At 43.0% G+C, this 72089-nt stretch overlaps 1 long non-coding RNA gene across 2 annotated transcripts; it reads right to left on the reverse strand.

Annotated features, from left to right (window-relative positions):
- Positions 1-3332: 3332 nt before the first annotated feature.
- LOC143828664 (uncharacterized) lies at positions 3333-21195 on the reverse strand. 2 transcript variants are annotated; one of them, XR_013227813.1, is made up of 4 exons: positions 21090-21195; positions 11993-12110; positions 3876-3971; positions 3333-3526 (listed from the first exon to the last, which is right to left on the reverse strand). It is a non-coding gene; the product is annotated as an uncharacterized LOC143828664 (long non-coding RNA). The 2 variants fall into 2 exon arrangements; XR_013227814.1 differs by lacking the exon at positions 21090-21195 and adding an exon at positions 18720-18733.
- Positions 21196-72089: the final 50894 nt, after the last annotated feature.

A 72089-nucleotide genomic window follows, 5' to 3' on the forward strand; every position in this document is an offset into this window, starting at 1 on the left:
CTTGCAATCAGTAATCAAATATAAAAAATCAAGTGATGTGTATATTTGTAGGAAGTCTGTTTCACCGTTATAATCCTGAACAGAATTACACCTTTCTAAGTCCATTGACTTCAGTCAAGCTGAACTCTGCTTAGGTTTGCACTGTATTGTTATATCTGAAGCTGTTATTCTGGAATTTAATATTTACAGAGTTCAGTTTTCACATTGAGTTGGATCCAGTGAAAGCCAACACTGAATGAGTGAATCTTTTCTCCTTCTACCAAGCAGCCTGTCATTTGACCTGAAAATCCTCTCAGGCAGTTGAGAGAGCCTCATGTAGAAAATGGTTCATGGCATTAGGTGCCATAGCAATGAAGGACAATAAGGTCCAATTGCCTCCTCCCTCCTCTTCTATTGCAAGTCACTAGTGGGAGAAGGAAAGATTACCAGATTTGTCCTCATCACTGCAGCACTTTATACCAGGATACATTTTCTCTGTGAAACTCTTCCAACTCTTCAAGATAATCCTTTAGAGCAGTGGTCCCCAACCTTTTTATCACTGGGGACCACTCAACGCCGGGGACCACTCACCGGGGACCACTCGCCTTTTACTGAGGCCCGATGGGGGGGGGTAGTTTACTCCTCTACTCTCAACCACTGCCCTAGCGCTCTCTGATCGCTATGGTAATGTTTAAACATCCCTTCAAAATAAGATACAGACACGCCACAACAATGAAGTGTGTTGTAAAGGGCTGGGGGGGATGAAGTAAAGGGCCGGGGGGGGGAAGAAGGCGTCCTTCGGGGCCCACCTCCAATTAGTCGAAGGACCACATGTGGTCCGCAGCCCACAGGTTGGGGATCACTACTTTAGAGCAAATAACTAGAAAGGGAAGGCAAGGAAAGATTTCATGTGTCAATTCCTTCTCTGAACTTTTTCACTGGATCCAAACAAATTAAAATTTTAAAAACATTAAAAAAATTAAATTAAAATAACTGTTTTAAGAATGTTGAATTTTTACAGGGGGAGGAGCAGTCAAAGTAAGGGAAAGGGAATATTTCCTGTTCTTCAGGCCATGTAGCTTCTCCACTCAGGCTTATAATGAGGGTTAAGGAGTAGAGTGAGACCACAATCCCCTCCAAGGCAATTATTGTTATACTGCCAATAGAGATGTAAGGATTACCAAACATTAATAAGGTAATGAGTTAATATTAGAAACCACTTATTATTATTTGTTATAAGAAAGACATGAGAAAGTATTGTTAATTTTGTTTTCAACAGAAGACTTTCTATGAATGGAAGGGCTTCCTTAGAGTCACACATTTATGGCAAAAAAAACAAACTGGCTGGTTTCAATCAGGTAAACTTGTTTCTCAAAAACAAAATATTAAAATGGTGATTTCAAAATAAGAAGCAAGGAGAGGCTCATGCTCAGTTGAACTTTTGCTGCTGTGCTTGCTTCACTGCTGTTTCTGCATCTGCATGAAATTACTCCTGTCAGGTCCCGTTTGGCAATGTTCTTCAGAATTATTAGTGAATAAATGATCTGGGATTAAACGATTTGTAGATCGTTCCCTTGTTATCCTTCTCCAAGCAGCCCTGGGCCCATTCTGCACACATTGCAATGTGCTTTTGCAGCTGGATTTTCCTGTGCAGAAGAGGAAAATCTGCTTCTAAAGTGCACTGAAAGCACATTATCAAAAGTATGTGGAATGGGCCCTATTCTGCCCAGGAAAAGTTGATTCTTGAAGGTGCAGAACCCACATGGTATTTAAGGTGGTACTTGAGTCTTCCAAATGGGTTGAGAAGGATTACACTGTAGAAGGAGAAGGGACAAAATTGCCCCCCCCCCCCCGACCCTCATGGCTATTTGTATACATGAGTCTCAAAATACCCTTTCTGTATTTGGAATGGACTCGTCAAAAAAAGGGAACATGAGAAAAATCCATCTATGCCATTGAGTTTTACAGATGGATTGCTGGATCCAACTCAATGTGTGTGTGTGCATATGTGTGTGAAATTGTATTTTTCTAGCACTTCTTTTATAATATGGTGACATTTCCCTCAAATCCCTATGTTGAAAGTGTATACTCATGCTGGAGTTGAAGTAAGATAAAATCAATTCCCTTAATGTAGAGATGGCGAAGAAATTGTCAGAGCATTCCACCATTGGCTGGGATCCAGACTTACTTCCACAGCCCTGGGAATATAATCTGTTAGGAACAATAGCTATCCAGATGATCCATCAACATGTCCATGTTGGATTATCCCCTCCCCCCCCCAATTATTGATGGAAAACTATCCCCCCGAGTGGTTACAAGAAACAAGATCAGCATGATGTAGGATTCCAATAACTAGATGCAAAAAAGCAGTATACATAGCTGTTAGAAATTGTGTAATATATAATTGCTCCATATGGTAAAATGAGAACGTTGAGAAGTTTTTCTGTTTTATTTGCCACAGGAGAGTTGAAATGCAATAATTTGCCTTATAACACTTACCATTTATAGAACACTAGTTCGGTTCAAAGCATTTCATATTCATTATATTGCAATTCTGCGAGGTGGAGAATGCGCCGTGCCTTACAGAAAAGGATGGGGGCTGCTTGGTGGCATACCTTGGGTGAGCTTATGGCAGAGGTAAGAGTCAAACGGGGAAGCATTCAAATTTTAGCTCAGCATTTTTTGCCTGTAGAATGTTGCAAAACCCACCTGAACAGCTGGTCAAATGGCTATAGCTACATATTAAGTATTCACTTGTCTCCCTATGTACAAGTATGGATCAGGCCTTAGAAAGTAATTCATCAGAGCTGCTTCCTGAGCTGCTGGCCCTTTCCAAAACAATTATTTTGCCAACTGGGAGAGCAGGCAGAATCTGCTCCAAGCATCCTGGCATTGCAAATCGCTCCATATTAGCCATGACCACTGAAAAGAGTGTGCTATATGCAAGTGGGTCCCTGACAGCTATCGTGTTCCACTTGACCAGGCTGAAGGGTGTATCTCTATACAAAAGCATTCAAAGCTGAGTATCTGATTTTATCCCAGTACTTGAGAAAAGAATTCTTGATGCATAAAAAAAGCCCAATGAAATGTATCACAATGGCACTAGAATACTGGGAAAAAATACAGAACAAACATATGAACACAAGATTGTTTTCTTTGTTTTAATGTTATTTCCTCTCTCTCTTTTTTTACAATCAGAATTTACCTTCTTTGTATTAACAAAAGATAACTAAGTTTTTATTATTTGGTTTTTAAATAAAAAAAATCACAAAAAGAGACAATATGCTAAAAATATGCAGTGAACAAATATCATCTGTACAGACTGGAAGAGAACCTTCATAAATTAACCTTATTAGTGCATTACTGTAAGCGAATGCCAAAAAAGCTCCTAATTTGCATTAAGATAGATTTTTCAGGTTGGCTGCATGATTTAATTAAAGAAAAGATTAAGAATCATTAAACAAGCTGCTCTACCTTGCAATAACAGAATTCATATCTGATTCAGGTTAACGAAAACACAGATGGTGATTCTGTAACTGTTGAGTTGCTGTAACAGAATGAAAATGATCCCATTAGTTCTCTGGAAATGTGAGGGAATTTGAAAATTAGTATGCAGATACATTGTATGGCGCTAGACAGCTTGGTCTGCTTGGATCATCACTGATTACTCTTTGTTTGGGTTGGCAACACTGAACCTAATAAATGAAAAAATGTTCCAGTATACCACAGTTGGAAACTGTTCAAGGTTGTAATAGGTGTGCAGACTTTCAAGAAGAGCGAGTTAAGTAAACAAATGTCAATCATTTCAGGGCTGGCAACATCCCCCCCCCCCCTTGGAGGCTGTCTGTTCTTGAGAAGCAAAGTGTCATCCAAATAAAAACGCACTTTCTTATTACCTGCATCGGGGTGAGGGGCATTTATTCTTACAAATGGATTTTAGATGCACACCGCTGGCCATTGGTTAGGAATGTCCTCTCTCAGGAGGTAAGAACCTATGGAATGGGACGAAGGGTTGATTACTAATATGGCACACTTGACAATATTTTTTTTAACTTACTTCCACATATACACAGTTGAATTACGGCATTTACTACCACAAAGAGTAGTGATGACCATTTGCTTAATTAGATTTTTTAAATTCTCATGCAAATTCATTGGACTATGAATGGTTATTTGCTACTGTAGCTAAATGGGACTCTCATAGCCTTAGAATGCAGAATTTAGAGTAGGGCAAGTCAAACTGCATCCTTCCAGATGTCCATGGACTACAATTCCCATGAGCAACTGCCAGCATCTGGAGGGCCACAGTTTGACTACCCTTGATTTAGAGTGAAAGACAATGACCCATTATGCACGGGGGGAATAACGCACATTCGGGGTGGAATGGCGGCGACTAAAATCACCGATAACGCACGGTGCCGGCTGCAACTGGCTGCAGCTTCGGTGCATGCCGCCGAAAAAGCTGCGTTAGCGAAACGTGGAAGAAAGCGCAACCAGAAGCGGCGCCCGGATCGCCGCGTGCATAATCGGTTACTCTGGGGTTTGCCACCGTTGCGCCCCGTCTCATGCATAACCGATGTGCCCCTCCGCGTTTTCCATGTGACCCGAAATCGCCGGTTCGGCGGCCATGCATAATGGGCCAATGAGAGAATTAGCATTGCCTCAGCAGGAGGAAGATTGCAGCCTTAAAGCTGTGGGACAGGCCTTGAAAGTGTTCAGAAACTTCAGCTGGTACAGAATGCTGCAGCCAGGATGTTGACTGCAATGGGTCATTGGGATCATCAATGCGGACTCCCACTTTGTTTTTGGCCTCAGTTCAATAGACTGAAGACAGGTTCATTAGCATGCATGTAATATGCAAACCTCTTTCACACTTCCTCAAATCATCCAGGCCAGCCAAAATGCTTGTTAGGGTTTCCAGATTCTTTGTAAGAACCTCTCTGGTTTTTAAGATTTTCTAGTAGAATGGTACTCTAAAGTCTGCCTCTGCCCAGATGTTAGAAAGAATCAAAGAGTTGGAAGGAGCCATACAAGCCATCTAAGCAAGATCAGCCAAAAGCATCCCTGAAAAGTGTTTGTCCGGCCAGTGCTTGTAGACTCCCAATGAAAAGAAGCATATACCGTATTTGCCGGCATATAAGACGACCGGCGTATAAGATGACCCATCAACATTTCCACTCAAAATATAGAGTTTGTTATATACTCGGCGTATAAGACTACCCCCTCTTCCACACACCAAATAAAAAAGAAAAGAAAGCAAGAAACTATGCTCGGATTAGTGATTACCTCCCTTCCCCCAAAAAAGGCGAGAGTCATCTCTCTCTCTCTCAGAGCCGGCGCCTCTGTGCATTGAACTGAAACAGCTTCCTCTGCAAACTGCAAACAGAGGGAGAGAGCAAGCGAGGTCCCTAACTTCCTCTTGGAGCTCATTTCACCAGGAGGGTTGAGGCTAGGTATAGATTTTTGTGGCTCGGGACCACCAGATGGTTGGTATTCACTGAGGGGTGGCATATTCAGAGAGGGGTCCCTTAGATACGCTGGGCCTGGGGCATGTAAGGACTTAAATGTCAAAAACATCACCTAAAATCCGATTGTAGTTTTGCGAATTAACTACAAGGGAAGTCCCACATAGGGTGAATTACAGTAGTCTAGCATCCAGGTGATGCATGGATCACTGTGGCTAGGTGTTCTGGAGTCAGAAAGGGTGTTATTAGCTTAGCTTGGAAATGATGGAAGAACTCCACCTGCACTACCTTCATGACTTGAGCCTCCATGGAATGGAAAACATCAAAGATCATCCCCAGATCTTTGGCTGTCGGTGTAGTTGTCAATCATCCAGTCTGGAGAGGTGTGCTTCTTCATACAAGCCCTACCTACCCAACTACAGGACCTCCATCTTTGAGGGGTTGATCGTCAGGTGATGATGCAGGATCCACTCTGTCATGGCCTCCAAGCTCTCGGCCAGGGAATTCGGCAGGATATATGGTTGAGCTCTCATCAGGAGATAGAGCTTGGTGTCATCAGCATATTGATGGCACCCAAGCCCAAAACTCTGGACCAGCTGGGTAAGACAGAACCAAAATATCTATATAATGATCAGAAATTCACAAACTGAGAACTTGTGAGGAATTGCAGGACCGATCCTGCACGGAGGCATTAAACTTGCACCACCTTCTACTTGCAAATGTGTGGTTGGAAGCTACACATCTGCAAGCTTCCTGACGGGATACCTCTCCCATGTTTTCCTGCTGCCTCATCGCAGCTTTTTGCCTTCCAACGAGGCAGTACGGGAAAACAAAGCAAACTTCTCCCCCCACTCCTCAGTTTGTCAATCACCACAACCAACCAATCCCAGCACAGCGGTTGTTTCAGGGACTCAAACTTCCATCCCCTGGAAGCCCTGAAATTATTATTTTTTTAAGGGAACTTCTCAGTTGCCATGCGGTAACACTGCAACCCACTGTTTTTTTTTTTTTAATTAACACTTCAATGTTGCTATGGAGAAACACCGCAACAATAAAGCATTCTTGGTGTTAGGGTCTCTATTTATGTATGTGTAGATTTGTGAGAGGCTGGACATGGTAACTGGACCCAAATGAGTGATTGTGTGTGAACAGTAAGGCTTAAAAACAAAGAGCACGAATGCTCAGCTAATCGGGAGAGGGCTCCTTCATCACACCCTTTTCCCCCTATTAAAACCGATATGCCAGGAAACACAAACGAGAATGTGTCTTGGCTGCCCGGTCGCAAAACCCCCGAGGATAATTAACAGAATTTTTTTTTAACGTAGGGGTCTAAATCTAAATCTAAATCTAAATATATTTTAACTTATGGAATGTACCTTTGTGGTCCCGCAGCAATGTAGACTGCATCATTTTTTTAAAAAAAATTCCAAAGCAGGAAATTGAGATGGGAAGGCGGGTACAAGGGTGGGAAAAATGTTGCAAAGACTGTCATGCTTTTCTCCCTCCACACAGGCTTGCCCCTGGTTGGTCCGTGATGTGAAGCATGACAAGGTGTGGCAAATACAGTTTTGGTGATTTCCCTCATCATGAGGTAAATCTTGCTGCCGATGTCATGCGTAAAGGTAAAGGTAAAGGTATCCCCTGTGCAAGCACCGGGTCATGTCTGACCCTTGGGGTGACGCCCTCCAGCGTTTTCATGGCAGACTCAATACGGGGTGGTTTGCCAGTGCCTTCCCCAGTCATTACCGTTTACCCCCCAGCATGCTGGGTACTCATTTTACCGACCTCCGAAGGATGGAAGGCTGAGTCAACCTTGAGCCGGCTGCTGGGATTGAACTCCCAGCCTCACAGGCAGAGCTTTCATACTGTATGTCTACTGCCTTACCACTCTGCGCCACAAGAGGCTCTTGTCATGCATAAGCAGCACTAAAATCTTCCGGCAACGAGCGCCTGTCCAGGAGCAAATTCCTCGTGTGGAATTGCTGCAGGTGTAGACAATCATGGGGAAGTTCCAGATCCCAATAATATTCCCCTCCACAATTCTATAAGCCCCTGGGGCTTGTAAAGGTCAATTTCTCAATCCGTTTTTTTCTTGAACTGAATGTTTTCCAAATTCCTTCTCTCCTAGAGCACATTCATTAAACCTCAAACTATTTGGATGTATTCTTGTTCTTTCAGTTAGTTAACAAAATCTTGTTTTTCTACATACATTGGGATACCCTGACTATGTAGAAATTCCTTGTTAATCTGTGGGTGGCCTGATTTTTAGGCTTCTGTGATGGATGGCCCCAAGCCATTTCACTATTAGATATTGACATGGCTCTGGACTAGACATTTCTGCGGTTGCAAAGATTTCCACCTATGGAGTATAATTTCCCTGCCTCTTCCACTCCTGCAGCAGCCTCAATTTAGGATGGGGAAATGGCACTTCATGAGTGAAAATCTTTGTGCCTGTGAAAAAGTTAGTTTGGATCCTTCTATGGTCCTAGTTGGAAGGGGTGAAATGAACCCTTCTCTTTTCCTCTCCTCTCCTCCCTCTCATTTTGCAGAAAAAAACATGCCATTGATGGACTTTCAGAAGGAGGATCCAGGAGACAGATAAAACGATAGAAGGACAAATGTTTTCTTTCTTTCATTGTTTGCAAATAATTTACACTGCTTTGCAGAAAATGCACATTGCCTTGTGTTTAAATTATCTGTTTCATCATGTCCTGCAACATGCAGCAAGGAAGAAGCAAGGCAGAGATTATCTTCTACGACCATCTGATTTACATTGCATATTGTGATTGAGATAAGTACATGAATATATGATGAATGTAAATATTCCACCCTATAAACAAAGTACTTGATGGTACTATGTCTGATTGTAATAGTAAAATTTCACAAACAAAAAAGTGGAATCTTACTTCATGATAACTCCACATTCAAAACTTAGCGCTGTGTCATGTTTGGAGGTGAGAACCTTCTTAGGAATGTGTGAACCTCAACATCTCTGAAATGTGTAAACCACCCACACTGTTTTTTTGCTGCGATAATTAAGTACAGGATTGGTCAATTGAATCAGGATGAAAACATTCATTCACATTAAAAAATATGTGACTTTTAACTTGTTTTTGCTTCTTTGAATTTTCTATTTCTAGTTGCACCAAGGTGGTGAATTAGGAGCCAAAGAGAAGCTCCAAGGACAACTGTTTGCCCCCGTCTGTAAACCATATAAAACCCAAACTGACTGCTCAACCACTACCTGATTGGCCCTCATCCAGGAATGGCACACCCAGGTAGTTTAGACCCAATCAGGAGGTAGTCCTCAGCCTGGAAGGGCTTAATAAGGAATCAGCTCTTCACCTCCAACTCCCTGCTGGTTTCAGAAGTTTGCTGGGTGGAAGAGGAGCCAGCTGCCAGTAAGTCGCTGTGGCCTCTTTCAACTCAGAGAACATGGGGGGAGCTTGACTTCTGTGGGTGGGGGCTGCAGGAGGCCCAGAAACACCCCCCTGCTGGCCATCTCGGACCTAGGGTGCCTAGGAAAAGCCTCTGACATGTGAATAAGTCATATGAGTTTTACAATTTTCAGTCTGAAAAGGAAGGAATGCTTTGGGGGTAGCCATCACAGGCAATCGCAGCAGGGGAAATAATACTAATGTGGGTGGGACTGGGAAGATGCATACTTTGCCTTTTCATATGGATACCACCTTGGTCTTGAACTTTTCCAAGACCATCGTATCAAAGCAAATTTGGGACCAATGGCATGGAAGATTGGGGAAGTGTAAACAGGGCACAGAAGCACCATGAGAAAATGGGGACATGTGGACATGGGAGGGACACTGTTTCCCAGTAGCACCTTCCCAGTAGCACCTTCCCAGCAGAAGAGTTGTTTTTATACCCTGCTTTTCACTGTCCAAAGGAGTCTCATAGTGGCTTATAATAGTCTTCCTTTCCTCATCCTTCCAGGTGAAGCTGAGAGAGCTTTGAGAGAAACCACTCTGTGACAGGACTATGACTAGCCCCTGGTCGCCCAGCATGTGGAGGAGCAGGGAATGAAATCCAGCTCACACATTAGAAGCTGCTGCTTTTAACCACTAAAACAAGATGTGCAAATTATCATTGCCTGGAAGAGATGTAGCTAAAGCACAAGCAAAAGAAGCTGTACCAAGAGTCTTTTTTGACTTGCTCATTGACTGTTAGGGAATTATTTTTCTTTAAATTTGGACCTTCTGGCCAATGGCTTCTCAGAGCAATCCAAGGAAGGAGATACTCAGGTATTTTGTACATGAAAAGATCTCAAAACTAGTAAGCAAGGTGAGTACTTGCATTGGAGACCGCATTGGAAGATTTTGCAGGCTTAATCATTTGCCTTGAAAACTCTCTGAGGCCAGAAGAAGAAGAGTTGGCTCTTATATGCCACTTTTCTCTACCCGAAGGAGTCCCAAAGCGGCTTATAATCTCCTTCCCTTCCTCTCCCCACAACAGGCATCCTGTGAGGCAGTTTAGGCTGAGAGAGCCCTGATATTATTGCTCGGTCAGAACAGCCTTATCAGTGCTGTGGTGAGCCCAGGGTCACCCAGCTGGTTGCATGCAGAGGAAGGGAATCAAACCCTGCTTGCCAGATTAGAAGCCACTATTCTTAACCACTACACCAAGCTGGCTCTCTGCAACTTGATGGCACTTTGCACATACAGACCACCCAAACTCCAGCATATCTAAGGACAGGAATGATGCAAACTTTGCAATCACAACAAAAGGCAATCAACCAATGATTTTCTTGCCATTCCAAAGGAGCAGCATATTTAGTAGTTTTTCATCTGCTCACTAGTGGTTGGCTGGGCTGCTGTCACATGCTCACCATTTACTGATTTGCCTGGATTATGTCATCATAAGTAGGTCATGGAGCCTTTCAAAATCAACTCTATAAGAGGACTGCTTTTGTACCTGTGCAGTCAGAAGCAACTATCAGTCGGTTGCATTAATGATGCTTACGCACACTCGGAGAAAATCAGATCAAACTACAGAAACCTGGTTGTCGTGAGGCCCATTATGCACGGCCGCCGAATCGGCGATTTCGGGTCACATAGAAAACATGGAGGGGGAAGACGCGAAGCACACTGGTTATGCACGGGATGGGGCACGACAGCGGCAAAACCCAGAGTAACCGATTATGCACACGGCGATCCGGGCCCCGCTTCTGGTTGTGCCCTGGTCACCCGGAAGCTGCACTTTCTTCCGTGTTTCGCTAACGCGGCTTTTTCGGCGGCATGCACCGAAGCTGCGGCCAGTTGCAGCCGGCTCCGTGCGTTATCCGTGATTTTAGTCACCGCCATTCCACCCCAAATGTGCGTTATTCCCCCCGTGCATAATGGGTCTATGAGAGGGCAAAAAGTCAAGCAGGAAGGCAAAAGGGGCAAAGATGGAACATTGGCATGGAGAGTCATACATCTTCTCCTACCCCTTTGATCCCAGGAGGAGCAAAACAGCCAAGGTAGTTGAGATTTTTCCTGATAGGTGCTTTGGAAGGGGAATTAAGTTAGCCAACATGCATAAAGTATCTGTAATCTGCATCTGAAGATCAAGGAACCAGCCAGGCAAAATCAACAAAGCCAGAGTTAAATGCCTTTTTAAAAAACAATGAAAATACATAACATGATGATGGCTGGGTACCACAATGTGAAAGGTATGTGCACAGAAATTTTTGATCCCATTTCAGTGTTGAAACAAACCCAAAACCAAATTAAAAAATTTAAGCATCTAGGGTCCTGCTTGCAGTCCACAAACAAATTCAGTCCAGACCAAGAGTTTATTTAGAATCCATGGAGTAACAGATCTTGAATGCCATTCATTATTGCAGTGGTGGCATTTGCAGTGGCCAATCCCCCTCTTCAAAATCTGGACAGCCTTTTCACCTCCCCTCCTGGGGCAACAAATCTTGACTGAGAGCATTTTGATTCTATTGCAATGATTCAGTTTCTGTTTTTTGTCTGTTTAGTCATAATACCTTCATTAAAAAGCACACACACTTCGCAATCTGTATTTGAGAATGCAAGCATCCTACAGGATAGACTAGTCCTTCCCCCACTCTTTTAAAAGAAGAGTTCATTAATTAAAGAATCTCATTGGTTCAACTTTCTTCTGCCTTCCCCTCTGTAATTGTACTGTCCCTCCTGTCACACCATGGTTTATTTTATTTCAGTTTTTCAGGGTGCCTGAGCAGTCAGGAAGACCAGTGCAAAATGAGGACCTGTCAAAAGATGCAGTGTGGCGTCATTGCGCAGCTGATGGCAAAGAGCCAGGTCTGTCAACACATGGCTTTGTACTATCCAGGGGAGAGAATTTGATTCTTCAGCAGTGTCTAATCAGTTTAAAGCAAATCTGGAAGATGTTACTCAAAGGCTAGATGAGTTCCAGGCCACGGCAGCTTCGACATACAAAAGGAGTGAGGGATTTAGTTTGAGAAGTAAATGGAAGATGTGGAGACAACACTTGACAGCTTCAACATGATTACAGCTGTGAATAACAAGGCGTGTACTACTGTTCTAGGAAAATCAGATTATGGTTACCTGGCAGAAGATGCTCACAGATACCTGGCTGTGTGCAAACTGGGCTTGGTTTCCAGGCTCCTAATATGGACTATGTTGCTTTCTGGTGTATCAGACAGCAAATTTTAGCGGCAGAGGACTGCAAAGAAAACAATGGTAGAAGTGACTTCAAAGACAATATTGAAGGATAAAGTACTGGTATATAAACAAGTTCCAGTCCTCCTCAAGCATATCATAATCTCCAGTTGCCTCGTTTTCCTTTTGTAGTGGTTTAATATTCAGGAATGCTAGTGCATAGATTGCTCTTAGGGAAATCCACACTGATTGCACTTTAAGGGAAACACATGCGGTGTCATACTCCTGCATTTCCATGGCTGGCAGGATCAGGCGGTATGTCGAAAATAAACAGTACTAAAACTGTTTTCCTGCTACGTGGCCAAAGATGCCATGCATCACTCGTATCTTGGGCAGTTGCTGGTGAACTGAAGGGAATGGGAAAGACCCTGAGAAAGGTTGTGCTTGGAGGATTTATTTCGTGACGCCTTCTAGTTCTGTTCCGTGTAAACTGGCCCCTCTGGAAACTCCTCTTGGTAGCATGTCTGCAGAAGGCCAGCTACCTTGAGCTGAGTTTGGGCTCCGCTAAGTCAGGAGTTTTTTGCATTTTTCACATTAAAAGCTGGGCTTCAACGAGGCAGAACTTAAAATATGCAAGCAATATAAGAAATCATGTTTTTGGAACACAGATGATAGGAAGCAGCTCACCAGCTTGGTGCCTCAGATTCCTTTGGGAACCCTTAAAAGGATATGTCTGGAGAAGCTCAAAGGCCTTCACTGAAAGAGCTGCAACTGTGAGGAGTTTCCCCAGTCAGAGGTTTCGTGGACTCCTTCAAGGCCTGCACAGCTCCAGCTTTACAGACCAAAGAGTTTCTTCCAGCAGGTTATGTCTATCACTTTTTATGTATTCCTACCTCTGAGCAACTCAGCATTGCTCTCCATTCCCCAGTTTGTCCTCACAACAACTAATCTGTAAGTTAGATTCGACTGATAGCTTGTGGCAGGCTGTGGAGGGGGTAGAAGAACGTAGGCAGCAGATACTCACTAGATGCAATGCTGTCCTTTCACCGCTTCTTTTTTTGGATTTATCAAAGTCCACACAGGCTTGCTCACAAGTGTAGTTCCTAATATCTGCCTGCTTCTTTCAGAGGCCCAGGGGGCTGAATTGTGCCTCTACGTTGGCAATTCTATAATGCCTGTCTTGGTTTAGCAGCCTTATTTAGCCCCAGTTTCCAGGTCCTACTTCAGGTTTTTCTTCTTTACTCCTTTGTGTATTTATTTATTCATTTAATATATATATATATATATCACCCCACACTATAACATCTCAGGGTGGTGTACATGGAACAAGAGTGTACACCGAAACTATTTTTAAGAGTGAGAACAAATCATAACCATCCTAAAAGCAGTCAACAACAATCATAACTTAGAAGCATTGTTTATTTAGGTAATGGCAGCAATTAAGAGAGAAGACCATGAGCTTGGGGACATATGAAACTGTAGAATTGCCTGGCACGGATGGGTCCAGGCCCCATGTTGCTGGCCTTCAACCAAAGGCCTGGCTCCCTAAAGAACTGTTTAAGCTCTGATAGGGCCTTGATTTAGTTGGGGAGCTCATTGGAAACTCACTCTCAGCCTGCCTCAGTCAGCTTGCCTTCCTCACTTGTCTAGTCTCTCTGACATCCCATATTTTATCCTTTGCCAAGCCTAGCACCACCCCTCCTTTCTCTGACCCTTGGTCATCTTTTAACCCCTTCCTTGCCTTATCCCTTCCCAGCTGGGTTTGAATAACATGAGCTAGAGGCCACTGCTGTCCACCATGTCCCAGCTAATGCCTCGAGCTGGCAGACTTCCTACCTCAACTTCAATGCTCAACTGCTGTCTACTGGTAAGGACAGTGTACTGCAGGTAGCACGCCCCTCATCCCTACTATCAGGCTATCACTGCCTTCTCATGAGCTACCCCACCCTGCTCTGGAGCAGCTGCTGCCTTGAGGTCAGTAAGTGAGGCCTTCTTTGACCCAACTCCACTGCTGCTTTTGTGCCACATGGCCCAGGCTTACCCAGTATGTTTCATAGCAGAGTGTGGAGTCAGGTTTTCCACATTCTGGTCTAATTATACCACCACCCCCCCCCCCCCCCCGTCCTTTTCAGCCAAGGAAGGAGACCTTCTTCAAGCATACTCCATTTCGGGCTTGCTTATTAGGATCTCCAGGGGCTCACATGACATTTAATACCTGTTGTTGATGATTATCGGTTCTGCACACACATTGCATAGTGCGCGTTCAATGTCTTTTTTGCAGTGAGGGTATTCCTGAGTGAAACAGGGTAATCTACTTCTAAAGTGCATTAAAAGGGCATTATCATGTGCAGAATGGTCTAAGGATGTCTCGAAACTAGAGGGGTGGATGGGTAAAATAATAATGAAGTAAAAGGTTTTAAGCCTGTTATTTGCTTCACATGTGCCCTGCTGCCCACCAATGCCAAAGTGGCTCTCTGCAGCAGAGTGCATTCTTGTAGCTCAAAATACAAGGAAGACCAGAGTCATTCAGTGAGCAGAAAGTGCATAGTGTGAATCTTGAAAATGTTCAAAACTATTGGCTCCTGAACAACTGGCATTCCCTGTTAATCATGACAGTAATAAAATCTGTATTCTTAGTAAGCATTGTCTCAGCCAATGCCTGTCAATATTACCAAAACAACTTCTTTGAGAGTACTGTTTGAAAGTTGCATAATGCTTTTGTTTTCCAAAATCATACTTTTTTGACCTGTGGCACTGAAGACATCTCTTACTTTCCTGCCCATCTGTTTTCAGGTTTATTGCCACGTCTTCCAGAGTTGGCACTAAATATCTACGTTGTTAGATCCACAGGGGAAACATGGGGCACAAGGCCATTTAACAGGGTTTGTGGAACTTTCTTCTGGCTATTCCACTCATTGCAGGAAAATCTAGACTCAAATACCTGTAAACATTTTTGTATTTAGTTGATTTCTGTATTTAATTTGTTTCTGGAAGCAATTAAAAGTGCATTTTTCCTTTAAATGACAAACCCCTAAGTGGCAGGGAACCAAGTTATCTGAAAAATAATTTCCCCTATATGAAGCTTTTTTTTTTTTTTTTGCTAATTTATCACCTGTGGCTTGGCTCGAAGTATACTACCTTCCGAGAATAGGTGGGTGGCAGTGAATGACAAGAACAAAGCATTTTTTGTGATGGTATGGAAAATATTTCGTCTATACTGTGCCATCTTTTAGGTAGTAGGTTAAATCTGTTCTGTGTACTCAAGTTCTTGGCAGGATATAAAATATGTACAAATGTGTAATATTTTTATCTGCAACTTATTATGTTTTGTCCTACCTAGGGTTCATCTAATTAAGTTTGTTTTCCACAATACAGTCATAGTTTGTTTGTTTTTAAATTGTGTTCAGCTGCACTGGAAACTAATGGGTAGAAAGAAAGGAGAGAAACTTTAAAAATAAATAAAATGCTTTAGAAGAGATTATATGGCACAGTTAAGGGTTCTTCTGTTTTCCATATTTGTATTTCTCAAAAGATTAATATAAATAACATTTCATTTTTAAATGCAAGATCATAACTATCAATTTAAAAAAGAGTCTGCAATGTTATTGTAGGAATTACTTGATTCCTTTATTCCCAAAATGGTAATACCATCTATTGGGACCAACCAAAATATCATAAAATATTAAATGGTCCAAAATGCTTTGTCAGGCTGGATGTCAGGGCGGGGAGAGGAGGGGAAGGGTAAAAGCCCTAAACAGTCTGGGACTAACGTTCCTGTGGGATCACCTTTTTCCTTATAATCCCCCAATAGTGGTACAATTTTCAGATCAGGATCTGCTCAGGGTCCTTGGCCCAAGAGAAGTAAAACTGGCCTCGACCAGGGCCAGGGCTTGTCTGGTAAAACAAGTTCCTGAGGGAAACCAAGGCCCTGGGGACCTCAAACAGTTCCACCAGGTGGCCCACAATAACACATATTGAACAGCTGTCCTCACTGCTAGGAGAAAATCATAGAAGCATAGAATCATAGAGTTGGAAGGGGCCATACAGGCCATCTAGTCCAACACAGGTTCAGCCCAAAGCATCCTAAAGCATCCAAGAAAAGTGTGTATCCAACCTTTGCTTGAAGACTGCCAGTGAGGGGGAAGCTCACCACCTCCTTAGGCAGCTTATTCCACTGCTGAACTACTCTGACTGTGAATTTTTTTCCCCTGATAGCTAGCCTATATCATTGTACTTGTAGTTAAAACCCATTACTGTGTGTCCTTTCCTCTGCAGCCAACAGAAACAGCATCCTTCCCTCCTCCAAGTGACAACCTTTCAAATACTTAAAGAGGGCTATCATGTTCCCTCTCAACCTCCTTTTCTCCAGGCGGATGTTTCCCAAGTGCCTCAACCTATCTTCATAGGGCTTGGTCCCTTGGCCCCAGATCATCCTCGTCGCTCTCCTCTGTACCCTTTCAATTTTATCTACGTCCTTCTTGAAGTGAGGCCTCCAGAACTGCACACAGTACTCAGGTGTGGTCTGACCAGTGCCGTATACAATGGGACTATGACATCTTGTTCTATCTTGTGATTTTGATGTGATGCCCCTGTTGATACAGCCCAAAATGGCATTTGCCTTTTTTACCGCTGCATCACACTGCCTGCTCATGTTTAGTTTATGATCCACAAGTACCACAAGGTCTCATTCACACACAGTGTTACCTAGAATGGAGAAATTAGAAGTCTGGCTTCCTTCTAGAGTACTCGCCTATCTGAGTATTTTAGAAGGGTTGACTATGTATGTCAATTGTTTTAAATTTTTACATTGTATGTTGATTTTACTGATGTCACCCACCCTGAACATTCGGCAGGGCAGGCTACAAATAAAAATGTATCATTATTATAATAATTGTCCTGACAGTCTGACTCTCAGAGGGTGTGTGGGACACAAACCTACTTTGGAGAGACTTTGTCAGGGCCCCCTCCCTCCCACCCATCCAAACACACATACACATACATACATAGACTCTCCCCCCCAGTTTCCCCGTTATATGTTGATTTCCCAACCTCCTCCCTGCTTGCTCTCCCCTCCCTCACTCTCAAGCACACAGAGACTCACTCCCCTTCCCCCCTCCTGTTTCCCCCTTTACCTAGTGGTTTCCCAATCTCCTTCCCTCCATCTAGATCATCTATGATCTAGATGAGGGGGTGGAGGGACTACTCATCAAGTTTGCAGATGACACCAAATTGGGAGGACTGGCAAATACTCCAGAAGTTAGAGACAGAGTTCAACGAGATCTGAACACAATGGAAAAATGGGCAAATGAGAACAAGATGCAATTTAATAAAGATAAGTCTAATGTTCTGCATCTGGGTCAGAAAAATGAAAAGCATGCCTACTGGATGGGGGATACGCTTCTAGGTAACACTGTGTGTGAACGAGACCTTGGGGTACTTGTGGATTGTAAACTAAACATGAGCAAGCAGTGTGATGCAGCAGTAAAAAAGGCGAATACCATTTTGGGCTGTATCAACAGGGGCATCACATCAAAATCACAAGATGTCATAGTCCCATTGTATACGGCAGTGGTCCCCAACCTTTCCGAGGCTGGGGACTGGCAGGGCATTGGGCCGCGCCCGCACGGACCGGCCGCCCCTGCGGGCCATGGCCGCACATCGGGCCGCGCCCGCGCATCGGGCCGCGCCCGCGCATCGGGCCACGCCCGCGCATCGGGCCGCGCATCGGGCCGCGCATGCGCGATGAGCGGCCCGGCCCTGATTCCCTCTCCCCGCCCTCCTGCAGTAAGAAGCTTTCCAGGCTGCAAGCTTGCGGCCTGGGAAGTTTTTTACTGTGGCGGGGAGAGGGAGCCGCGGCCTGGCGCCATGGCCTTCGTGGCCCCCCACCGGGCCGCGACCCGCAGGTTGGGGACCACTGGTATACGGCACTGGTCAGACCACACCTGGAGTACTGGGTGCAGTTCTGGAGGCTTCACTTCAAGAAGGACGTCGATAAAATTGAAAGGGTACAGAGGAGAGTGACGAAGATGATCTGGGGCCAAGGGACCAAGCCCTATGAAGATAGGTTGAGGGACTTGGGAATGTTCAGCCTGGAGAAAAGGAGGTTGAGAGGGGACATGATAGCCCTCTTTAAGTATTTGAAAGGTTGTCACTTGGAGGAGGGCAGGATGCTGTTTCCGTTGGCTGCAGAGGGAAGGACACGCAGTAACGGGTTTAAATTACAAGTACAACAATATACGCTAGATATCAGGGAAAAAAATTTCACAGTCAGAGTAGTTCAGCAGTGGCTGCCTAAGAAGGTGGTGAGCTCCCCCTCACTGGAAGTCTTCAAGCAAAGGTTGGATACACACTTTTCTTGGATGCTTTAGGATGCTTAGGGCTGATCCTGCGTAGAGCAGGGGATTGGACTAGATGGCCTGCATGGCCCCTTCCAACTCTACGTCTCTATGATTCAAGCAAGCAAACACGTGCACACACATACTCACTCCTTTCTCCCCTGCTTCTCTGCTGCTGCCTTAACCCCCACTGGTCACGCACGCATGAATATGCATATGCATGAATATGCGCATGTGTGAATGCGCATGTGTAAGTGCACACATGCATGCATGAGTAAACACATGCAAGAGAGTATGCACACACTTGCTTCCCTTCCCCCCTACCCCCTCCTGTTTACCTGTTCCTCCACCACTGCCTCAGCCCCAGAGGCTATCATGGCTGCTGTTAAGGCCTCAGGGCCAGGGCAGCTGCTGCAAACATCTTGGGGGTGAGGCCGCCACTGCCTCAGCCCCTACAGGTCTTGCAGAGGCTGCCTAGGTTCCAGGGCTGGTGCAGCCAATGGCTGGGCCCTCCATCTTCTGGTGTGCTTTGTTAGGCGGGACAACAGATGTCGCATTTGTCTACATTTCCGTTTGACAAGGTGCGCCAGAAGATGTGTCCCACATCAAAAATGTATATTTATTACCAGGCAAAAACCACACATATGGAAAGTGCATTGACATTTTCACTAAAGGTGTACATGACAAAATTCTTGAAACAAAGTTATACCTGGAAATTTCTGGTTCAGGTCAGTAAGTACAAAAATGATGGAGAAGAAGAGTTGGTTTTTATACTTTACTTTTTACTGCATTAAGGAGTCTCAAAGTAGCTTACAATTGCCTTCCCTTCCTATCTCCACAACAGACAACTTGTGAGGTAGGTGAGGCTGAGAGAGCTCTGACAGGACTGCTCAGTCAAAACAGCAGTATCAGAGCTGTGATGAACTCAAGGTCACCCAGCTGTTCACATGTGGAGGAATGGAGAATCAAACCCAGCTCACCAGGTTAGAAGCCACCACTCTTAACCACTACCCCACCAGATCAGAGACTGCTGGTATAACAAATAACCCTTCCTCAAAACAATTCATTGCTTTTCCAAGTACTGGTTCATACAAGCAATGCAGCATGCACCTTATTACTTTTATTTATTTATTTGTTTGTTTGTTTATTCAATTTATATACCATCCTCCTGGCAAGCCGACTCAGGGTGGCATACTTGATTCTACTCATTTCCTGAATGGCATTCTTCCCTTTCAATCAGATCCTTCACTCCCTCATTTGTGGGGGTAGAGCCAATTTGCCCTCTACAATTAGGGTAGATGAGCGGCACCTTGTTCAAGGGCCCATACATTCAAGGGCCCACAGATTCCTTAGTCCAATTCACTTGAAACTTGGATGGCCTTAAGAGGATAAGCAGTCATCACTCCACTGAAATTTTGGTAACATTTTGTTAAAAAACAAACACTCTAGCTCTCCTGAAATTCCTCCATAGGCAATAATAGTAAATGGCCACTCAGTCTCCAGCCTCCTTTCTAGAGGTGGAGATCCCGCCCCCCTGACAATACAATGCTTGAGAGCACCATGCTCATGGTCCCATGAGTTGGAATCCTTGGACCAATTGCTTTGAAACTGGGGGATGGTCTTGAGTGGACATGTAGCCCTCCCTCCCCTGAAATGTTGGTGTCATTTTATTGAAAACAGACATTCCAGCCCTGTAATCTACAATAAGAAATAATGGGAAAGCTGCCAATCTCCTTTCTCACTTTGTGAAACAAGCAGACCAAAACAATAACATATGTCAAGGGCAGTGTTTTCAGCAGAAAGGTTAAACTATATTATCAGTCTCTCACTCATTCCACACACATTGGATAATGCACATTCAACGAGCTTTTGCGGCTTCTAAAGTACATCAAAAGTTTATTATCTTACGCAGAGGTAGTCAAACTGCGGCCCTCCAGATGTCCATGGACTACAATTCCCATGAGCCCCTGCTTCGAACACTGACTGCAGGGCTGCAGTTTGACTACTCCTGTCTTACTTCAAGAGTAGGAAAATGAAACTAATGCAGAACACCACTGATTTTCACCACAGCATCTTTCATGGCTAAAGAAGCAAGCAACTTCCACCCTTCAGAAAAAGACTTGTCTCTTAAGTTGTTAGAACCACTGCAATAAAAATATCAAGGACTGCTATGAACAAGATTATTGTCCCTTCTCGCATGTAGTAACTTTAGACAATGGCTGATCTGTGATACCTTCTGTGGATTAGTGTATTAAAGCGTAAGGACTAATAAAAAGCATACAATCATAATTAGACATTATTAATAACTTGCCATGAGTGAAGCATTCGATTCACATTTTTGTCAGGCTGTCTTCTACCAGTTCTGCAAAAATATGTTGGAAATAGTGCTCTTCCCCCCCCCCCCTTCCTCCTCCCTAGAACACGGAGAGAACTCTTTTGTCCTTATTAGCAGGCCTTTTGGTTACTGTGGTAATACATTTTCCCAGAATAGTTCTCACACTAAAAAGACATGATTATGGGTGCTCTGAATATGAGAGGGAGAAATAACCTATACATCTTAAAAAAAAAACACCTACACATTTATTAATAAATACAGTTGCATACTTCTAAAATATCTTGCTGGAAACAAGCTGAATTATTCATGCATTGAATTGTGCAGCATTACAACACCTGTTTTCAATCATGCATAATGTAAAATCACTCATTACCTCACAAGAGCCTCTACATCTCCAGCAATCAAATGGCATTGAATCAGCAAAACAGGTGCCTGGCAGGTGGATCCAAACAGATGTTTGGAGCGTGCATGTCTTTTCGTGTACAGGTGTGATGATCTTGTTTTCAGAAGCATAATTGCTATTTAAGTAGGTAATGTTTAATTCTTACACGCTTTAATATTTATTTTTGCTTCTTCGGTTCCTTTTCTTTCCACTTTTCAAACTGTGTCGGCTTGAAGCGAGCTCTGGCAACATGTAAAAGCCTCGGATGATCTGTTGGCTTGAGGACATGTGGCTTCTTCCTTGGGTTTGCATCGCAGAGATTCTGTCTCAGAGCACGTCTCCTCTTCTTGAAATGCACCTTCTTGCAGGAACGTATGTTTGTCACACACAGATTATGGACAGAAAGATGTATTTTCCATCTAAGCCTGGATATATATTATTTCTTATGCAACTGTGCCTCTGTGGGAAAGCTTTTTGACTAATTCCCACAAGAGAACTTACATGACAAATATCATGTATATTTTATATGGAAAAAAGATCTGTGAACAAGATTTTGCATTCAGAGCTCGTTCTAACATTTTAAATTGATCTCCAATTCTATGGGAATCATCTTCAGGCAACTGCACAGAGGCTGGCTCAGAAAAAAGCAGGGTCCGTGTGGTCAAGTTAAAAAGTGATCCGCATGAACAGCTGAGCAAACGTCATGTATAACAGGGGATAAATACAGTTTTATTGGGGGAGGTAGCAAAGCTCCTAAAAAAGGAGGTAAACCTATGCACTAGGAAATAAAGTGCTTGGAGGGATTGGTCATTTTTACTCCATGCAGTTTTGTTCATTTCAAGAGGTATGTGCATGTCCTAAACTTCAGTTCCTAAGAGTTATGCAGCCTCTCAATTCATCCCAGAGAGCCAAGTACAGGGAAGCAACCTAACTGAGCTTGAACAGAGCCGAGCTGGCTGCCCTTGACCCGAGGCAAACCTACATGGCCATTAGCTTATCCATGATTGTACCCCATGGTGGACACCCCACACTTCGGAGATTAGAGATGCAGCCCATTCCACACAAGTTGGATAATGCACTTTCAAGGTCCTTTTGCAGCTGGATTTTCCTGTGCAATATAGGAAAACCTACTTCTAAAGTGCATTGAAAGTCAATTGAAAGTGTTCTATCCAATGTGTGTGAAATGGGCCACAGTTTTCAAGTACATTACAGTCACCTTTGAGGAAATCAGTATGAGAATGCTGCATATCCATGTTTGCACATACAGATTTTTGAATGCGGATTGATCCACACGTTTCTCCCAGTTGTTTCTGAACGCAAGGAAAGCTGTCTTCTTGAACTTTTGAGTTTTAGCCATTGCATTGGCTAGGCTGCTGAACAGGAACATTCAAATAGTACAAGTAAGACAAGAAGAAGAGGAGGAGGAGGAAGAGGTGGTGGTGGTTCTTATATCCAACTTTTCTTTACCAGAAGGAGTCTCAAAGCAGCTTACAATTGCTTTTCCTTCCTCTCCCTACAACAGACATCCTGTGAGGTAGGTAAGGTTGAGAGAGCCCTGATCTTATTGCTCTGTGAGAACAGCTCTATCGGGGCTGTGATGAGCCCAAGGTCACCCAGCTCGCTGTATGTGGAGGAACAGGGAATCAAACACAGCTATTCAGAGTAGAGGTTGCCACTCTTAGCCCACCACTCTTAACCAGTACACCAAGCTCGTTCCAAGCAATAGCAAAAGTATGCATCCTGTTTAAAAGATATAGTTGAAACACATGAACTTGTACAGTTTTACTAGGCCTAGTAAGAGTGTAAAAATAGACCTGTTAGGCTGGGAGAATGGTTCATTTAATCCAGCCACTGATCGACCTATGATACACAAATCTTTCTAATCATCATTTAAAGCCATCTAGGAGCTAAAATGAATGGAAACATGTTGCTGTTCCATGAGATGCATCACACTCCTTCATCCCCAGTAATAACTTGTAACCCACTTACCAAAGGGTATGAAAAAGCTTACTCAGAGAGGGAAAAGGGAATTGCTAGGAGAAGAGGAACAACCTGAAGTAGAGTGAGAAGTTAAAATGGCCTTGGAACAAACCAAACCAAGTGGCCCCTGCAGCACTGAAAGGCGGCATTGCCTTCAACACCATCAGTCATGGGAATTATCTTACTCATTGCTTTTCCCCACAAACTACTAAAAGAATCATAGAGGCAATTGTCAAGGTCTCATTGATTATCATTGTCATAGAATCTGATCCAAGTGGCCACTGGCAGAGTTCCAGGCATTAGCTCTGGTGGCTTCTGCTCAAGGTGCACACCTTTTGGTAGTTGGGACAAAATGCAGATGTTGCTTACAGTTGGCCTATCAGACAAATATGCCAATATTCCCATTCATATTCTATCTCAGTCAAAGGCTCAACAAACAGTGCTGGCAGTCAATGAATACAATCCTTCTCCCCACCTGCTCTGTATGAGGACAACAGAAAGGCTATGTTTGCTCTCAGTGATATTGAGGCTACATGGAATAAATATGTCATCACGTTATTTCCTTTATTTTCTTGAAGGGGGGGGGGGGAGGCTATGTCTCAGTCCCATTGGAGACAGATTTTTTTGAAGAGATCAGATAGAGGGAAATACATGTTTCTGACCCTACATGTGTAGAAGACACTTTGTACATTATGGGCCTGAAGTTTAGTGATCATAGCACTGAGGCACATTACTGGCAGTTACTAGGGATACTTCGATAGGGTTTTTTTAAAAAAAGATTTTAATACAAATAAAAGAAGAAACATGAAAAGGCAATAAAAGAATGAGGAAAAAAAGAAAAAGAACAAAACAGACATAACTTCAATATAATAAATTTTAAGTTTCCAGTCAACCAGATCATAAACTATTTTATGATTCAAAGTTATCATTTTATACCAAAATTGCTTCTTTGAATTACAATTAAAATTATGTCCACATGTTTTAATCTCTTAAACTACAAATAATCCAATATTTTTTCTCTTTCCTGCAAGCAGTCAATAAAGGGTTTCCAACTCGCTCTATGGAGACCTACTCTTGTCCTTGACTTGGAAAATGCAGCTGGTGCAAAATGCAGTTACTAACATCCTCACAGGTACATCTTGAAAGGTCCATATGCAGCCTGTGCCGAGGCAGCTGCATTGGTTGCCAGTTGTGGCCCGGATCAGGTTCAAGTTTCTGGTAATGACCTTCAAGGCCATCTCCGGTCAGGGCCCCACTTAAATGAGGGACTGCTTGCCTGCTTATGCCCCTTACAGGGTTTTTTTTTTTGGTCCTGGCCCTGACATGATGAAATGAGTTCCCAGGGGATCTGTAGGCCTGATGGAGCTCTTGAAGTTCCACAGGACCTGCAAGATGGAGCTCTTCTACCAGGTCTTTGATTGAGGCCAGGGCTGTCAAGATCAGGGCTCCCCTGTGATCTAATAAGATCGGTGAAGCTCCCTCTTAAACTCCCCCAAGGTGTTATATGTCTGTGTGAGCTGGATAGGGGGTTAGCTGCTGCTGGCTTGGACAGTTGCTGTTTTATGTGTAAGGGCTTTTATGGTGGATTTTAATGTGGGTTTTACCTTTTAATTTTGTTAGCCACCACAAACCAATCAATGGGAGTGGCGGGATAGAAATTAAATTATGGTTGGTTTGGTTGGTTGGTTGGTTGGTTGGTTGGTTGGTTGGTTGGATGGATGGATGGATCTTTCTAATAGTTGCACATATGAAAAAAATAAACAATGGCAAAAAGATTTATCAAAATTAATTTGGCAAGGGGAAAAGTTTCATATTAAATACAAGATATTACAAAATGCTGAACAAAGTGGAAGTTTAGGCTTACTGGATTTGAAAACATACCTTGCAGCATGTTATTTGGTATAGTGGTTTGGGGGACCATGCCTCCTTAAGACCATGAAAGAATGTGCATCTGCAAATAACATCAATAGCACAGACTTAAAAAAAACACCAAATTGTGATACTTTTTGTTAAATGGACATCTATTCATAATTGCTGACTGACTGAATTGCTCATTGTTTATTTATACTATTGGGTGTCAAGCAGCATGTGGTGATAATAATCCTGTGGGTAAGGCAGGATACAGGATTTCCATTGGACTCTGAGAAAACATCACAGGAGGGGCCAGGAGAGACATGGCCACATACAGCCCATGGGCGAGCGGGCATGGCAACAGGTGTACTAATTTGGCGGTGTAAGGGGCGGGCTCTAGGGCACCTATTTAAGGTGCCATGCACTGGAGCCCAGCCTCTCTGGCATCATGAGCTTCTGAGACAGCATGCCACCCAACCCACCCAGTGTACAGTTTGGTTATGTTTGTTTGTCACAGCTGCAGAATAAAGGGGCATGAGGTTGAGGTTTTTGGTCAGGGACTGGTTTGGATCTGGGGGTAGTGGTTAATATATGCAAATATAAATAAATAAACAGGCTCAAAGTGTAAAAGCTCCCTGTTTGCAACTGATGAACAGTTGGTGAGAAAAACTGGTGGATGTTCAAGCATTCCTAAGTAATACAGCAATGCTAACAAACTGCTAATGGCAAACACGTCTGGAACCCACAGCTGAAATTATCAAGTTCTGAACAATATATATTAGAGGTCATAAACAAAGTTATCATTCTGATATAGTATTTGTCCAATTAAAATTTTCACTAAATATTTCAGGAATTATGACAGAGAGACATGCATACTGGTGTTCTGTTTAAAATACATGTGACACTTCAGTTCAGAAACAATTAAGTATTGTTAATACACCCCACAAAGTATCCATTTTAAACAGGGGAACTGATCTCTGTAGTCTGGAGAAGATGTAATTCCAGGGGATCTCCATGTCCCACCTGAAGACTGGAAATCCCAACTCTCTTCTCAATAGGACCTAACCACACAAGCTTGCACATTTATCTTCTTTTTAAAAAAGAGCTCATCCTTACATCCTCAAAGGGAAGGGAGAGAAGGAGAGGAACCAGCCTTTTTGAAACAAAGCTAATCAACAACATGGACATATATGGTCACACAGACGGCAGACCAGAATCGTGAAAGAAACAAATCTAAAATATATAGTACAGGGAGCATAAATTGGAGTGTTAATCTGTGTTGCATTTTGTTATGCATGTTGAATTTCTTTGATGGATTTGAGTTTTTAGATGGCCATTCTTATGACCATGTTTGCAACACTACATTCTTCACCAGTCACACCAGTGAAATGCTAGCTGAAGGCAGAAGCAAGCAATTTCTTACCTGTGATATCCTGTTGCATGTGAAAGGCTGTTTTCTTTTTTTTTTCTAGATGGGATAATGGTGTTCCTCAATAAATTGATTGGAACGTACAGTTTTAAACTGGACTATGAAAAAAATCAATCCATAGGGCCTTGCCGCTGAATTACGTATGTTATAAGGTATGATAATTATGTTGGTGAAAGCCCTTCTAAGTCCACTGAAGTAAGTGGGTTTACATGGATGCAAATCTGTTTCGAATCATATCAATCATCCATGATAGTAAGGTCCGTGACACGTATGTGTTGCATTATCTACCCATTGCATTCTCAACATGCCACCCACCAGCTCATGTGATTTCATTAAAAGCCTCTGAGTCATGTTTTTTGAATTCACAAGACAAGCAAAACAGTATTTTATGGATGTGAAAGTGCAATTACATGGCCATAGATGCTTGTGGTAAGAACTGACCAATGTATACTCAATGTGCATCATAAAAATTGAGATTCCCTGATGCGCCTGGCCGGTCATGAGAAGTCAGTTGTACACAGTCAGCCTTATTCTTACTTAATTCATAAAATCAATTTTAAAAACAGAAAATTCTCTCACAAATTCACTGTAATTAAAATTTACATCTATTCCTGATGTTTCTTTTTAACTGCTGTACAGAGAAGTTTGCCTCCATGATGGGTTTGTCTACAGCTTAATACAGACCTATCCACAGCTTTCTTGCCTAGCTCTGTGACAGTGGCAAGAGCCTTGCCAATTTATTTAGGTGTCAACAGGAGAAGAATCCACTGCCTCATGCTGAAATAAACATCAGAATAAAACATCGGCTGACAAATGTCAGAGGCTTGGTAATACTGATGTGCATGAAAGCACTAAATCTCCTATTAGATGCCACTGTGTTTACCCGCAAAACATAGTATCACTCATACATGTACGTATAAATAAATTTTGCATCTGAACTCCGAAGTCCTGCACTTTTCCCTGCCCTTGATACTCCTGTCACCCCCACGCACCTCGCCTTTCCTACTTGTCACTGACAGTATCTGCTTGACGAGCAGGCTAGGGCTAGTCCCAGCCATCTCCCCTTTCAGCCTGACAGCTGCATGTCCCAGGTGGTCTGACATTTGAGATCCAGCCTGTGGATAAGATTGAAGGTGTTTTAGGGGAGAAGAAGGCTGTGAATAACACCAAGCCCTCATCCAGATGGAATCATTCACAAGACAACCTGAGATACTCTATTACCATCCATATGTCTTCTGGGTCTCTAAAGGCCATGCTCTATTGATTTATTAGAAATTCTGCTTCTTCTTTTTTTTTGTCCAATTTTTTTGTCCACTTTCCCAAACAGACACATAAGGGTAGGTTACTGTGTTAATGTTCTTTTTGAAGAATATTAGGCTGTACTATTTCATTCAGAACTACTTATAAATCATCTTATTTTTAAGAAATCAACAAGGGACTTTCCCCTGACAAAGTAAATATTTAGAGACCAAGAATCAATAGCTTTTTTGTCATGCTTGAATGTTACTTTTATTGAACCCAAATCTATGTAATAAAAGACTGAGCTTTTGATACGGAAACTTCATGATAAATGACTAAATAGCTTGTGATCATGGGATCCAAGACTGCAAAACTAGGGCTTTTTCCTCTTTCAAAAATAATTTATCTGCTTATATACATCTTTCTTTTCCCCATTAAGTAGATAGAAGAATTAAATGATTATTTTTGGCTCTTAAAACAGTTGTTATTAGTGGGCCTTATTTATAGACAGTTCTTTGAGGCACAATAGTAATGTAGCAAAGTATCCCTGCTTTCATCGAGCTGGTGAATTTAATGAACCTGAAGGTGTGTGTTATTTTAGCACTTGCTGCAGCTCCTGTGAAAACCCAGTGGTGCTAAAATCTGTAAACCTGTCATTGCTTAAGTAATAACCTTGTTAAAAGCATCTTCATTTAACTTATTTTGGCATTTGCAGGAGGCAGGTTTTATTTTATCAGTAAAGGGAATAGGTGTTTCCAACCAAGTTACTTACTGTAAATATAGTTAATTGAAGTTCATGAATTTATTCCTGGGGTTATTGCTTCACTTATTTTGAATTGTTATCTGGAACCAACTTCTTATATTCTATGCAGCTTTTTTAAAGCCCCTAATTACTTTATAATATTTGTGTTGACTCTATTTTGTTTTCTGCTGTAGAAAATGCACCTTTTATCATGAATACCTAATCAGTAAGAACAAATGGTTGGTTCTTACATATTAGCAGGCAGGCAGGCAGGCAGGCAGGCAGGCAGGCAGGCAGGCAAGAAAGAAAGAAAGAAAGAAAGAAAGAAAGAAAGAAAGAAAGAAAGAAAGAAAGAAAGAAAGAAAGAAAGAAAGAAAGAAAGAAAGAAAGAAAAGAATTTCCCCAATTCTTCGGCTGTCTCACCCAGTCACTATTATATACATTTTGGTGAAGCCTAGTCCAGGAAACTGAGGGAAGAGATAAAATCAGCTTCTCATATGTTACATCTGAATTGGCACAGGAGAGGCTTTTGTAAATTTGAAATAAACAATTTTTTTTTAAATTTAACTTAGTGGAGAAAAAGTCAGGTGGAATCAGGGGTAGGATGCATGAGAAGGGATGATAAAACCTGAGGTGACTTTGTAACCACACTATCTCCAGATAATTTGTTGTCAGTAACTGTTTCTGCCATTCAATAATGTCTTTTAAAACTATGAGGAGAAAGTCTTTCTTTTCAGTTTCTGCTTAACACTCAATCATAGGTGTCTGAGTTTCACTGACACTTCAAGTTTAGAAGGTAGGAACATACAAACCAGTCCCCAAATTCTTCTTCATACAGAGACCAGGGATCACTCCTCTCTTAAGAGCTATCTCCCTTTTCACTGGGTAGGGATTACATCTCTTAACAAGAAGCAATTTCCCTTTTGGGCTTGAATGGGGGTCCTCTCTGATCCTCACTCCTTTTGCCTCTTTTCCAATCCACAATCAGTGCTTAACTCTTCTTCAACTGTCAGTTCCCAACTGTCATTTCTTAACTGACTCTCTCCACAGAATTCCCTTTGAACAGCCTATCACTCAAAGATGCTTAGATTCTATGAGGCATTAACTCTTCATAGTCCATCAAACTGGCATTTTCCAAAGATCTAACAATAAGAAATGGGAGTGTCTACTCATTTGTCTAGTTAGGAAAACAAAAACTGGTGTTACTTGTATCAGCACAAACCAACAATTCTGAAACAAAGGTATTATTCTATATTATATTATCACAAAGGGCAGGTCACACTGCATTAATGAATACATTTCACCAGTTAGTGGTTCACACTCTGGAGGTGAGTGTCTATCATTATCCATTATACAGATGATATATGTCAGTGAAAGGATTTTTAATAGATATTGTATTGATTGTATTCAAATTTTCTAATCTAATTAGCTGGGGCAATTTTAAGTTGGGTAACAGATCTGTGGAGTAAGATGCTTTGGCAGCCACCTCCAGCATGTGAATTATACCAATTTCAACTTTTCGGCCCTCTCAGGCTACAGTCTTTAGCATATCAACTTTGAAGTTTCAGTGAAATCAATGTTCCATTAAAACATTATTGAAATTGAGATGTCAAAGGTCTAACATTTCCAAATATTATCACTCCGCATATTTATTTAACAAGTGACTTCCAAACATGGCTGGGTATGTGTGTATGTCCCACTGACCAATCTATAGTGGCACATTTGATCCATCATAGGTTGTTCCCATGTTATTTCAGGGAGCAACTGTATCTTCCACTCATGCCATTAGGACAGATCACATGATTTGGAGAGAGGGTGGCTGTTCCTTGGGAATTTAATAATTTTAATAACTTAATAATTTTAATGTTTTAATGATATAATATGTTTTAATCCATTGTATTCAAAATTCAAAAGCTACCTCGAGCCTTTGTAGAAGGATGGAATAGAAATTGAATGAATGAATGTGTGAGTGTGTGTGTGTGTGTGCATTAATTAATTAATTTCCAAATTTCCTTTCCAAATCACTACGGATTTAATATTAATTAATTAATTAATATACCATGCCAGCAACATACGACTTAGATCTATAATAGCCATTAGGAATCTCATGAAGGACCAACACTGTTAACTGAAAACCACTTCAGACATGATGTTTATCAGCATTCATTCCTCGGCTCAGAGTTAAACACATAGATATTTTCCAAAAATATATTTTGCCAGGTCAGAATTTCCAGCTTAAATTCCTGTTTGTACTTCCTCTCTCTTAAAAACAAAAACAAAACATTTATGCCTAACTGTGCTTGTTACCATGAAAAAAATGTAAAGTTGTGCTAAATAATCATCAGTCTTGAGCAAAACAATCTAATTTTAGGCAGCCATCCAGTACAATACATTAATTAAAGCCTGTTCCAGATGTGGGGCTTCAATGAACATATGGAGCTCCCTGAACACCTTTACTATCCCTTGTGATGGAAAGTATCAATCCGTATGGAAAGCATCAAGCATTGCCCTACTAAAATGATATAGTTTCATATTAAACAGAGATGGAGGAACTTCATTTGTGCCTCCAAGGTTGCTTCCACATGGAGCTCTATGTTCCTTTCCAAATCACTATGGTTTTAATACTTGATTCTGCATGACATTGTCATGCTTCTGCTGCTGTGTGGTCTTTCCTGGGAAATCATACCCAAGGCTGGTTTAGGAAAATGTGGAACAGGAGATGCAAATTGCCCTACTGTTCCACCACATCTGAGGACCCTGACCTGCCACTTTCCCTCCTACTTCGGATGGATGGGACCAGTTTTAAAACACTACAGCAATAGTCTGATGGCCAATATCTCTATATTTCAATCCAGCAAAATTCTTGTCCATGTTAATGGGGAAAATGGTAGGTGGGAAAGGCAAGCATGGGCCAAATCTCTGTGCTGTGTGGAATCACCATTGCTATTTTGAATGTCTTTGCATCCACAGTGGCAATCAGAGCAGAAGGGGGAATCATATCCATAAGCAAAGAATGAGAGGTCTTAGGGAAATATGGACATCTTCCATTTCTACAAAGATCGCTTTGTCCTTTTGTATCATTCGAAATAGGAAGAAAAATTGACTTCTATACATGAATCCTTTCTGTAGGGTTAGTGGAGGGTTAATTACATATAATGAAGATTGCTCTGATGTATATGTATCAATGATTTTACAGACAAATCCTTAGCATTTATCCAGAAGTAAGTATCTCTGATATATCTCTGAGGATTGTGGCTTTATTTTGTTGTTGTTGCTGTTAATAGCAGCATTCATTTAATTCCAAAAACATTGAAGTAAAACCTTTCCTCTTCCTGATTGAGGTAATAATTTTACAAGCCAATCAAATGTTCTTAAAAGAAGACTCGTTAATTATTTGGAAGATTAGGACACTGGAGTCATATTGTTTGGTCAGTGCAGCTTTTAAGGAAAAGAGAGCCTAATAATATATTTCAGAAGCATTGACTACAAAGATATCCTAATGTTAGAACAATTTAATGAAATTCCCATTTATTGTTAGGGATTTTTAATTAAATCTATTGGTTGTTGGTATCCATGAAGCCTTAAGAATAAACACCTGCAGTGTTTTATTATGTAAAAAGGTGGTTTAATTGCTTCATATTTATCACTGACAAATCAAGCTCTATTCAGAAGATAATAATGACACGGTAATTGGATCAGTAATTGGTTCAGGATGATTCAATATTGTACTAATAATCATAAATACGTGTGTCTCCTGCTTTGGTACAGGGCTGACTCCACATTATAGACCGCAATAAATATTAGTGAACTGGGTCCAATATCAATGAAACTTTGTTAGCTTGACCAGATTAATAGCAAATTGGTACCATCAAGGGATGAATGCTTGAAAAACATCAGTATGTAGTTTGCTGCATAGTCTTCCATCTTCCCACACACATTTCCTATTACAAACCAGCAAGATGATCACCCAGTTGTGTGATTGAGAGTAGCAGGATACGTCAGCTTGCCAGCTGAAGCTCAGCATTTGTTAGCAGGTCGGTAGCAAAGAATGCTGTAGTAAAACCATCTCCTGATTACAGAGACCCTTAACTCTGTACTGGAGAGTAGTGATGGATTGTGGAATGGGGAGAGTTCCCAGGACATGGATCCAAACTATTGCCAAAGTTCAGACTCAACTTATAATGGACTTGATACCTGCACTAGCACCAGTTCTCTATACTTTTTTTGCACTCAAGTTTATCAGGTAGCAACAACACTGAAACATGAATAAACAGGTATGGCAAACAAAAAAATAACAAAATAAAAAAAACAGTAAAGGCTTCTTGAAGCTGATTCCACTGAAGCTGATTTCAATACATAGTTGGGAACTTTTAAAAATAAACAGCTTTATACCACACAGTGTTTGCATAATCCATTCTCGTGGCAAGTATTTATTAATTAAATTTATATACCACTTGTGTCTGTGGCCAGGCTTGAGGTGGTTTACAACATGTTTTGTCTTAAAATACAATAAAAACAATAAAATAATAGCACATCAAATGCTCCAATATGCCCCAAACCCCCGGGAATCTGATTGCAGACTGGACTCCCTGCCAATGGGCTCTATCCCATGCGAACCCGCAACTGTGATGAAATATTAACCATGAAACATCCATCTCACATGGCTGTTTACATATCACATAGGGTGTTGGGGAGGGAAGCTTCTCTGCGGTGTGCTGAGTGAAGAGGATGGGACCCGCATGCGTGGTGCCTTTATAGGTGCCGTCGGCCTTGCCTGTCTCTGCATACAGCACGCATACTGCATGGGCTGCTGGGGCAGTCGCATCCACCTCCAGCCCACCCTCCACTGCATCATCTAGCAGCTCTGCGTATTCTTTGCCAAGCATTTTTGGCAGATTTATATTGGGCGCCCCAACTTAGAACAGTAGGATGATCTGGGGCCCTATGAAGATAGGTTGAGGGCCTTGGGAATGTTCAGCCTGGAGAAAACAAGGTTGAGAGGGGACATGATAGCCCTCTTTAAGTATTTGAAAGGTTGTCACTTGGAGGAGGGCAGGATGCTGTTTCCGTTGGCTGCAGAGGAGAGGACACGCAGTAATGGGTTTAAACTACAAGTACAACGATATAGACTAGATATCAGGACAAGAATTTTCACAGTCAGAGTAGTTCAGCAGTGGAATAGGCTGCCTAAGGAGGTGGTGAGATCCCCCTCACTGGCAGTCTTCAAGCAAAGGTTGGATACACACTTTTCTTGGATGCTTTAGGATGCTTAGGGCTGATCCTGCGTTGAGCAGGGGGTTGGACTAGATGGCCTGTGTGGCCCCTTCCAACTCTATGATTCTATGATTGTATGATTCTATGAACATCATTAAAATTATTTTAAAACATGAATGCATATTCAAAGAGCATAAAACAGTAACAGATAGATCAGGAAGGTAGAATAATGGATGGAATGCAAGATGAAACAAAGGCTAGAAGGCAGCTGTGTTGGGGGCAAAAAAATGGTATTTTTTTGTTTCAGATATATTTAACCTGAAAAATATCAGCTTTCCCCAATATTTCAATACCAGTACAGTATTCAGATTCAATAAATATTCAGGATTTCCATTTTTCCCCACCTCCATTATATTCTATGGGGGACATTATAGTCAAACATCCCTATGGGTTATAATGGGTGGGGGGCTGCTTTTAAAGGTAGAGGTGCCTCTCCTCAGCCCAAACCATGATTTTCGAAAAGACTGAACCAGGGGATTCAATTGTATGGATCCCAAAATAAGGTGCCCCCATCCTTCTTAGCTTTCAATAGAAGGGGAAAATAGTCCCTTTAGATGACTATTGCAAGCCACAAGGAAACTCTGAAGGTCTTTAAAGGACTTGTTGTCCTTTAAACAATGTTTACAAGCAGCAAATTCACCTGGAAGGCATTTAAAAGGACTGCAATCCCTATAAATGCTCTTTAAATTTAACTTTCCAATTGTTCTGAAATATCCAAATATTTTAAAGATTTTTTGGGCGGTGGCTATTTTGGATAGCAGAAATTCAGTCTCAGTCTACATCTGACTGAAATAATAGCCAGAAAATACCAGTACAGTATCTTTGGCTATGTTTATGGCTCAGATAAACCAAATGCACACACCTACTACAAAAGTCACAAGCAGTCCACTTCATTTAGAAATCTCTCTAGCTGTCTGAACACCACCTGGTCAATCACTTAGCCCATGACTGGAACAGTTGAGACTGCTTACTAATCTCTTGGATTTAGTGGTAGAATAACCACAACCTCTTTCAGTTATTAGGTTTTATATATATAATTCTCTGCATTCAACAGTGTGGGGTTATAATGTAGAAAAATTGACTGAATTGTACAGCATTTTGGTACTGAGGGTTTTTTTGTATGTATTTTAGGGTTTTCAGACTAAAGTTTCTCCTTCCAAAAGTTGACAATAAATTCTGAGTTTCAGCTATCAAACATAAAATCTATTTCCTGATGATTTTTTTGTGAAATGTTGACTTTTGGCTTTTCCTATTCAAGACTGAATTCCTTTTTTTGCATTTGGTTATTTTCCTAAAAAAATAGTGCCACAACCCAACTAAAACGAATATGTAGAGGGAAAGAGCTTTAAGTTAGCTCTCTCCCTTTTAATGATGCTATCAGCTGGCAGTATTGAATTTAACATGGTATTGTCGCATACTTCTCTGTTTATCAAATGAGTGAAAGAGATTTTTTTTTTTTTACTTTTATAGCCAGGCAGCCAGGCAGCATAAGCAGAGGAACAGAGTGTGTTGAAAACATTACAGTCTAGAGCTAGGAAATAACCATTAGCACATCCCTGAATGACATTTATTGCAAACCTATGTTTCCTTTTCGAGGCCATAATCTTCAACGTATCAGTGTGTTCAGTCAGCCCTACCCCATGTGCAGTACGGATGCCACAATTTTCACAGCATATGCTCAGCTGAATCCTTTACGATTGCATCTATGTTGGCCTCTTTCCACACAATAGGCATGGAGGGATGTCTTCATTGGCAGAAGTCTGGGGCTACAGCCAAAGGCAGCAATCCAAGCTCTACAGGCAAGGCAATGAGTTAATTTTGATTCCTGAATAAGAATTAGGTGTTTGTAACACCTGAGCATTGAACAACCCGCAGAGGCATCTTGGCTTACCCCAGGAACCTCTACTATACAATACCACACAGAATTGTACTTGAATTATTATGTGAGTTGGGCTCTGTGGGAACTGACAGGGAAACTGTATCGGCTAGGTAGGTTTGAGTAATGTCCCCACCAGTGATTTGATGGCTATGTTTCTGGCCTTTGGTTTCAACAACGTCCTTATCTCAGTTTAGTGTCAAGCATGAAAAGTGGAATCAGCAGAAGCCTTGTGTATAATTAATTTAACAGAACATATGTCCTCATCAGTGAACCCAATTTCAAATCCAAGATTTATTTTCTTTTTCTTTCCCTTTTTTAAAAAAAAAAATAAAAGATGCAACAGGACCTGTTTCTGTGCATCCAGAAGTGCCTATTAGAGGATTTCTACTGGGTGGTGAAGGTCACTAAACATATGGGGAGTCACTTCACCAGAATGACTTTTCATGCGGAGCAACCACAATGCACACACATTTTAAAGCCCCACCCATGCCGTTGCTTGCCTATAACTGGATCTATTATAGCAAGAAACCCTGGCTGTCTAAAATGTATGAATACAATAACATGCAATATAAGGAACTCTCTTGCCTGCCCCACAATGCAATCCTAAACAAAGTTATTTTATATTCTAATAGCAAAATCAAAATATTTTTTGGATACTTATATCTGGTCACTGGGGCTGTGAACAGGTAAGATTGGTCTTTCTACCAACCTGAAAGGGTCCCTATTAAAAATAATATACTGGGCATCTTAAATAATCCAAAAATTCAACCCACCGTTTGTGGGTTTCTTGGTTTTGATAATCCTATTGTACGGAATTGTATATTAATGTTTTATGGGTTTTTACGGGGTATGTTTTTTATTGTTGTAAGCCGCCTCGAGATGACTCAGTCAGGAGAGGTGGGGTATAAATTAAATTAAAAATAAATAAATAAATAAAAGATTAAAGGGGCACCTGTAGCTTTAAGCTACCAGTTACCTCAGTTACTGTTGTTAGGTAACCACAGTATATCAGGCTTCAGTTTATGTGAGTTAAAACGATAGGAGCAGGGAGTAGGGCCCTTTCCAGCTGTATTTTGGCCTTTGTGTGAGAACACATTGGAGCCATGTCTGGCAAGGATTGCTGGCTCCTGATTGGGAAATTCCTGGAGAACTGGGAGGAAAGTCTGAAGAGGGCAGGGTTTGGGGAGGAGCCAAATATAATGCCATAGTGTCCAACCTCCAAAGCAGACATTTTATTTCCAGGGGGAGAGATCTCTGTTGTATGGAATTCAGTTGTAATTCTGGGATATTTCTAGGTCCCACAGAGGCTGGTGGCCTTAGGCCTGGAAGCAACCTTTAGTTAACTTGATACTACTCGGCTTGCATAACTGAACTGCATAACAGCCACACGATGAAAGTTCATGGAGTTCAGTGATTAGAGCAGGGGTAGTCAAACTGCGGCCCTCTAGCTGTCCATGGACTACAGTTCCCATGAGCCCTTGCCAGCATTTGGTGGCAGGGGCTTATGGGAATTGTAGTCCATGGACATCTGGAGGGCCACAGTTTGACTACCCCTGGATTAGAGCTTCAGAGCAGGATTTGTGAGAGCTATATCTGAGTTCCCATTTTGCTGTGGAAGCATACTGGATACTTTTGGTACATTCATCCTAACCTCACAGGAATATTTTGAAGATGAGAAGGGGGAAATGAGAATAATGTAAGTTGTTTTGGTCCCCACTGAGGAGAACAGTGGGACATAAATGAAGTAAATGAAGAATAAATATAGCTGAAGATGGGAAACAGAGAAAACGTAGTTTGGTGAATTGCTGAGAAGGAGAGAATGAGAGGCTAAGGGAGAGGCTAAGGGAATTGCTAAGAAGAAGGAAAGAGATTTGGAAATTTTTGGGGTATGTGGCTGGGGAAAGTGAAGTTAAAGGAGGGGAGGAACTTCAGAGGGATATAATGCCATAAACTCCATCCTCCAAAGCAGCCAATTCCTCCAGAGGAGCTAGGGTTGCCAGCTCCCATCTCCAGATGATAGAAATCAGATCTGGAGAAAAATGACTGCTTTGGAGGGTAAATTTAGTGACATTATACCCTGCCGAGATTGCTTCCCTCCCCAAACCTCCCCAAGGCTCCACTCACAAATCTCCAGGGATTTCCTATCCTCAGTGTGGCAGCCGTAAGGGAAACTCATCTCTGTAGCCCTGACAAGCAGATCCTATTTATGAATCACATCATCACATAATATTACCCTGAACTTTCTGCTCAGATCCAGTTTTCCAAACTAGCATTATATCTGTGAATGAGATTCTTCTTAGTCAGGGGAAGCAACTTGAACAGGGGCCAGCGGGCGCTCACCTCTTTTGGGCAGTCCCAGTCACCTGTCCACAAGCCTCTGGCCTCCCAGCTGGGCCAACTGTGCTCATTATTAGCTAATCTCGTTTGGAGAACCTCTCATCACATCCCTAAACCACCGCTGTGACCAATTCAAACATAGCCGATAACCATTAAAATTGCAACATTTTATGACTTTAGGGTGGGTGTGGGAGGGATGCTGCTCCAGTGGCTACAGCAGGCAGAGAGAGTGAGCTGGGAACACGTGGCAACTTAAAATATAAATTTCATTTAAAAAAATGTTCCTGTTATTTTTATAACATCGTCACTATTCTCTGCTTTTCTGCTATTCTGCTATTGGGCGGAATAATAATTGGTGGCATATGCTGCAGCTGAACAATAAATGTGTGTGGGGATGCTCCAGTGTGTAGCCATAATTACTGATGAAGAGGTGAAGAATATTAAGGGGGGGAGGGAGGGATACTCTGGCTGTTGACCATATATGGTATAAACCTTTTTATAATGTGGACTCCATTAAGCATCTTCAAAAAGAAAAGGGTTTATACCTGTATCTGATGCTGCACAAATTGTCATATTTCTGACACCAAAAACGTAAACAAAGATGTAGAATGGAATTTGTGGCATGAAAGTTCCTAGAGCCATTGTGTTCAAACCAAATTGTTTATAAAGCATAGTATTTAAATAGAGCACACATTTCAACTGTCCTTATGGAACTTGCGTAGGTTGGATTTGGCCAAAGCAGATGTTACAATATGGAGTCAGAAATGTGTGGAAAGGACTGGCCAGAAATTTACGTTCCACGGTGCTCCTCATTTCTCACCAAGAACAGCACTAGCATCAAGGCAGGTTTGCTACCCAAGTGACTGCAGCAGATGCTTGGGGTTCCAAACCCTTAGGAGCAGCATGAGAAGTGGAGGTGATAGATGTTGCTTGCACCCACCATCACTTTCTGTACTGATGTTATGACCACTTGGAATCCAAGGAAATGATGTCTCCGCTACCTTTGTACTTCGCCTTGCATCCTGCCTTAAACCAAACCTAGCTGCAATTAGGCCAAAATAGTTCAACTGTTAACTCTGTGGCCATTGTGTAGTAATAGCTTGCGTTGCACCTGTGAGTTTTTAAGACAAAAGCACAGGATGTGAGGCATTTCACAGGGGACAGTACACAAGACGAAGAAATTTCAGCCCACCGTGGTTTTAGAATTGCTCATCTCTTGGTGTTAGGACATAGAGGTACTCTATATCAGGGGTAGTCAACCTGTGGTCCTCCAGATGTCTGTGGACTACAATTCCCATGAGCCCCTGCTAGTGTTGGGAATTGTAACCCATGAACATCTGGAGGGACTCAGATTGACTACCCCTGCATATGAAGAGCATTTTCTCAGATGCCAAACCCATTCAAAATCTTTGATCGCCATGGAAATCTACTTCAGGAAGGCTCATTAATATGGCAAGATTGCAATAACAGGGTAAGAACTGCACAACAAAACCAATAGAAGGAGCCACAAGATGGGGAGGGGGGACTATCCTCTATCAGCCACTAGCTATTGTTGCTTTCTTCACACATCTAGGCAAGGCCATTGTCATCAGGAAAGTCTTACTTTGGGGGCACTTCAGATTGATGTCATGACTTCTCTAACTATTCTACCTTTCTTTCTTTGTGTTACAATTTATAGCTGGAAGAAGAATGTGAGCAGGAAGTAGTGTTACAGTGTGATTCAATTGTCTTAAAGACTGGTGGAATCAAGGATTCCCTTGAAAGTCATCAGTAGAGTAAGGCTTGTTTTGTTTTTTTAAAAAGAGACAAAAACCTTTCACTAGATTCTGTACATTTCATCTTGGGCAAATATTTAATATTTAATAATCAACATAGTTAATAATCAACAATGCCACTGGAATCGCTGTAAATCTATTGAAATATACCCATTTTGCATCAGGTTCTAAGTCATACTATGGGCTCAGGTGGCAAAAATCAACATGGAGAATACATGCTGGATACCCCCCATTAAAAGCAATAATGTAATCAGATTTCAACTCTTCTTGCCTACCACAGTTACAGCTTTATGGAGATTAATTAGGTTTTTAGCCCCCTGTCACATGATCTTTTCTGACTGCTTCGGAGCAGCATTTGCTGTCTGAATAGAACCTGCACGATGCCCTCTGCCTCAGAAGATAGATTAAATTTTAGTATTGGTTGCCTTCTTCCTTTGATTTAAAGGTAGATTGTTATAGCCAGCATTCAATTATTTTTGTTGTTAATTAGCCATGTTCTGTTATCATTCCTCTGGGGAAGAAAAGTTAATGTAAGAGGGGGAAATATTACAGGAATGAAAAAAAAGTAAAAGAAATAATATTTATACAGCATTTCAAATGGGAACCTGCAAGGACATGTGGGAGGCATCCTACTCCCCCCTCCCACATGATTTCTGCTTTCCTTTTCCTGAAATCCACCAAGGGATCTTGCCCTTTCATGCTTCCTTCTGTCTTTCTATGGTTACCAACCTCCAGCTGGGGCCTGGAGATCTCCTGAAATCACAATAGACCTCCCTGCTACAGAGATTGCTTCCCCTTGGGGTTTCAGGTTGGGAAATTCCTGGTGATTTGCATGAGGAGCATTGGGATGACAAGGTTTGGAGAAGGAAGGAACCTCAGAAAGGCATAATGTCTAAGAGTCCACTCTTCAAAGTACCCATTTTCTCCAGGGAAACTGATCTCTGTCATGCAGAGAACAGATATAATTCTGGGTAACCTCTAGTCCCCACTTGCAGGTTGGTAAACCTAGTTCCCACAGTGGAAACAACTGTTTGGAAGGTGGAGTCTATGGCATTATACCTGTCTGAGGCCCCTCCCCTCCTCAGACTCCACCCTGTTCAGGATGTATCCTGACCTCCAAAACAATTTCTAGAAATTTCCTAATTTTGACATGGTAACCCCGATAGACAACATACCTTTATCTGCCTCTTTGTATTCAGTTTTCCTCTTCAACCTCTCACCCCCAGCAGCCTCCCTGTTGGAAAACTGTGGCTCAATTGTATGATGTCGGGAGCGCAAGCGTGCATGTGCGGCAGCTCCGCGCATGTGCAAAACTGCCGCACATGCACCTTGGCGGCCACAGTGGGCGCAAACGGGTATGCGCAGCAGCTCCGCACATGCACATTTGTGCAGGGCTGCCATGCAGGTGTGGCACCCCGGGTCACTCCCACACATCCCTCCTAGCGGTCCGCAAACTGGAAAAGGTTGCAGACTGCTGCTTTACAGGTTTGTAGAATCATCTGACTTGCTCGTTCACAGCTTCATTCACTGATTTTAAATACCCAAAGATCTCCCAACTGCCATCCCACGGGTCTAATGCTTACTGGGAATCTGGGAAGTGACAAATGAGGTGGGGTCCTTGAGTTTCCACCTCTATTTGGACCCCTCTGCCAGCCAGAGATGTGAGTCAGATAGCCATACTGGGGGTGGCACTGTAGCTCAGCATCTATACTGCCTCTTACGGAGACCTCCAACATGGGAAGGGGGACAGCATGCAAGCTCAGCACCCCAAAATGGATCCACCCTGTGCATAACAATCACCACAGAGAAGGGGAAGGGGGACCCGAATGTGACTGATGCACACCGTCATCATGTCTGGGTGATGGATAACCAAACCGCCTTTGTCTGGCAATGCCCTGGCCACTGCTTTTCAAATCCTCTACCTTGCCAGATCCACGCTCTTGGGCAAAACCACACCCCTCCAAGCTCACCTTTCCAAAAGGTCTGACCAAAATAAAAGAGTTCCAGGAAGTTGCCTAATGATCCATAAAGTTGTGATAATGGATGATGAGAGACACAAACCAGACATGGCTGGATCATTCTCACCAGATTGGATGATGACTGCCACCAGGATTCCATACCACCGACCCACCCCTTCCAGCAATTCAAAAGTGAAGACCGCTTCATACCTCACTGCCTCAACCAATGAATGCTGAAATGCTCCTGAAAGCCTAAATAGAGACCCCAACCCAATGTAGCTGCATATTTTACCACCTAGTGCATGAAGCTATGGCCCAGAATAAAAACCAACACTGATAGCTGAGTGACTCCTAGATTTAACAAAACAGAGGTCAGGAAAGAAATTAAAGAAAGAAATGAGGTTATAGCAAGAGACCCGGCCGTAGAATGCTGATGCCTCAGAGCCATGACTTGCACTGTGTCCTAGCCATTGTACATGTGTTGCAGCCCTAATTTGAAAGGAATGGATACCAAATCATCCTGAAAGCAGTCCTATCCTATGAATGTATTGCCTCATTACTGCCCTACATTGGGATTTGGACAAGCAGGATGAATAAAGATGGGGCTGGGAACCTGAGGTCTTAACTAAGAAGAAGCAGTGGACGTGGCTGTGACCCTGCTGTAGTGGGCAGGATAATAAGGATAACAAGACTCCTTTAATCCATCTTGGATTAATGGAGCCTTACGCAAAGTTCCATGCCACTAGTAGAGGAAGCTCTAGACGCAACCAGGAATTTGCAACCATGGAAGGCACCAAGAAAAAGGCAAATGCTGCCTGGAAAAGCGCAGTTTCATAAGCTGATGTGCAAACTATGGTTTGCAGCATAGCCAGAGAAATTGGCCTCCTGGAATTGACCCTGTGGAGTACTGCCTGCCTACATCCCCCTATGGCCTTCTAAAATAGGAAGGAAAAGCCAAATGTACTCCTATGGTCCCAAAGGAAGGGAAATGCCAGCCAAACTTCAAGAATGCACCTGCACAAGGTAATGCAAAACAACATCCTCCACAGGTGGAACAAGCAAAAAACAGCCACTGTGCAGCCAGGGCACCAGACAGAGCCAACGGCCCAGGAACCAAATGCAAGAAAATAGCAAAGTACAAAAATCAGCAATTCAGAATAACTAGTGGAATTTTAACCAGATATATTGGGGATGGAACCTGAGACTTTCTGCCTACCAAGCAAATTCTCCACCCTTGAGCACAATATTGTCAAGGAACCATAGATCCAAAACACTTTCAAGCTACCAGCTGCCAACCCCTTAGCACTGCCTATACAACAACACCCAAACCCATGCAGCACACTCTCCTTCCCCTGCCTCAAGGAAATAATAAAGAATAAAGAACCTGTGGGAACGCACTGAGATAAGCCTCCCTACCGAAGACAGTGGCCACTGCTGCAGAGCCCAGGCTCTAGGTCCCAGCAGTCTTGCTGCTGCTAGTCTGCCCAGAAGCTGATTGCCACCATGTGTATCAAAGGGCCAAGCCAAAGTCATGGCTGATGCTGGAGCCACAGGAGCAAGGAAGAGGGTGAACCAACATGCTGTGGCTCCTTTTAAAGAGGGGAGTGAACCATCCACAGACCCCATCCAGCTCACCGCCTCCAGCCCAATTCCGGTAGTGAGCTCCTGCAACTTTGGCAGGAAGGAAACATTGGAATGCGCCATTGCAGCTGCTTCCAGCCTCACGGTGTCCTCATCCAGCACCAGCATCCCCATTTAGCTGCAGTCAGTGGCCTGGATTAGGGGCGGCCACATTTCCGAAGGTACATAGCTGTATGCCTACTTTTTAATGTACACCTGCTGCACTCCATGACACTTTTCATGCATGCCCACTTGTTATGTATCCTATCCCAATATTTGACAATATTTGCTCATAAAAGGGGTGCGTGATCTGCAAGGAAGCCTTTTAGGCAACCTTTCAGTGCAGAGAGTGAGTTTTATATATTGCATGGCTCCAAGCTGTCTTTCTGTCTTCATTTTAGGGTATGGGGCAAAATGTAGTTTACCATTTGGATGTAGCATGCTGAAAAGGAGAAGGGATTACAATATGCAAGAACAGAACACACACACACCAAACTTGCAGTAAAGGTAAAGGTATCCCCTGTGCAAGACCTGAGTTCAAATCGATCTGAATTCAGCAGGATTCACAACAGAGTACGTGCAGTATCAGCCTAAAAGGTAAAGATATCCCCTGTGCAAGCACCAGGTCATATCTGACCCTTGGGATGATGCCCTCTAGCGTTTTCATGGCAGACTCAATACAGGGTGGTTTGCCCCAGTCATTACCGTTTACCCCCCAGCAAGCTGGGTACTCATTTTACCGACCTTGGAAGGATGGAAGGCTGAGTCAACCTTGAGCCGGCTGCTGGGATTGAACTCCCAGCCTCATGGGCAGAGCTTTCAGGCTGCATGTGGGCTGCCTTACCACTCTGTGGTAAGAGGCTCTAAACTTGCAGTACAAGAACCTAAACAGAGTTGTACCCTTCCAAATACACTGAAGCCAATTGACTTATAATAATGTACATTTGTTTAGGATTGCACTACAAATATTCAGGGCCATTTCGCACGGCTTCAAAGTAGCAGAATGGTTGCTATTTGGAAACGCTACTAATTTGCCATAACCCACGACGTCGTAGACAATCTGCAACAATCCTGAAACCAATCAGCAAAAAGCGCTTCGTTGTGGCGCTTTCAGGGGAATCCAGAAAAGTGGATTCACCCTCCGGATAGCGATACACTCCTGCAACCAATCTGCAACAGTAGCGCTAAAGACCTGTGCGTTACCATTGTTGCTGGTTCTTCAAAGTCCCTCCCCCTGGCTCTCTCCTCCAAATTTCCGGCGAAGCGATCGCCATTTTTTTTTCTCCGAGCGAGCGGGGATAAATGCACCGGCGAGCCTCTTTCTGTTTAGAGGCTTCCCTGGCTTCAGTCCTTCACCTTTAGTCACTAAGCACAAACCACATAAAAGCCCGTTTGCTGAAATAAAGTCCCTTTATTTTTTACAAATAAATTCAGCCGAAAACCGGGCCCGTGAGAAGGGGGGGGGGATTTTTTTTTTATCACTCGAGGCAGCGTGCAAACGATCATACAATCAAACGACAGCTCACATTAGGCAGCTGGATGGGTCTCTCCGTAGCAACGAATCTACCTAGATTCGTTGCTATGGGTCGTTTTTTTTTTTTTTAAACCTTTCTTAAAGGGAAAGGGGCTGTTTGGGAGCATGCTAACGGCTGCCCATTGGCTGCTTGACGGCCAGGGGCGGGACGAGCTTGGCAATAGCGCTTCCTTTCTAGCGATTTCTGCCGAGACCGGAAGCCTGTGGGAAACGCTAAAAAACGCAACTGATTCCACTACAAAGGCAGGTATGCATAATGACGAATTCCACTATTTTAAATGGCGATTTTTCATTCCGCAAACAATTTGCAACAAAGATCCCTGTGCGAAAAGGCCCTCAGTGAATTTAGAAAGGGGAGTGAACCATCTGCTTAGCATCACACTATTGGTCATTTAACAATAAAGCAGAATGTGGTCCTATGAAGCCAATATTTATACAAGTTTGATTAAATTAAGGTAATGTCCATCCTAAATACCATAATTTAATTGTGGTTCATCACAAAAAATGTCAGATGAAGATTTTCTGTATCGTTGAAACTGTGTGGTGGACTGAGGGGAAGTCATTTGTGTCTGTTTCTGTCTTTTAAAGGTACATTTTTATCTGTAGTTCACAGACAAATGCTGCCAGATTTGTAACCTAAAAAAGAGATGCTGAAGCTGTCTTTTTTAATAATTGAGAAGCAAAATATTAGATCTAAATCTATCTGAGAATGATAACAACTAAATTTTGATTTAATATAAAAGACACTTTGACTATTAATCATGATTACTGAAATTCCAATCTTTTAAAAACATCAGAGGAAGTAACAAAAAAAATAAATAAAGTCTACGCCACACATTAATATGAGTCTTAACAAGAAGAATTATAATCTTCTCTCTGCACAAGTCATAAATTACAAATTGCTCATGTATAAATAGCCCATTTAATATTTTAAGATCTTGGGGTTTTTTTTCCGCATTATTCTCCCCCTCGGTTCATGCTTTGTCTTAACAAATAAACTTGACCACGATGAAAATAAACCTGCCAAAGTTTCTGCAACCAGAGACAAGCTATAACACACTTCTGCACTGCAGGGTGGACTCATGGGATACCTACTGAGAAAAGGCATGCCCACTGAGCATGTCCAGACTATTAAAACGAATTGACATGTTAATGCTGACAGGAAAAGAGCACAAGAGAGCCTGCTAAATTACTGCTCAGTCAGGCACTAGGCATTCCTGAGTGGCTAACTCTTGAGCAAAACCTGCAGCGAAGGGTGTGTGAGAGGAAACTATAGGAACAGGAGGGGGGGGGATGTAAACTTTATTGTCAAATGCGCTAAAACAAACAAACAAAAAACCTGAAGGGATGTCATGTTTGTAACGCACCTACTCATAAATCACATGGATTTTAATCATACCTGCCACCTCCGCCAGCTTCTCCCCTGAGAAATTGTTTTCTTTTCTGCTTCCCTCCTTCGTTCGCTTTCAATTATCTGGAAGCTGTTTCATGTGTTTATTTATTTATCTAAAGTTCACATACTGTACACACGCACAAATTTTCTCTGGGGGACAGAGACCATGCAGATCATACAAAGATGCGGTGAGGCATAGCCACAAACAGCATCGGTGAATGAACTAACTCTCTGTCAGAAGGGGGGAGGGGGAATATTGCCTTGGACCCTGATGACAAGGGAAAGGGAGGACAGAAAGCAATTAGGATGGGTACAATGATGGATTATGGCTTTATATTCAGGCATTCCACCTTTCCATTGGAGTAGGTAGACCCACGGAATGACAAACCCAAAATTGACATGCTCATAAAAACAAAAGTCGGACTTAGCACCTTTTACCCATCTATTTTTGCAGGGTGAGTGTTGATCCTTTGGTGATTGCCCTTTGTGGTCCCCCATAATAAAGGAAGTAAGCTAGCTGCATTCTGAGTTGTCCTGCCAGGTGTGTTCTGTGGCAGATTCCCACATCGCAGGGAGTACCATTTTGTATTCTTGTTAAAGCCACCTTTTGTGAGACGTAGTGGAAAACAAAATTCAGACTCAGGTTTCCATTGTACTTTACACACTCACATACACAAAGATTTTTTTTAAGGGGAGGGGGGTAAGAAATCATACCTCCTGTATCACTGAGCACATCTCATTTTATAGCACTGTGTTTTGAACTACAAAGTGTTCTGTTTAGGCCAGTGGTTCTCGATCTGGGGGTCAGGACCCCTTTGGAGGTTGAACAACCCTTTCACAGGGGTCGTGGCAGGGCGAGCAGCTTGCCCGAGGGGGTGTGTGTGCTGCCACTGTTGCTGCTCCTGCTGCAGGCGGCCACGCTCAGCTGCCAGCAGTGGCTCCAGCACAGCGCAGTCTCCCACCAGGCGCTCCAAGTGGCAGTGCAGCTTGGCGGGACAAGAGGCAGAACTGAACTGAGAAACCCAGAAAAAAACAAGCAAACCAAATTTATATACAATCATGAACAATGGATCTTCACACCATTGGTCACTTTCGGTTTAATTTCTGTGAAAGAACACTTGCATACTTTTATGGTTGGGAGTCACCACAGCATGAGGAACTGTATTAAAGGGTCGCGGCATTAGGAAGGTTGAGAACCACTGGTTTAGGTACTGAAAGGTTCAGAGGGGTCCAGGCCGTGTCTAGCTTTTGGGGCTCCGAGCCAAAAATGATAACACATGAAATGTGCATTTTAAAAATTGCATGACTTCTCTAGCTCCCAAGAAGTCAATAAACATCTAAATGAGACTTTTGAGTGTGAGGTCTCCAAATATCCCTCCTGCCTCTCCCCACTTGATTGGTCCTTGCTCAGTGCTGGATCCTGTAACAGGATCCCAGTGATACAAAGTCATCATCTGCCTGTCAGGATCTGAGTGAATCTTGGTGGCCCAAGATCTGAAGGGGCTTCAGTCTTGCAAACAATATTCTAGGAATCACGAGAAATTCTACGGTATTACCACAGATGCATAGGGCTGCCCAGCATCACTTCCTGCTTTGTTTGGTTTTTCCCCTGAAAGTAATGTTGCGGTGCACACGACTTTGAAGAGTTTTCCACATTTTTCTGAGTGACAGCAGACCTCTCACCACAGCAGTGGCACAGGAGCTAAATGAGGGCACAGAAATGGCAGAACAAATGGTATCACTTCACTTATGCATGTGTTGCTGCTGACCCTATGAATAAAGATCCTATCAGTAACAGGTCTTGCACCCTGCATGTGTATGCTTCATCTGTATACCTTTTTGAAATTATTTCCTAAAAGGTAAAGGTAAAGGTTTCCCCTGTGCAAGCACTGGGTCATGTCTGACCCTTGGGGTGACGCCCTCTAGCGTTTTCTTGGCAGACTCAATACGGGGTGGTTTGCCAGTGCCTTCCCCAGTCATTACCGTTTACCCCTCAGCAAGCTGGGTACTCATTTTACTGACCTCGGAAGGATGGAAGGCTGAGTCAACCTTGAGCCAGCTGCTGGGATTGAACTCCCAGCCTCATGGGCAGACCTTTCAGACAGCTGCCTTACCACTCTGCGCCACAAGAGGCTCTTAGGCCAAAACAAATACTGACCATTGGGGGGGGGGGATGCTGTAGATTTGGGGTAAGGGTTTACATACACCAATTTCCCCAGATAGAGCAATTTTCTACTGTAATTGTTCCACATGATCATCTTTTTCAAAGTATTAAAAATCTGTACAAGCCCACTTTCTCTAGTGACAACTGAAGACTGAGGGTAGGTGTTTGGGCCTTTATCGGAGCGGCTCGGCCATTAACCAGCCTCTTGCCTCCAGGGGGGTTTCACAGCCATAGAGCAGTAAAGAAACCTCCAGGAAACACTGAGCCCGACGGACTATTTATATGATTTAGAAAACACCACTGAGGAAGAAAAGAACTTTGAAAATGGGCTATTGAAAAAGAAAAAAAACTGTGTTTATCCGGTTTATGTTTGCACATCATAGATATGAAGGCAATATCTACAAAATAAATTTGAAGAATTATAACCAAAAAATTACATTTGTGCACCAGCCAATTGGTTGAATTTTTCTAGTCCAGGACCGGCCCAGCAGGAGGTTGCGAAAACCCACCCACCCGTCCTGGCTTTAAGGTTTTGGGTTAGTTTTACAGTTAAAGTATAGTTGTTAGGAATATTTAATGTTATTACAATAAAATCAGAGTCCAGTAGCACCTTTAAGACCAACAAAGATTTATTCAAGGCGTGAACTTTCGAGTGCAAGCACCCTTCCTCAGACTATGATCTTCTTACATGACAGGGAATACATAGCAAAAATCAATTCTGTTACATCTGTGTCACAACCAGATACAGCCAATGATAATCCCTGACAAAGGTGCTACTGGACTCTGATTTTATTGTGCTACTTCAGACCAACACGGCTACTCATTGAATCTAATGTTATTAGTTAGTGTTGTTCTTAAGCTTGTAACCATATACATTATGCTTAGTATTCAGTCTTTATTGTAAGTCTTCATTTTTTCATTTATGTACCTTGTTCATTTCTTGGTTATATTTTTTGCAAAATGTTGTCACAGCTGGTGGTTTTAGGCTTCCATGAGAGGCTGTGGTGATGGTGGGATACTGAACCTCCCTGGCTGAGAGGGGGGCAAGCGTACATAACCAGGCAGCTGGGGGGATCCAATCAGAGGCTCACGCCTGTGGGAACCCCAATTGCAATGGCTGCTCTCCCTGCACTGATCCCAGCGGCTCTGGGGTATCAAGGGCTCGGCAACCATGGTCTTGTCTCTGGGGGCCGGTTTCCTCATGGTTGGCTGACTATGAGGTAGCCCAGAGTCTCCCAAGGCTGTGCCGCCGCTCCGGCTGGTAAATAAAGCTGTGGCCAATTCAATGCCAAAAATCTATTTTGCTGTTTGTGCACGTCTTCCTTGCTGGCCCACATTTGCCCTCCTGCTAAGCAATGTGTTTTAGCTGTTCGATCCCAATATTACTGTGCACAATGAAGAGAACATTTTATTTGTACTGAGGGCACATCTCGTTGTGGTCCCATAGCAATGTGGACCGCGCCATTTAAAACAAAATCAATCTGGAAATTCAGAGGGGAGGGGGCAAAATGCTACAGAGACTGTCACATGTTTCTATTTTTAGATGGGCTATTCCCTGTTTGCACCCTGATTTGTAGCACAACAAGAAAGGGAAATTGTTTTTTGGTAGAGCAAACTGGACAAAAATTCGCACCAATCTCTGCACAGCCATGGGTTGCTGCCAACATCATGTGGAAGCAGCACTAAATCCCACAAGCAATGAGAGGCTGTGCAGGGGCAAATCCTCATGCAAAATGGTCCAGTAGTTACCACAACTTTTGCTTTACTACAATGCATGGAAGTTAACCAGAGTTGCCAGCTGACCAGAAATAAGGCCCAGCTGTCCTTTTCTTGAGCCTATAATAGCCATTTGAGGTATAAAAATCTGACCCTGAAATGGATCACAACATGGGGAAAAGATAATAGGTTGCTAATATTTGCATATTAACTTGTTGTTAGTAGCAGAGGAGCCATCATGGGTACAAGAGATGCCACAGTTAAATGCTACAGAGCTCATATGCCTTCAAAAGCTGCATACCCATCACCAAACCAATGGATACACCTTTCACTACACTTGCATATTCATGCTGGGCTAAACTACCTCCAGTTTTTCAGCCTGTCACTCAACTGTTACGGTACCTATTCTCCACCAGAATATAAGTAGCAATGCTCAAGTGAATCAATTTTATTACAATTGAAACTCAAATCCATTCCTATATTCTGGACTTCAAATAACATTACTCTTTCCCTCTCTTTCTAAAATGCCACATACGTCTTCACAAATTCCATTTGCAGATCAGTGCTATGACTAGGCTTGCCAGCTCTGGCCTGGAAAATACCTGGAGGCTTTCAGGGTGGAGCCATAAGTGGGTGGGATTTGGGGCAGAGGAGTATAATGCTATGGAGTCCACCCTCCAAGCAGCCATTTTCTCCAGGGGAACCGATCTCTGTCACCTGCAGGTGAGCTATGATTCCTGGGGCTGGCATCCCTAACTATGACAACCCAGGTCCTTCATTCAGGATTTTCATGGAGCAGCCATATCGTGCTGCAGACTTACCGTTGCAATCCTAAACAGACCCGTCTAAAACCATCCATGGCTATGAGCTTCTGCTTAGAATTGCACTTAGTGTGATTCATGCTGGTGATTATATACAAGCAGTTCTATGTGGGTTTAGGCCAACAGGCACATCAAAGAAAAACAACATGAGCACTATTCCATCTTCACTGACCTTCCAATTCATTGCTGTTTCTCCCAGCCCACTAGATATTCTCTTGTTCCCCGTAATTGTTTTTTTTTTCCCAGGCAATTGTCACAAATCTTTGTATTTATTTATTTGTTTTGCACCCTCAGAGCTTTACATCCCATTTGTGAAGAAGTGCGGAGATGCTATTTTGTCATTCTTGGCAAAGATGAGAACCCGGCTTTCAACATAACTATCGGGTTTCCACAGGTTTTTAGAGCACATTTTACAATCATTTGCTCTTGCCCTCTTTCTCATTACAAATGATGTATCAGAATTATAATGACTTACATGTTCTGTCATACTATACTACTCTGACCTTTTCAGTATTCTGCATTTTGAAAGCTTGACAAGGCTACCTCCTCTTTGCAGGTTAGCGAGGCTGTCATGCAAGGACGGGAGGGAGGAGGTGAGAAAGGAGGCAGAATACTGGGGCCTGCTGTCAAATTGCTTTCAGTTTTAAGTAATCTTGCACCAACATTTCACTTACATCTTTCCCATACGCTTCCTTTTTTCCCCTACCCAACCATTCATAATAAATAAATGCCTATAAAAATGATTGTTTTCGATGAGTTCAAAATCTGTGAAAAGCGGAGCTGCTAGCAACCTGCGGGGGGGGGGGGGGTGGTGGTGGTGAGAGAGTCATGTCTCTTTAACAGAACTTTAATAGGCATTATTTGCTGGATGATCCCGTGGAAAGCTTCACCTGTCCATTTCCACACACTAAGCCTCTATTAAAGGAACAGGGCATTTCCTCCCCCCCCCCCCCCCGGTTGTTGGCAACTCGAACTGGAAGCCTACAGAAAGAATGCTACCAGAATGCTTCTGTTTAAAATATTCACACTCTGCTTCTGGGACCTGCTGAGGTGCTCATAGGATGAAGTCATTTGAAGATAGGTTGCCATCTTCTAAAGCTGGAGCTTGCTGTGACATCTTTAACACTCAATTCATTTGCCAAAGTTAGCAACTGATATGCCTGCATTTTGGAAAGCTTCCCTTGTCAATTTCTAGAGATAAAATTGCAGGGTTTGTCTTTTCTTTCTGGTCAGTTGGTAAACTTATACTCAGCTTTAGAAAGAAACTCTGCTTGATTGCAGACCCTGGATAGAATCATAGAATCATAGAATCATAGAGCTGGAAGGGGCCATACAGGCCATCTAGTCCAACCCCCTGCTCAACGCAGGATTAGCCCTAAGCATCCTAAAGCATCCAAGAAAAGTGTGGATGAAAAATGAGTCCACAACATTAGTCTAATTTAATGCTTCCTCCTTCCCATAATTACCAAAGCTATGAGAGTAGCTACTTTTCACTTGAAATGAGGGGTTTCTCTGAACAGTTGTTCATTCGTTTACTTCCTTCATGGTCCACCTTTTTCACTGTGACGTAGGGTAGGTATTGTAGTACAGTAATGTAGAACTGTTGTCAGCTCTGCCATGGAACCTTGCTGGATGATGTTAGACCAGTCTAAGTGTAACCTCCCTCACAGGGCTGTTGCAAGGATAAAATGGAGCAGGGGAGAACTCCCATAGGGGAGAAAGGCAGGGTATGAATGCAGTAAATATATATATAAATAAAACATTAGGGTTTTCCCCCCTTTCAGGCCAATTGAGGCAATGTGTTGAATTTTGTGACAGCTTTCCTGCTGTTGTTGTTTCCCTTACTTGACAAACGACATTGGAACCGTACACACACACATCAATTGACACATAGCATGGATTGCCATCTGGTGTGCCCAGATGTGCCCCCTGTGAACAGTCTCTACAACCCTTGGAAGGTGGACAACCCTTAAGGCTGACACTTCTCCTTTCTGACAGAGGCTCCAGTTCTTTGGGTCCACCCCAGGAATCAATTCAGCCAAACAAACAGTGGTATTACAGGGTCAGCGGGAAAATGACCTGTCCCTTTAAGAGAAGCTTAAAGCATGGAATTAGGAAGCTGAAACTTTTCTTGGAGTAGAAGGGGGGGAATCACCTGTTAAATGGCATGCCATAAAGAGTCTATTAAGGGCTCAGGACAGTTGGCAACCTCATGTGTCTCCTGATCTGAGCTGTGCCTACCGGATTGTTGTTCATGGCACAAAGTCTTTATAAGGACTCTTTTGCCACCACCACTTTTTTGTTTGTTTGAAGGACTGGTGAAGTAGAGTGGGCTTATTCTGGGAAATGAAGAGTTAATGATTGCTGGGCCTATTTCTCATGGATTATTTAGAGCACCAGGTGCCTGCTGTGTTCTTACTGGCTAGAAGTGGAGAGTAGATGAATCATTGTTGCAGCTGTGAACAAGAGCGCTCTGGATGTTATAAGAGAGGGCTTTGGAAGCTAGCAAGGATCTCTGTTTTCTTGGAGTCTCTGTTTATGTAAACATCAAGTACTTACTTGTGAAGGGGTGCAGATGAGCTAAAATGTTTGGCCCAAAGCTTGTATCTCTTTCTGTGTCTCTTTATCTAATCTATCTCACGTGTGCCAGTGTGGTACAGTGGTCAGTGGTGGATTTAAAATCTAGGAGAACCAGGTTTGGACCTCAACTCTGCCATGAAGCTTGCTGGGTGACCTTAGGCTAGTCATTTGTTCACAGCTTCTTAGACAACATCACTGTTGCAAAGATAAAACAGGAGAGTGGAAAATGACGTGGTTGTAAGATGCCTTGGGTTTTGGAATGTTGACCTACTGTGCTGAATGGGTTTCACTTGCTGTAGGACTATAGCCCATGCTGTTTCTATGAAGTGAAGGGAAAGACTGTTTTAAAAAGATGAGTGGAGACTGGCCATTGAGGAAACCGTTCCTACTCATTTCAAAATGTGAGCCATCTGAGCTACTCTATATAATAAACAGCTGCAGGTTCAAGGACAAAAGGAAAGATCATGTTATTCTTAATTATGAAACTTATGGCCACAAAAGGCAGTGACCACTATTTCATGTTGCTTTTAAAAATTATTAACTGCAGGCCTATTATGTACAAACAACTTACTGCAAAGAATCTGAGCAGTCAAGCCTTTAAACCTGACTTTGGATTTCTGTTCTTGCCATACACACCATTCTTTGTTATCCAGTGTATTTATTCTGCAGCTACAAAAACAAACATTTTTTTTTTCTTAATTGGGGTGGGAACACAATTTATGACAAGGGGGATGTCCAAGGCTTTTTTTTTTTTAATTATGCAGTTGCCCTATTGCAGGTGAGCAGTAGCCTCAAATAAGCGCCTTTCATTTCAATCCTTTTGGTTAAGTTCCTTGAATGAAAAGGAACACAAAGGAATGCAGGTAAACACAAAGGAATGCAGGGAGGGGGTCCTGAAATTGAGCAAACTATTTTAGAAACTGACTAAAGCAGCTGTAACCCTCCCTTTTCTTACTGTCAAGCTCTAGTTCAGGGGTAGTCAACCTGTGGTCCTCCAGATGCCCATGGACTACAATGCCCATGAGCCCATGCCAGAAAATGCTGGCAGGGAGTCGTGGTAATTGTAGTCCATGGACATCTGGAGGACCACAGGTTGACTGTCCCTGCTCTAGTGGATTCTCTGTTATCAGTTACTGTGAAAAATAGAAAAATAGAAAAGCACCACCATCTCCCTCTTTCATTGCTGGTCTTCCCCTTTCTCCACATTCCTCACCTCTTTCAGAGCTTGCAAAGAGCTGCCAGAGAAGCACATTTTTTTCCAGTCACCTCCATGGGGCAACAAAGGGGTGGGGGAAAACCCAGGTGAATCTGTACACTTTTGAATTACCTTTGGCTTGGAAAACAAAGCAAGGGGAAAATTGGCACAAAACCACTCTCAGAAAACCAGGGGGAACAGTGAATGTAAAGTGAACTGAGTACTGAAGGGAGGAAAACCAATGCAGAATAAAGAAGTAAATCCAGTGAACCTGCATGATGAAACTGAGGGAAGACACCCATGCATGATAGGCCACAGTCTACAAAGTTTTCCCTATATGCAACAATTAATCAGCAGAGAAAAATAATACCCACCAACATTCAACAACAGTTTGTTTTTTAAATGTTTGACATTGGACGACACATTACACACATATACTCTGTCCTACCACAGCTTTAATCAATTATATTCTTTGTTGTGTGTTGAAAGATCAAAAAAATCTAAAAAGGCAGGTGCGTGTTCCTGATGGGATTGGGTGACAATGGGCTTTGAGGCTTGCATCTCTTCTTTTCACCTGGTTGATTTGGCATTCATTCAGTCATGGTGTCCATCAGCCAACACCTTTCGCAGGGATAGGTCTATCACTGTCTAGCGGATACGACAGCAGAAAAACAGCTCTGAATACTAGACCTTGGGAGGAGGAACAGAAGTGGCTGTGGCTTTCATGATGCTTGTGAAGCCTTCACTGGTATTTAGCTGATTGCTGCTAAGAATGGAATGCTGCACACAATAAACTTTGGCCTATTGAGACAATTTATTAAAAATAATAAACCCACAATCTGTTTATAAGCATTTATACAACCACCATCTCTGGTGGCCTTATCGAGACAGGATCTTTTTACTAACAGGAATGTAGGAAAACTGCAAAGTGAATATCTCAACTTTTATTTGACACAAAGGAAGTTTCTAGCCCCTCAGGCTGTGAAGATCTACTTGAAAGTGTGTGGTCAATGCTGATTCAAATTGCAGAAGGCATTGAAGTATATAGATCAGATTTTGAGCAGCAGAGAGGTGGAGCTTCAAGACATGCCAGTACCTTTTGTTTCCTTGAAAAACAAATGAAATGTACCTAGATACTGCTTGGTCTGCAGAAGAAACAGCATTGCTGTTTCTTTGACCTTTTCATTGTTTTACAAAGCAGCGGTTGCTACCAGGTATGATGCTGCGGCAACTGAAAACTAGTAATCATCATCTCCTTTGTAAGGGTTGGTGATGCTCAGCTGAGAGCCTGACTCTCCAGTAGTTGAAGTCAAAAGCAGGAAACTAATTTTAACTAGCAGGACTTAAGGGACCCAATCATGCAACTAGTCTCCATGAAAATGACAGGCAGAGGCCAACTGGGTGTAACTGCAGTGTGTAAACTGCAAACACATGCAGCCTATTCAGGAAAGCCAGGTTCATGGTCTTATAGGTAAATGAAGGGTTGGAGATCAGGCAACAGTCCTCAACAAACACAAAAAAGCAGAGTTGGGTAAAACAGGCCACAGTTTTATGAGTGACAACAACAGATGCATTGGTGTGGCATAAGACATAGATCCAGGCATCAGGTGACCTGTCTGCTGGCTGATCAAAACCTGCCCCCCCACCCACCTGCTGGGGGCAAATCTGGAGTGGCAAGATAGGTGGACCCCATGGCCTCTGTGGAGTCTCCTTACCATTGGTGAGTGGAACCCCATGACTGCCCACAAGCTGGGCATGCTACTACCTAATTCCACTCCTAAGATGCCTTAAGGGGAAGATGAGTACATGGGCACAGTCTAAATGGATTTGGCCTCAAACTTCCCTAAGCTGTGACAATAAGAGAACAACAAAGAGAGAAATGCCATACTAGTAAACAAAAAAATGGCGGGGAGAGAGAGGCAGAGAATGTACTGGAGGTGTCTGGCAGTCATGTGAAGTTAAGAGGGGAGGATAGGACCCAGGAAAAGGCCCCCCAAGCCAAGTGGTCCTTCTGCAGCCTACTCACCCCTGCAGCCACAGTCCATCATAGGCTGCCACTGAAGTCCCCAATCATATCCTGTATGGCCCACATGCCTGGGAAGAAGCATGCCTGGCAATCCTGCTTCTTCCTCTGTGGCCACAAAGGTGACTCCAGCTGAGCCGGGAACCATGACTTCATGCTTTACAAGAGAAAGAAAGGACAACCAGTTACCCCCAATAGGCAAAGGTAATTACTTATGAACTCTTCCTTGCGGTTGGCTATATGCTGTGCTTCCACTTTCACAGATCTTGACAAGTTCTATTAATTTGTGTGTCTGTTCCCCATGGAAAGATAAGCTGCGGAATAGACAGGGAATAAATTTATGATTTGTGGGATGTTTCCATGTTTTGTAATAACTACGGTGTCCTATGAGATGAGGCGACGGAATATCTTATTTTCAGCATTTCCCTTTTTCCAGGGCTAAGATCCTAAAATGTTGATCTTTTGCTCCTTCAATCGGGCACTAGTTTCAGTCGAATCAATGGGATGCCTGTAAATATGCCCGGGGTTATAGCTTCATAGTAACAATGGAGCGTGCGTGTATATTTATTTAGGATGATGTGTGCCACTTAGGGAGTACTTTAAGTAGGGTGGAACGACTTTAATAAATACATGATGATGTACATGGAGCAAGTAGCATCCTTTCCTGATAGTGGTGTTCTAATATAGCGGGTATTTTAATGCAAAAGTATATTTCATTATGTTTAGGGGTAGGCCTTGAACATATATACCTGTGCGTGCACCTCTTATCGATCTATTGATCTATCTAGCCTCAAGTTCTCTGTATAAGTAGGGCAATCAGAGCCTTCCGATCAGCATTGTGCTCTTTTGTTACTTTGGGAATTGACGAAGCCCTCTCCTGCCGCAACTGCAAGGGAGAGTGGAGGGAGAAGTGGATTCTCACTTCCAGGTGGTTGCAGTCTATGGCGATAAAGCACATGGCTCACCCTGAGTTCACAAAAGGAAGCAAGCACTAGAGCTGTGGAGAACGGCTCAGCCTGCCAGCACTGAGCGCAGGTAAACGAGGTGCTCCGTGCCAAACTGGAACACTTAGCACTGCTCATTCAGCAGTTGCATGATGTGCCACAAGCTGAAAAGTGATCATTCAGGCAGCAGGAAATGCAGAGGTTAGTAAGCCCTGCAAAGAAAGCTGCTGTGATGTTAAGGTAACAGATGTGACTGAAGGATTTGGAACTGGCGTTGGTGCAAATGGAGCTGCAAGAGAGAAATGGGTTTGATTTCCTCATAGAGCTGAAATTAATAGCCTTTTGGTAATCTGTGTGTCGTATTCAAGTGTTCATTTTCCTTGGAGGACTATTGTGCTTTGAATCAGTGTGTTCTTCTGACCAGGAAATGTGCCATGTTTGCTCTGGGTCTGTAGGGCTCAAGCAAATTAGGAGGGTTACATTCATTCATAGCTAGAATTTGAAACACATTTCAGTTTAAGAAAACCCTGGGGGTTGGGAGAGTTGTGGGCAAGCTTTCTTGAGGCGCCTTGCTAGGATGTCTGCCAAGCTGCCATGAGGTTATTTTGGGGACCCCCCCCCCCAAAAAAAAACCTCTAAGAATGCCTGGTCTGCCTTCCTGTCTTGTATGCTTAGGCTTGAGAGGTGATTCTGCCAACTTCACATGTTTTTGTATTGATCTACAGAGGAGTAACAATCATCACTTTACATGGGTAGGTCCTATTTTGCATTGTAAGTGGTGTTAAGCCAATCAGTTGATTTCTTCTAGAGGAGCAACCCTATTTTTCTCTCTGGGGCTTTATGATTGGGTTCCCTATTTCAGTCTGATTAAAGGCAAGGCCTCAAGGCCCAACCTGGGTCTTGGAACTTAATTAGAGATCTTAAAACCATGGGGACCCAAATGGGACTCATGGTAGGGCTGCTTTGTTTGGGCTGGCCTGACAGCCTTCTAGTCCTGAGGATGACCAGGAGAGTAGAGCACAAATTGATGACCTCTTCTTTTCTTCACTGAATCTTGCCTTCTTCAACCACCATACCTCACTCTATATCCCCCAGTACCTCAGTGAAATTACCTTAATCCATCAGTGGGGTAAAATGCCCTAGAGTTCACCCTCCAAAGCATCCATTTTATCCATGGAACTGATCTCTGTTGTCTGGAGATTATCTAATTTCATGGGATCCCCAGGTTTCACCTGGAGGTTGGCATCCTTTAAAGGGAATAAAATGTGCCCAGGAGATCCTGTAAGGAAATTCCAGAAGCAGATCTCTTCCTGAAACCTTTGTGGTCTGTTCTTAGTCTTCTGGATGTCTGTCACTGCTCATGCTGATTGTTGTATGCTTCAGATTAGGGATGGGCACCAACCAACTCATGAACTAAAGATTGTCATGAATATTGTATGGTTTGTAGTACACAAGCTGATTTTCATTCCACAAACTTTCATGCTGTTTGTGGCAGTTTGTGAATTAATACATTTACATGCAGACAGTCTCTGCCTCAATTAAACTGGTTACCAAACTTTAAATCAATGGAGGGAGGGTGGGATTCTTCAGCCTTGGAAACACCAATAGGAGTCCTCCAGAGTTTAACAGGCAATGCTGGCTTCCAGTCATGGAGCTATGTGGAATCAGAATGCTGAGCTCTACAGCCTCTCTTCTGTTGGCTGGTAGTGAAGCAGGGGATTTATTAAAAGCAGAGCTCATCCATTCACACCTGATCATGAACTCATCTCCCCTGCTGGGGTTTGGGTATGCAGTAGTCTAAGGTCTCTGGAACATTCTGTTCCTCTACTCATGCAAAGTAGAGGAAGTTAGATATCCACATTTTACACCCTCCTGATTGTGAACTTCTCTGTTGGGGGTTGTGGAAGAAGAAGAAGAAGAAGAAGAAGAGTTGGGTCTTATATGCCACTTTTCGCTACCCGAAGGAGGCTCAAAGCGGCTTACAGTCGTCTTCCCTTTCCTCTCCCCATAACAGATGCCCTGTGGGGTGGGTGAGGCTGAGAGAGCCCTGATATCACTGCTCGGTCAAAACACCTTTATCAGTGCTGTGGGGAGCCAAAGGTCACCCAGCTGGTTGCATGTGGGTGAGTGCAGAATCGAACCTGGCATGCCAGATTAGAAGTCCGCACTCCTAACCACTACACCAAACTGTGTTAAGTGGACTCGGGGGTTTGAGCCACGCTGCAGCTCTACTCACATCAAGTAGTGGGGCTAGGTACTGGGTGCCTTGGCTGAGGGGTCCACATTTAATACCCTCCTGCTTGTGAACTCCTCCCCTGCTGAGGTTTGAGTGTTAGGTGGACTCAGAGCTCATGGTTATGAAAGAGAGGTCAGAGCAGATGGCAGCCCTGCATGACCAGTATTCCAGGGGGTGGTGTCGGTGGGATTAGGGAATTTGGCAAGGTACTCGCTCACTGTCACCTCTGCTAAATCCTCTGCCATTTCATCCTTGACATCCTTGACACTGCTGCCCCCCCCCCCGATACAATTGATAACCAGATGAGGCTTCTCCCAGATTTGAGCTCTTTGAAGCAGAGGTGCTGGACTCCTCCTCAATCTTAGGGTAACCTGGATCTCAAGGGAGCAGGTGAACTTGAAAGTGCTTCCCAGCCCCACAGCATCCTTCACCACCAGTTGTGTGCGCTGGCAAAACAATGCCCATGAGGTACACATGCTTCACATCTGCCAGGATGTACCACATCTGCTACTCCATGCCCCCAAACCAAACCAAACCAAATGTCATTTTCCCAGTTCTTTCCCAGATACTACTGCTTATGATGTCTGCAGTACCCTAGCTACCACAAACCACGGACTAAGAGACAAATTCTGAGCTCTTTGGCTCTTGCCCCATGGCTCATGCAAAAGGTTTGTACCTTTGGCTATCGAACCAGGTTTTAATAGAAGAAAGATGAGTGGATGCCCCATCCATCAGAAGACTGTTCACAGGGGTGGGAACTGGAGGCCAAGCCAATCCTTGGAAGGAGAGAGGAGGTGCTTCAAATGAGGATGCAGGTGGAGCCCATTGCATTGGGTTGTTATTGGAGACCATGATGAGAAATGCAATGATAAATAAAAATAAAATAAAATAAATAAGGAAGTCTGATGGAAGAAATCAGGAAGGGGAGGCAGGATGAAAGAACCACAAAGAGAGGAAGGGGATGGGTCCGGCTAGAGGGATGGAGAAATAAAGAAACAGGCTGGGGGGAAAGAAAACCAGAGGGTTGTGACTATATTGCAACCTCTCTACCAAGGAAGTGTGAAGCAAGGAGAAATTAGAGACTCTTCCCTTTCAATTCAGTGGTCCAAAAGTATCCCAATGATTGGAGACAAGATGGCAGAAGGTGACACCTTTACTGGGGCACATGAATGGTGTGACACAAAGTTAATGTGACAAGTAGTTAGGTAAGTCAGCAAGGCTGCAGACAAGTTGATCCCACACTAGCTCCACACTGCTGGCTTATGTATGGAGCTGATCCCACATTGGATCCGCACTGCAGGCTTATATATGGAGCTTCTGTCCACATGGTGCTGGGCCCAGTGTTAGGCTTCTCTCTCAAGTTGAGTGAGCTTCTCTACTCATGAAGAGTAGCACAGATCCTGCAATCTCATGGATTTCTTCTAGTGCTTCCTTAGGAGAGGGGAGGCACCCTCCCAAATTACCTGGAAATTCCATGGTGTATCCCAGTGTTCCTCCTGGAACAATGTCTCCACCAAATGGCACAGTTATCACTGCCTTATATCAAAGGACAGCAGAACACTAATCAGTGTTCAGTCAGTGGGGTTCTTAAAAAAAATGCTTTTATCTTTCTAACACAATTAGTTATTTCAGACCTGATCTTCTCCTGGGTGTTCCGTATAGTCCTCTACCTTGGTTGGGCCAGGCCTATTCTCGTGATACAGTTGTCAAGCAATTAATTTAATGGTGAAATGTGTTAAGCCTATTAGCAAGGTAGGGCCGCAAACACGGGGCCAGACTCCTCCGATATGAAGGATGAGCATCGAAACTGGGATGGGATTTCCATGGCAATTATCTCCAGCGGCCCTGGGCAACTCGCTTTCTGTGAAATGGCTGCGGATGTTGCCCCTGTACACTCCTCAAACATCTGTCAAGCTAACAAGTCCAAAAATCAAACACCTGTGTGTCATGATGAACAGCTGCACACTTGCCACCACTTTCCTGTCTGCCGAAGATGCCACATGCCAGTTGCTGTGCTTGGAGTGTTTGGGGAGGGCAATCCATTAGAGAGAGAACGCAGCATAATTAAGAAGCAACGGGCTTTCTGCTTCTTGCCGTCCTGTTCTGCCTCCCCCCCCTCCCTTCTGCTTTGTTTAAACATTCCTTTTGGGATGTTATTCGGGATGCAGGAGCAGTACTTTTGGCATGCAGAGCTTATTTTCAAACCACAACCCTCCCCCCCCCCTCAAGTTTACGGTCAGCAGGGCTAAGCTGAGAAACTTTCACTTGCTGCTGAACTTTCACTTGCTCTTTTGCTTCATGTATGTAATGGAGGAGCGGGGCTTGTACTGAGTTGTCCCAGATTCCATGAGCACAGCACCAAATGCATGCACAGTGGAATATGGTCGATCAATCACGCTTGGTTTCACAATTATATGTTCCAGAGAGCAACCGTAAACAGCTGTGTTCAATGCGTGTTATTTATAGTGTTGTCCTAAACCCGGTTAGAAGGGCGTAAGCAGAGAGAAGTCAATAGGCTTGAAGAGATAACTCTGTTTAGGATTGCTTTGTAAAGAGGGCCTTCCTGAGGGGTGAGCCGCGTTGAATAGAACGGGTCTTGTCTGAGACTATTCAAAACTTGTTTCTAAAGCGTGCATTTCGACCAAAAAACTGGAAGCATGTTGATAATATGCATTTCATTATTAAAGTGGCAATATAGAACACATTAAAATCCCTCTTAGACTGTATTTTAGACACTATAGCGCACAACATCTTACGGTCCTGCTGAACCTATAACCCATTTATTTTCTTATGAATAATTTGCACTCCAGTCCCTAATTTGCCAAGTGTCTGGATTCACGAGCCACGGTACCTTTGTGCTATAAATCTCCAGGGGCTACCTATACTTGCCTTTCTGTACACGGGACCGGCTGCGAGGGGAGGCCTGCAAGAAGCATCTCCAGCAATCTTTAATTCATGTGATTAAAAATTCAAAAGAAGCCCTTGTACCAGCTGTTAAACTATGTTAGTAAGCTGTAATTCAGAGTTCAAATCCCAGCAAACGGAAGGTTAGGTTAACAGGATCATTCAGTGGAACTGCATTATGCCGTAGCTTCTGGAGCAGTAGGTGGACTGTTTTATACGTGTTCATTGGCACCAGATAAGCTAACGGTGAGCGAAGACAGAGCAGGGTGAACCTTGCCACAGGATCTGATCCCCTCCCCCCCCCCCGATGAGTGTGTGTGTGTGTGTGTGTTTGGCAGAAGGCTTTAATTTCTCTTAAAAGAGTGGCAGACAAACCAAACGGTGGGCTTTGTTTAATCTGTACCGCTGATAGGAGCGGAATAGAAATTAGCATGGAGTGTTTTGTTTAAGATTATCTGGAATCCTAGAAATATGTGTTTCATCTCTGAGATTAATTAGTTTAAATGTAACAAAGGTGAAATGAGTTTGACGGTCTTAACTCTAATGCACTTTCCCCTTCAACGGAGAGTAAATTATCTGTCTGAGGAAAGAAAGCCGTGCTATTAGCACAGTTTGACTTGATTATTCTTTACTCAAATGGCTCCCAAGATAAATTTCTGGGAGACCTGTATTGTAATTCCACATCATCACCAAAACCATTTGTTTCCGCTTTAAAAAGACACATGGCTTGGGTTCCAAAGTGCTCTTGGCTTTGGGTCTTTTGGCAAGCAGAGAATGCTTGATGCTAAGAAAGCTACCATTCAGACAAATCATACTGCTCCCCTAATTTCTGAAAGAAAAGCCCATCACCATTTTTCCTGTATGCGGCTTTCAGGGAAAGCAGAAGAATCCACAGCAGAAACAATAGGATGAGTAAGGCAAAAGCATTCTCTCTAGCCCAGGTTCTCTCTAGCCCATTTCACACTCATGTAGCAGTGGGGTTGCTTTGGATGACTGTCTCTTCCAGAGATCTGAGTGTGCCAGGTTTGGAGGGGGGGGGGGCAACAAGAATAGCAGTTGCCTTGCATGATTCAGCCAGGGAAGTGGTCTGAAAGAGGAAGTTACTTGAAACCATTCCCTTCTTACCACATGTACTGCTGCTGTGAAGATCTCCATCTTTTCCTTCTGGTGGCAATGATGTAAGGTTAGCTGGTTGTTTCAGGCCTACGCAGGATTAGGGAGGGGAGAAGTTGCTATGCAGTTAATCAGTGGATGGAACTCCCCCCTCCCCCACCCACTGGTTGTGATGGGTTTGGGTTGCAGAGACATGATCCAGCATAGTTGGACTTAACTCACGTTGGAAGGATTTGTGCAGTTTAGGTGCTTGTTTTCAGTGAGCATTGGAGGATAGGAGGGAGGCACCCAAATCAGACAATAAGAGTTAAGGCCAGGTACCAGGTGTAGGTAATCTCTCAATGACGTACCTCATCACTGGACCTTTGAACTGGACAGAGGGATGATAAGGCTGATGTGCAGCCCCTCATTACATGAGTTCTTTGCAAGCAGATTTAGGTAGACCACATGGAATTGGTTAGACCTCATTTGGAATACTGTGTCCAGTTCTGGGTGCCACAGTTCAAAAAGGACAATGACAAGTTGGGACATCTTTAGAGAAGGGTGACTAGGATGCCTGAGGAGCTGGAATCCATACCTTACAAGGAGAGGCTAAGAGAGTTGGGTATGCATAGTTTGGAGAAGAGGAGGGCAAGAGGTGAGATGATAGCCATGTTTAATAACATAAAAAGTAGACACGTTGAGGAGGAGGCCAACTTGCTTATTGCAGCTTTACAGACAAGGATGAGGAGCAACAGGTTCAAATTATGGGGAAGGAGGGTCCACTTAAATATTAGAAAACATTTTCTGACAGTGAGGATTATACGCAGATGGACTATGCTGCATTGGAGTGTGGTGAAGTCTCCTTTGTTGGTAGTTTCTAGAAGTGTATTAGATGAGCAGCTGTCAGGAGTGTGTGTGATTTTAAGTCCACGAGAAGGTGGGGATCTGGTCTGGATGGTCCTTTGTGGTCTATTCCAGCTCTGTATGATTCTGAAAGCATGTTGAACTAAGGTAGCATTGCCCAAATGCAAAACCAAAGGGACAGACTTTTAAGGAACCCTTGGAATGGAGGAAAGGTATCCCCTGTGCAAGCACCTGTGCAAGCACCTGGTCATGTCTGACCCTTGGGGTGATGCCCTCTAGCGTTTTCATGGGAGACTCAATATGGGGTGGTTTGCCAGTGCCTTCCCCAGTCATTACCGTTTAACCCCCAGCAAGCTGGGTACTCATTTTACCGACCGCGGAAGGATGGAAGGCTGAATCAACCTTGAGCCGGCTGCTGGGACTGAACTCCCAACCTCATGGGCAGAGCTTTCAGACTGCATATGGGCTGCCTTACCACCCTGTGCCACAAGAGGAGGACGTTTAATAGCTTGTAAAGTTGGGAATGGAATTAACAAGCACTTTGGGATATGGGACAACAAGTCAACCACTCATGGAATCAGTCTATGTATTATGACAAGACAAGCATGACAATTCACTATTTTTATTATATCATCCGTCCTCCAAGGTGACATACCCCGTTATACTCATTGCAATCCTTTATTGTTATACTCATTGCAATCCTTTATTGTAAGTTATGGTGAAATATAATGAATAATTCAAGTTGCATCTAAAAAGTTTGGTGGAATTTTAAATGGACTAATTCCAGCTTTTAACCACTATCCCACACTGATTACTTCCTCTGCTTTTCCAGTCCCATTGGCAAAGAAGAAAACCAAGCTGTAGGCTAGTCTTGTATACTACGTAAAAGGCTATTCCAGTATTTTAACAGTGTTTACTTGGATAGCCTACAGAAAGGCAATGCTGGTGTGTGGTCACCGAATTGTGATGTCTTGACCAAACTTTTGCCATTCCGAGAGATTCTGAGACATGATTCACACCTTCTTTTGGGTATGCCAGGAAGAAAATGGAACCAACCCAGGTTGCCAGTTTTGCTCCTGGTGAAGTGGTCTTCTGAGTCATAAACCTCTGAGGATGTGGCCACCCACAAACTGTGCTTGTGGTAAAGGGATCAGATGGCTGCTTGGTCACACTCCAAACAATTCAAATTCCCTTTGCCTCTTCTATATGTAATAGGCCATATCCAGTTCTGAAAATTAACTTTGGCTCATGCAATAGCAGACAAGTATACAGGCTATATCATCTTTATTATTTTATTTTGTCATGTGCACGTTATGTGTTGGAAAATGCATTTTCATGAAACACTGACAAAAAAGCAATTAATATACTTTTTTTTTAATCCATACTCATTGAGTCAATGACCTTGTAGCATTAGGGAAGCCGAGCTGGCCCCCATAGCTCCAGTTCCTTGCTGCTGCTGTTGTGACTGTGTATGAGAAAAGTGCCATCAAGCTGCAGCCAACTTATTGCAACCTCAACAAGGGGGCTTCAAGGCAAATGAGAAGCAGCGGTGATTTGCCATTGCCTTCCTCTGCAAAGAGAGCCTCTTGTGGCGCAGAGTGGTAAGGCAGCAGACATCCAGTCTGAAGCTCTGCCCATGAGACTGGGAGTTCAATCCCAACAGCCGGCTCAAGGTTGACTCAGCCTTCCATCCTTCCGAGTTCGGTAAAATGAGTACCCAGCTTGCTGGGGGGTAAACGGTAAGGACTGGGGAAGGCACTGGCAAACCACCCCGTATTGAGTCTGCCATGAAAACGCTAGAGGGCGTCACCCCAAGGGTCAGACATGACCCAGTGCTTGCACAGGGGATACTTTTACCTTTACTTTCCTCTGCAAAGTGTTCCTTGGTGGTCTCCCTTCCAAGTACTTCCTCTGCCTATGGTCTTAGATCTGATGAGATTGGGCATTGTTAGGCTAACCTTCCCTTTCACTGTGGCTAGTGGGAGAATGTTGCTCTTTTTAAAAGATCAGTGTTGGGCAATGGAATGACATCACTTCTGGGGGAAACCCAGGAGTGCTCCCAGTAGTCTTGAGGAATTACCAGAAACTCTATGGTCACTCCATTGTTGACTGCACAACCCTATGTCCTTGCCCTCCCCAGTCTCCCTCTGTTTCACATACAAGTTAGCACTGGCTTTATAAACAATACAGCTGCATTCACCTTAGGTCAGATCTGACTAGGCTAAAGACTGAACAAAAGTAGCACCTGCTAGATCAAACCTGTTGTCCATCTCGGCTAGCAAACTATTTCACTGTGGCTGACTAATTGACTTCTAGCTAGGGGCCAGCTGAAGATCCTCAGCCTCCAGAGACTCCTGTAGAACAATGCAGGCAGTGACATAGAAGAGAGTAAAAGTGCAGTGCATGGTCTCTGGCCTGTTGTTGCCTGCTTGAGATGGATGAGTCTTCTCAGGATGAGAGCTAGCCTCTGCATGAAGAACTATTTAAGGGCTGTTGGGATGGCAGACAGACATGGATGCAACCATGCTTGCTGCCTTGCTGGTACCCACCTTGCTTGACTCCTGCCTTGCGGGGCTCATGGAACTTTTGACCTCAGGCCGAATCTGTTGGACTTTGACTGTTGGACTGCCCTTGCCTGGCTACATTGAACCCCAAGATTTTTGACTTGGCTCTCTCTGACTATGCTTTCCTCCTAACCAGCTCTGGTCTGATTGGCCAGCTACTCCTGCTGCAACCTGCTACCTCCAGATGGCAGCCTGAGCCAGCACAGCATGCAAAAAGTCCATTAGTATATATAGAACAACAAATCCAGGAGACTGTTACACATATTACACAGATGCAATATATAACTGGAAGTACAGATCTTAAAAACAAACTATGTATATATCAACACTCCAAAACAGGGGTAGTCAAACTGCGGCCCTCCAGATGTCCATGGACTACAATTCCCAGAAGCCCCTGCCAGCGAATGCTGACAGGGGCTTCTGGGAATTGTAGTCCATGGACATCTGGAGGGCCGCAGTTTGACTACCCCTGCTCCAAAAATTAGATGAATATAAGTTGTATATTTGTATCCAGCACTTCTCACAGCAACAGAATTTTCGGGGCAAGTGTGTTTGTCAGTTTTTATCACATCTGAGAGAGAACAATTTGAAGCTTTCATTTTACTCATAAGGGATAACAGTTGTCAGTTTCAGGATCTGCTCCACCTCCTTTTCTCCCTATGGCAATGGTAGTCAACCTGTGGTCCTCCAGATGTCCATGGGCTACAATTGTAGTCCATGGACATCTGGAGGGCCACAGGTTGACTATCCCTGCCCTATGGAATTCAGATTTAAAAATAGCCTAATATGTAAAGCTTCATGAGCCACAGTTATGTTCTGGAAGGTGCTGAACTAAAGGAGCACTTAGGTTTATGTGTTGGTTTGCTTAAAACATTTACTTTCCCTTGTGAAAACTTACAATATAACATTTTTTTAAAGCAATATAAATCAAACAAACTTTACAGAACCACATAAAATATCACAATTTAGATTTAACCCCCTATTAAGATTGCCAAGAAAAAAAACCCCTAAATCAATCAAATGAGTCCTAAATAAAACTATCTTCAGTAGACTCCTGGAGTTTGACGGTGAGGAGGCCAAGAATACCTCCTTGGGGAGGCTGTTGCATTATCGTGGGGCTCCCACTGAAAAGGCCCTGCCTCATGTGCCCACCAGGTGGGCTTCTTTCATTGGTGGGACTGTTAGGGAGCCTTCTTCCTGTGATTTTAATTCCCAGGAAAGGCCATATGGGAGAAGATGGTCCTGCTTCTAAGCCATGTAGATCAACACCTTGAACTAGGTTCAGAAGAAGATCAATGGCTAGCGTAATTGGTGTAGTATTGGGTTCATATGCTCCTGGCCCTGACCAGCAATCTAGTTGCTACATTCTGCATTACTTTTGTGTCTTGCAAGGTGTATTCTATGTTTCCTCATTGTTTTGCCAATATACAGCTTCTCACATAGACATTTAATAATATACACTACCCCATCATAAGTGCTTATGGTGAAACTACTGAGGGTGTATTGTTTCTTGTCCTTGGGATTCATGAAATTTTTTGTGCTGCTGGTTAACTTTTGAATAGGGATAAGCACAAAACAATCATGAATTTTGCCCTGTTCATGGTTCACGAGTTTGAGTTAGTTCATGGACAGAGGAGAAAGCAGGCGTATAAAGAGACTTTGAGTCTCTTTATATTTATATATATTTATAAAGAGACTTTGAGTCTCTTGAGCCTACTTTCTATTCCCCATGAAAGCAGCAAAAACAACTGAACAGTGGGGAGCAGTTTAAATGGACTGCACAAGACAGTCCAAAACAACTAAGTGGTGGGGAAACAACTACTCCCCATTGCAGGTGTTCTCTATACAGTAGTCCGTTTCAATGGGCTTTGCAGGGCCGCAACCCATGGACTGGTTTAGTTCGTGAATAAACTTCTTGGTTCAGTTCAGTTTATGGTTTAGTTCATGATTTGGCCACAAACCACAAATTAACATAAGTCCCATTTTTCTGATTCATGCCTTTCTCTACTTCAGAATGAAGAGTTTCCATAAGGAAACCATAGTATAGCTTGGCAGCTGAATCTGTTTTGAATGTACTCATTGATATATATTTCTGTGCACCGACTAATCTTTCAAATTAGATATTCTTTTGAATTAGAAGACTGATGTGGGGGTGTCATAGGGATATCATACAATATATTCCAATTTGTATATGTGCTCGACTAGTATCAGTGAGTGCATCTTCAGCTACTGATTCTTGAGTTATAAGCCCTAGCCCTGGCAGACACAATGGGCCAAGCTGTGGCTTGTGTTCAATCATAGAAATCATGGAATCATAAGTTGGAATCATCTAAATGTAGGATCAACCTAAAGCATCCCGGATAAGTATCTGTACAACTCCTGCTTGAAGACTGCCACTGAAGGGGAGATGACCACCTCCTTAGGCAGCTGATTCCACTGCTGAACTACTCTGTGATTTCCCCCCTGATATCTAGCCAATACCATTCTTCACGTAGTTTAAACCCATTACTGCAGGTCTTATCCTGTGCTGCCAACAGGAACCTTGCCCTTCCCTCCTCTAAGTGACAACCTTTTAAATACTTAAAAGGTGGCAGTCATGTCCCCTCTCCACCTCCTCTTCTCTAGACTGAACATTCCCATGTCTCTCAGCCTTTCCTCATAGGGCTTGGTCCCCAGGTCCAGAATCATGCTTGTCACTCTCCTCTGAACTCTCTCAATTTTGTCCACTTATCCTTTTTGAATTGTGTCTTGTTCTCATTTTCCCACTTTTCTGGCTTATTCAGATCTCATTGAACTCTTATCTTCTGGGGTGTTCACTACTACTCCGAATTTGGAATCACCCACAAATTTAATTCTCTCTATCTACTCATCCAGATCTTTGATAAAAATGTTGAAAAGTACTGGACCAAATACTGAGCCTTGTGGCATTCTGCTGCTTACCCCATTCCAGTCTGGCAAAATACCATTGAAACCACTCTTTCAGTGCAGTTTTCTAATCAGTTCCCTATCCACATAACCATCCAAATACCCAATCTACTGTCCTCCATTTTACCCATCAGAGCATCATGGGGAACCTTGTCCAGGTAAATATCCAGTCCAGTCTGTCTTGAGGGCAAAAAGGTGCCCAAGCTCTAGATGAAAGAGATTAGAGTACACTGAACAGGTAGTGGTAGCAACCCCCAAGTGGTGGTCAGTGATCTCTTGCTATTACAACTGATCTCCAAGGAACAGATATAATTTCTTGGAGAAAATGGCCACTATGGAGGTAGCATTATACCCCACTGAAGATCCTCCCCATTGAAGTCAACCCTCCCTCCCTCAGGGTCCACCCCCAAATCTCCAGGTATTTCTCAAATCAGAACATGCAATGGTTTTAGTGGTACTTACCAGCACAAAATAATCACTGGTTGCACCCACTTCAGATATTTTAGGAGGTTTACATTATAATCTACTATACAAGAGTATAAGAAGGTCTAGTAATTAAACCAAACAGAGAGAAACAGACCTATCCAATGGCAATACAATAAATATATTCATAAAAAAAGAAAAGTGTCCTTTGCTTATTTCTTTATTCTGTAGGACTTCTGTCAAAACAGAATCCAGGTAATATCCATTTTCAGTGGGATTCTTTCATCAGTGACAAGTCCTCTGAGTCTTCAGTATATTTATCAATTTTATAAATATTGAGAATTTAAACCTTATATATTATAATAATATAATACTGGCCACAGGCTCACATAGGTATGGGGATACCGGTCTGTATTGACATGTTTCTTTTCAAAATGATAGCTTATTAAAGTCCTCTTGGCCTCAATTTATCAGACTTAGTATTTGCATCTTAAATAAACTCAACAGATGTACTAGAATGTCTGAGTATCCCACTAGATCTTCAGAAGCAGACCAAAACAAACATAGAGGTTAGGATCTGAATTTCATGGTCTTTAAAACCACACTGAGTTAATTTTACGTGAATTGGTTGTCACAGAAACTGTCTAATAGGCAAGTCACTAATCCTTGCGAAGACAATCTGGATAAGGACATTCTTCTGGACAGATGGCTCAGACAGGAAAGAAACAAGCCAAGATAGACTTGGAACTCATCAGGGATAGATGACTTTTACCCAGGACGCTGAAAGAATTAAGTCAGGAAAGTTCCACACCCACCACAGTTCTATCTCAAAATGCATGGACCACAATGCATGTTGTAGACAACCAGTTTGTGAAATTATCATACAAAGCAATGGCTGAGTACAAAGAAAGGTTTGTCAGCAAAGAAACAGATTATGTGGGATTAGTTAAACTTTCACCTTGGAAATTCTGTAATGGATAGGGATCATGCTATGGCTGAAATGTACTTTTTTTTTCAAAATTAAGATATCACCCAACTTTTCTTTTGTTGATTTTAAGGCAGGTCTTACCCATTGCTTTTCTATTCATTATCCGAGCTAGAGAAGATTTTAATATTGTAATATTTGACTGAGGGTGAGCATTGGAGCTTATACTCTGAATCAGGTAGTTATGGACTAGTGACACCACTTGTTTTGAATATCAGGATATGACTGCAGTAGAGGCAAAGTAATAAATGCCTATGTGTGCATGTAAAGGGTATTTACTTTCTTGTAATGTATGTTACAATTGGGAAGCCCTGCAAAATGGGCTTCCCAATTTACATTACAATTTTAATGTAAACCGCCCTGAGCCTTCGGGGAGGGCGGTATATAAATCTAAATAAATAAATAATAAATAAATAAATAAAATTGGGGGTGCTAGTGCATTTCATCAAACTGATACAGTTTGATCTACACAAACCAAGAAGCCATTGTATGTACACCATTTGGTGACACTGACTGGTTCAAAATAGAAAAAGGAGTGCAC

This window comes from Paroedura picta, chromosome 2 (assembly GCF_049243985.1).
Source record: "Paroedura picta isolate Pp20150507F chromosome 2, Ppicta_v3.0, whole genome shotgun sequence".
Lineage (NCBI taxonomy): Eukaryota > Metazoa > Chordata > Lepidosauria > Squamata > Gekkonidae > Paroedura > Paroedura picta.